Source organism: Pristiophorus japonicus, chromosome 26, assembly GCF_044704955.1.
Source record: "Pristiophorus japonicus isolate sPriJap1 chromosome 26, sPriJap1.hap1, whole genome shotgun sequence".
Classification (NCBI taxonomy): domain Eukaryota; kingdom Metazoa; phylum Chordata; class Chondrichthyes; family Pristiophoridae; genus Pristiophorus; species Pristiophorus japonicus.
Window position 1 is genome coordinate 2,312,215 of NC_092002.1, and position 71,819 is coordinate 2,384,033.

The following is a 71,819-nucleotide window of genomic DNA, read 5'->3' on the forward strand; positions in this document are numbered from 1 at the left end:
GCGGAGCTCCTTCACGGTAAACGAGCCAAAGGTGAGCAGAGGAAACGTTACAAGGACACCCTCAAAGCCTCCCTGGTAAAGTGTGACATCACCACCGACACCTGGGAGACCCTGGCCGCAGACCGCCCGAGGTGGAGAAAGTCCATCCGGGAGAGTGCTGAGCTCTTCGAGTCTCAACGCAAAGAGCGTGAAGAGGTCAGGCGCAGGCAGCGGAAGGAGCGCGCGGCAAACCAGTCCCACCCACCCCTTCCCCCGACCAATGTCTGTGCTACCTGTAACAGGGTCTGAGGCTCTCGTATCGGACTGTTCAGCCACCAGAGAACTCACGATGGGAGTGGCAGCAAGTCTTCCTCGATTCTGAGGGACTGCCTATGATGATGATGAGTTGTGCTTCAATCAAAACACGGCTCAGAATAAACCTTTTGTCGAGTCAGAGAGGGGATAAATTCCGCCGGGTCTCTTTCAGGGGTGGTGACAGCAACATAACGCTCTACACTTCCTTTCTGGGGCAGGGGCGAGGCGTGGTGCACTGGGCCACATGGAACGGGGGGCTGCCCCCCCTTCGTTAAAGGGAAGGGCCCCGGATCCAAACGCTGTCGGAATGAAAGGGGCCTCCCTGGACCACTGGGGAGTGGCGGTTGCCGTGCCAACAGCCCGACACACGAGCAGGATAGTGGTTTGTTCCCCGTTCCCCAGTGCTCCGGGCAGGCCCCTCCTCACTTGGCCCCTCTGACATCAGCGATTGACCACCTCCGCACCATTTGGGCCATAGGATGTTCCCTCGAGGCTTCAATGACCAGGCAGCCGCAGTTAGTTGCTGAGGGCAGGTGCCATAAACTTGGCTTGTGTTCCCCTCAGCTGAGATGGTTGAGGGGTGATTCGATCGAGTTGTTTAAAATGTTTAAGGAATTTGATGGGGTAGAGAGAGAGAGAAGCCATTTCCTCTGGTGGGGGCAGTCCAGAACAAAGGGGCGTAACCTTAAAATTAGAGTCAGGATGTTCAAGGGTGAAATCAGGAAGTGACGCTTCACACAAAGGAAATCTGGAACACTCCCCCAAAAGGCTATTGCTGCTGGGGGCCAATTGAAAATCTTCAAGACCGAGATCGATTGTTGGGTAAGGGGTATCGAGGGATATGGAACAAAGGCCGTCAATGGAGTTGAGGTGTGTAATAGAGCTCGATCTGGTGGACTACTGTGGTAATGCAACTCCTGATGTATAACAATGAAAGGGCCATGTTACGGTCACATGAGTGTCCAATAAGAGCCATCTTGTGTAATGTGTGTTTTCGCGATGTCATAAAGAATATCACATTTGGCGACGAGGATGGGATAATAGGATTCCCGAGCTGAAATTTTTGTTGGTGGATGTTTCTGCCAGCCTACAGAAAGACTTTGAGATGTTCTTTGTTTTGTATACCAGCTAAAAATCCGAGGTAAATTACAAGCATACTTGTCTGAACTGTCAAGAGTCCTGATGGCCGCGCCTATGGGAATAATGGGGCGCTTGGGTGAGTTCCATCGCGATCGAGAGACTTTTGGAGCGTAAGTGGAGTGGCTCGAAATGTTGTTCACCGCAAGTAGTATCGAGCCGAGATTTAATTGAATGTCAGAAGAGGCTCGAGGGGCAGAACGGGTCCTCCTGTTCCGCTGAGCATATGTTCCAGTGTTCAGCAAGGGTCAGTATGCTCACTTCAGGATTAAGAACGGTTGAGCTGAAAACCAACAAAAAACGGTTAGCCCAAGGAGACGGAAATGAGATGTCGGCACTCCGAGGTTTGATTTCATCGTGTATTTCAGAACACGGACCGCATGGACTTTCTGAATGAATGATTGCTCAGCTGACTACCTTTGTTTTACTGTCAGTTCCTAATCCACAATGTAAGGCTCCCCAGTATTAAGACAAAAGTGATATGGCCAGGGTAATTCATTAAGGTCAACATCCTTTACATAATTTACTCCATAAAATTTACAGAAAAAATCTTTCTCTTGACCTTTGGAGAGATTGTTGTCGTCTTCCACCCCGCTGCATGACACTTGTGTTTGACAAAGGAAAACCCATTAATAGTCATTGCATTATGTACCAGGTGGCAACTACTGCTGTTCACTGGAATGATAAGCTCACTGAACAAGTGTAAACCCAAACTGCTCTCTGCCTTTCCTTCCAACTGATGTTTTGCGTTTTATGTCAAAGAATCACCCGTCACTCTTTCTGATGTATGCCCACCGCTGGACGACTGCCAGCACTTGAGAGGCAAACTCAAGAAATGAAATAACAACACAAAATTGCATTTATATAGCGCCTTTAACATAGTGAAACGTCCCGAGGCGCTTCACAGCAGCGTTATAAGACTAAGCAAATAAATTTGATACCGAGCAGAATAAGAAGAAATTACGGCAGGTGACCAAAAGCTTGGCCAAAGAGGTCGGTTTTAAGGAACGTCTTGAAGAAGGAGAGAGGTAGAGAGGCGGAGAGGTTTAGGGAGGGAGTTCCAGAGCTTGGGGCCCAGGCAACAGAAGGCACGGCCACCGATGGTGGAGCGATTATAATCAGGGATGCTCAGGAGGGCAGAATTAGAGGAGCGCAGATATCTCTGGGGGGGCAGGGGGAGGGGGGCTGGAGGAGATTACAGAGATAGGGAGGGGGCGAGGGCCATGGAGGGATTTGTAAACAGGGATGAGAATTTTGAAATCGAGGCGTTGCTTAACCGGGATGTAATGAAGATGTAATCAACCCGTGAGCCCAGGACTGAAGGGCACAAGGATTCACAAAACGTCAGCACAGTTAGAGATTAGAAAGAGACATTATTTTCCCACAAGATAGGCGGCCATGCAACACATTCCCAGAGTTCCTTAGCTCTGGAATTCCCTCCCTAAACTTCCCCGCGTCTCTCTCTTCCATTAAGACGCTCCTTAAAACCGACCTCTTTGACCAAGCTTTTGGTCACCTGCCCTAATATCTCCTTATGTGGCTCGGTGTCTGATTTTGTTTGATTAAGCTCTTGCGATGCATCCTGGGAGGTTTTACGACGTTAAAGGCGCTATATGAATACAAATTGTTGATTCACGATCTGTTGACACCTTTAAAAGGAGTTGGGTGGATATCTGTTGTGAGAGAAGATTGAGGGTCAGAGCGAGATTGACAGCACCAATTGATAATTATTTCAGGGAAGGGAGGGAGGAGGGCTTTAGGAACAGTGAGAGTTATTGCATATGATGGGGGTGGATGACCGACTGGTCCACGGTGACACCACGTCTGACCCACTCCATGGATGATGCCACACTCTGGGTCGAGGAATCGTGGGCAAATTGGTAGTCGTGGCTTCTCAAATAAAGGTTTGCTTGAACCCGACGTGCCGAGCCTGGGCGTGAGATGTTCAGGTGTGGGCACAGGGAGGGCAGCCAGGATTATCCCAATGGAAAAGGTAAAGAGTTAGACGGACAGAAAGGGGAACTCAGAGTTGGTGAATGTGGAGAGGATCTAAATCATTGAAGAAAGAAAGACTTGCATTTATATAGCGCCTTTCACGACCACCGGACGTCCCAAAGCGCTTTACAGCCAATGAAGTACTTTTGGAATGTAGTCACTGTTGGAATGTGGGGAACAGTGTAGATAAAGTGAAGTCAGGCTGTACTCCAGGTGTGATGAAGGAGTGAAGTGTAATTTAAATCCGATATTCGAAGGAATGTCTTTACTTAATTATATACACAAGGTCGGAATGGCAATGGGCGGGGTTCTCATACGAACACTCGCACCAAATTCCTCGCTGTGTCACTTCAACGTGACATTGGGAGCAGCGCTGATAATCTCTAACCTAATCTGGGGTTGTTCTCCTCGGAGCAGAGAAGGTTGAGAGGAGATTTGATCGAGGTGTTCAAAATCATGAGGGTTCTGGACAGAGTAGATCGAGAGAAACTGTTCCCATTGGTGGAAGGGTCGGGAACCAGAGAACACAGATTTAAGGCGATTGGCAGAAGAACCAAAGGCGACATGAGGAAAAACGTTTTTACGCAGCGAGTGGTTAGGATCTGGAATGTGCTGCCTGAGAGGCTGGTGGAGGCAGACTCAATCGTGGCTTTCAAAAGGGAGTTGGATAAGTGCCTGAAGGAATAAAATTAGCCGGGCTCCGGGGAAAGGGCGGGGGAGTGGGACTGGCTGAGGGGCTGTTGCAGAGAGCCGGCACGGGCTCGACGGGCCGAATGGCCTCCTCCTGTGCTGTGACTGTTCTTGGATTCGATGCTCAAGAGTGCCAAAACAGAGTGTTTCCATTACAAGTTTATGCATGTTTTGGCCGTTGAATTTAAGCGCGTAAACGCAGTTGTGTGACCTTCGTTCTTGTTATTGGCGAGTGTCCTGTGTTGTGCTTGAAGCTGATTGAGCCCAATACATCAGGGTAGCTATACATTGCTGATCGCCTCAGTCTGGCACCGTCTGTGTGGAGAGCTTCACTCCGTGCCCTGTGCCTACTGAAACTGTAAATGGATTTACGATCTTGCTGCATATGGCTGACAGGAAATCTCCCGGAGTGCGGCTGACAGATCACAGCTCTGTGAAATTGGTGAACGACATGACAGACATCTTAAGGGCTGATTAGCAGCCTGAGCTTTTATAGAACACGGGCAGGAGTCCCTGAAATTGGAATGTCCAAATATTAGTCTATGAATATATAGTGCGTATATATCAATCTGTCTGGCTGCTGTGTAATCCCTTTACTTTAAGTGGGTGAGAACCACCATTCAATGGAACTCCATTTCAACATTCAGAGGGAGGTGTTGCCGATATTTGCGGCTCCCGTTCGGGCACAAACCGCGAACGACTCCCGCTAAATCTGGCGGGCGTTTAGCGGCGGCGCTACGACAGATTTAACGGGGAGGTGGTCGGCTGTTGCTGGAAAAAATCTCCTGTTTCCTTTTGCCCCACGGGTGGCCGCTGTGGCCGCTGGGTGTGGGTGCTGTGATCGCCCAGCCTGGCGCTCTGCTCGAGTGCATGTGCTGATCGCGTGGCACCCCCCTCCCCTGCCCCGCTCCCCGGGTAGGTGGGTTCCCAAAGGGCACAGAGTACACCAGCGCGGGCTCGTCCCTTTAATTCAGGGGCAGGCCCCTTCGTGCCCACCAGCCCCGCGCCCCGCGCCCCGCGCCCGCCCCGTGGAGAAAACAAAACACGTGGTTTGGTGCTCCACGTCCTTTCGGGGGAGGGGGGGGTAACCCCAATTTACCGCGAGGCGCGCGGAGTCTGCACATCGGGTGGTACCTCCCCCAGTCCGAATTTCTGGGCCTGAGGATTGGTACATAAATATACAAGAAGCCCAATTTCAAGGCAAAGCAATGCGATCGCTTATTCTCCACAATAAGGAGAAACTACGGGATTGGACAGATTAGATGCAGGAAGAATGTTCCCGATGTTGGGGAAATCCAGAACCAGGGGACACAGTCTAAGGATAAGGGGTAAGCCATTTAGGACCGAGATGAAGAGAAACTTCTTCACCCAGAGAGTGGTGAACCTGTGGAATTCTCTACCACAGAAAGTTGTTGAGGCCAATTCACTAAATATATTCAAAAGGGAGTTAGATGTAGTCCTTACGGCTAAAGGGATCAAGGGGTATGGAGAGAAAGCAGGAAAGGGGTACTGAGGGAATGATCAGCCATGATCATATTGAATGGCGGTGCAGGCTCGAAGGGCCGAATGGCCTACTCCTGCACCTATTTTCTATGTTTCTATGTTTCTCCAGAAGCAATGAGCTGCTTCGGAAGCCTTGCAGTGGGAAGGACTGGGTTTCTACGGAAGGCGCCGATGAGAGCAGGGTAATTTTGAAAGGAACGTTGACCTTTCCTGGAACAAACACCAAACAGATGTTTGAGTCGATCCAGGACACGAACACCATCCAGTGACGGCAGCCCATGTGGGCAGAGTCAGCCTTGCCATCTGCTCGCAGTTTGCTGGGTAAGAAGTCAGAGCATATGCGCTCGGCTATCAGTAAACAGGTCTGTCGCTGCCGAAGGCACTTGCTGCAGTCAGGAGCCCTTTTAATGTTGCAGTTTAATCATCAGAACCTTTATAAAACAACACAGCTGCAACGATATTGTTGTTTGCAAATCATTTCTCAATCCATGGCAGTTTTTTTGCTTGTGTAAATTTCACTCCAATTAAAGTGCGAGAGGCTCATGGTGGAAAATGGAATGTAAATGGGGGTCAGAGTGGCCCACTCGTCCCTCGATCCTGGCTATGGCTCTCGCTCCAGTGCATCACTTTCCATTATTGAGGCTCTTTGTCCAAAGGCCTCTCTAAGTGACGTCGTTCTGTTAATGCCGATTTAAAGCACAATTCGAGGTAGCTGGGTCCTTTAGGCCCACACTCACTCAGAAATGGGTTGAGATTTCAAGAACTAATTTTTTGTAGGACTCTTACAGAGCGTTGGGACTGTGTGAGGTGATGGTCATAGCTCAGTGGGCAGCACCCTCCGACAGTGCAGCACTCCCTCAGTACTGCCCCTCCGACAGTGCGGTGCTCCCTCAGTACTGCCCCTCCGACAGTGCGGCACTCCCTCAGTACTGCCCCTCCGACAGTGTGGCGCTCCCTCAGCACTGCCCCTCCGACAGTGCGGCACTCCCTCAGTACTGCCCCTCCGACTGTGCGGCGCTCCCTCAGTACTGCCCCTCCGACAGTGCGGCGCTCCCTCAGTACTGCCCCTCCGACAGTGCGGCGCTCCCTCAGTACTGCCCCTCCGACAGTGCGGCGCTCCCTCAGTACTGCCCCTCCGACAGTGCGGCGCTCCCTCAGTACTGCCCCTCCGACAGTGCGGCGCTCCCTCAGTACTGCACTGGGAGTGTCAGCCTGGATTATGAGGTTCGACTCTCAGGAGTGGGACTTGTATCCACGACCTTCTGGCCCCGAGGTGAGTGTCATGTATTCAAGCCATGTATAAGCTGGCCTAAGTTGTACACCTTGAGAACATTGACCACAGGGGGCGAACTTGTGGGAGACACTCCTAAGCTGGACTTTCTGTGTATAAAAGGGGAAGCTCCACCCACCTTCAGTCTCTTGTCGTTTTGGTAATAAAGGTAACTGGTCACAGAGTGACCTTCTCTCAATTGTGGGCCTCGTGTGCATTTATACTATATAGTAAGGACATATCATTGGCGAGGAGAAACTGGGATTTAAACCACGCGAGCATGGCCACTAGCAGCACAGACGAGAGGTACTGTGTTGGTGATGATTGGGACGACTTTGTTGAGAGACTACAGCAAAGTTTTGTCACTAAGGAATGGCTGGGACAGGATTTGGCCGACAAACGCAGGGCTCATCTCCTGACGGTTTGTGGATCCAGGACGTACTCCCTGATGAAGGACCTTCTAGCGCCAGAGAAGCCGGCGGACAAGACGTTCGAAGAGCTCAGTCAGTTGATCGGGAAACACCTTAAACCGGCGAGCAGCATGCACATGGCGAGACACCGGTTTTACAAGCACCGGCGGCGAGAAGGGCAAAGCGTTCCTGACTTCATGGCAGATCTCCGGCGATTGGTGAGCCTATGTAAGTTCCCAGATGCATGCAGAGCGGAGATGCTGCGAGACTTTTTTATTGAGGGCATCGGGCACGTTGGGGTTTTCAGGAAACTGATTGAGACCAAAGACTTGACCTTGGAAGTGGCGGCTCTGATAGCCCAGACAATTATCTCAGGGGAGGAAGAGACCAGAATGATTTATGGCAAAAATCTTGGCTCAAATGCGGCAAACGACCAGGGAGTCAACATTGTTAACGCGGCACACAGTTCTCTAGGCAGACAAGGGCAATCGGACATGCCCCAGCATGTAGTTGAACCCAAAGGGGGAATTCAACAGAGACAATGGCTAGCTGAACGGCGATTCATGCCATTGCAATGGACAATGCGGCCAGTAATGGGGCCATCAACACCTGTTAATGGTGCGCTTAAGAACAGTTACAGAGACAGTCAGAGACGATCGACTTGTTTCCAACAATGGGGCCTCCAGCTCATGCTGGAGGTGTGGAGGCAAACACCCAGCCAGAGCTTGCAGGTATCAGCAATATACCTGCAGAAACTGCAATGTCAACAGTCACTTGGCGCGTATATGCAGGAAGCCTGCAGCCAGATTGATGTATGAGGAAGACGGGCCCGATGTAAGCCCTACGAGGCTAAATGAATACTGGGGGAAATCGCTGGAAGCTGAAGTTCAGCGAGTTCATGTGGAGCACGTATACACCAGAACGCCACCGATAATGATGAAAGTGCTCCTCAATGGCATCCCAGTATTAATGGAGCTAGACACGGGGGCCAGTCAGTCCCTGATGAGTATCAAACAGTTCGAAAGGTTGTGGGTGTCCAAGGCCAGGAGGCCAAAATTATTGTCGATTGATGCACATCTACGGACATATACAAAGGAGATCATTCCGGTGCTAGGCAGCGCCACGGTAGTCATGACCCACAAAGATTCGGAGAACAGGTTGCCACTCTGGATTGTCCCGGGGGATGGTCCCGCACTACTGGGGAGGAGTTGGCTTGCTGTCATGAACTGGAAATGGGGCGATGTCAATGCAATTTCCTCTGTGGAGCGAATATCATGCTCACAGGTCCTGGACAAATTTGACTCATTATTTCAACCCGGCATTGGCACTTTCATGGGGGCCAAGGTAGTGATTCACATAAACCCGGCCGCCAGGCCAGTACACCACAAGGCCAGAGCGGTGCTGTATGTGATGCGGAAAAAGATAGAATGCAAATTGGACCGCCTGTTGAGGGAAGGCATCATCTCGGCAGTCGAATTCAGTGACTGGGCGAGCCCGATTGTGCCGGTGCTCAAGGCGGATGGGTCGGTCAGGATATGTGGTGATTACAAGGCCACCATCAATCGGGTGTCACTCCAAGACCAGTACCGCTACCAAGAACGGAGGATCTCTTTGCGACACTATCCGGTGGCAAACTTTTTTCAAAATTGGACCTGACCTCAGCTTACATGACCCAGGAGCTGGCGAGTGAGTTGAAGAAGCTGACCACCATCACGACACACAAGGGGTTGTTTGAGTACAACAGATGTCCGTTCGGGATTCGCTCGGCCGCGGCGATCTTCCAACGAAATATGGAAAGCCTCCTCAAGTCGATTCCAAGGACGGTGGTTTTTCAAGACGACATCCTCATCACGGGTTGCGATACTGAAGAACACCTCCACAACCTGGAGGAGGTGCTACGCAGACTGGACCGGGTAGGTCTGCGACTGAAAAAGGCGAAGTGCGTCTTCCTAGCTCCAGAGGTAGAATTCCTGGGGATGAGGGTAGCAACAGACGGGATCAGCCCTACTGCGTCCAAGACGGAAGCGATCCAGAGAGCACCCAGACCCCGTAACACGACGGAGCTGCGTTCGTTCCTGGGGCTCCTGAACTATTTTGCTAACTTTCTTCCCAAATTGAGCATGCTGCTAGAGCCGCTACACGTGCTCCTATGCAAAGGTCGCGAATGGGTCTGGGGGGACAGCCAGGAAAGGGCTTTTGATAGAGCACGCAATTTGTTATGCTCCAACAAACTGTTAACGTTATATGACCCATGTAAGAAACTTGTGTTAACGTGCGATGCGTTGTCCTATGGTGTCGGGTGTGTGTTGCAGCATGTCAATGCCAAGGGTCAGTTACAGCCGGTGGCTTATGCCTCCAGGAGTCTGTCCCAGGCAGAAAGGGGCTACGGGAAGGTAGAAAAGGAGGCACTCGCATGTGTATATGCAGTAAAGAAAATGCACCAGTACCTGTTTGGCAAGAAATTTGAGCTGGAGACAGATCACAAACCCCTCACGTCCCTTTTGGCCGACAACAAGGCCATAAATGCGAACTCATCGGCCCGCATACAGAGGTGGGCACTCACGTTAGCCACCTTTGACTACACAATTCGGCACAGACCAGGCACTGATAACTGCGCCGATGCACTCAGCAGGCTCCCACTAGCCACCACTGAGGGGGCTACCGAGCATGGTGCTGAGATGGTCATGGCTGTTGAAGCTTTCGAAAGCGAAGGCTCACCTATGACAGCCCGTTAGATTAAAGTCTGGACAAATAAAGACCCGCTACTGTCTTTAGTTTAGAAATGTGTCGTGAATGGGGACTGGGCAGCCACATACAGGGCATGCCCTGAGAAATTTAAACCGTTTCATAGGCGCAAGGATGAACTCTCGATTCAGGTCGATTGCCTACTGTGGGGAAACCGCGTAGTCATGCCCCAGATGGGCAGAGAGGTGTTCATCAGAGAACTCCACAATGAGCACCGGGCATTGTCATGATGAAGGCAATTGCCAGGTCACACGTTTGGTGGCCAGGGATAGACGCAGACCTGGAACTTTGTGTTCGCAGGTGCAACACGTGTGCTCAGCTGGGCAACGTACCCAGGGAAGCCCCCCTTAGCCCCTGGCCATGGCCCACCAAGCCATGGTCACGTATTCATGTGGACTACGCAGGTCCTTTCATGGGAAAAATGTTTTTGGTTGTAGTAGACGCCTACTCCAAATGGATTGAGTGTGACATTTTAAATTCAAGCACATCCTCTGCCACGGTAGAAAGTCTACGGGCAATGTTCGCCGCCCACGGTCTACCGGACATCTTGGTCAGCGACAATGGCCCGTACTTCACAAGCACTGAATTCCAGGACTTCATGGCAGGCAATGGTATGAACCATGTTAGAACGGCACCGTTCAAGCCGGCCTCAAACGGCCAGGCGGAACGAGCAGTGCAGATAATCAAACAGGGGATGCTCAGAATCCAAGTGGGTTCCCTGCAATGCCGCTTATCACGCCTCCTGTTGGCCAATAGATCCCGACCACACTCGCTCACAGGGGTTCCACCTGCAGAGCTGCTAATGAAAAGGACGCTCAAAACCCGGTTATCCTTTATACACCCCACTATGAAAGAAATTGTCGAGAGCAGGCGCCGGTCACAATGATACTACCATGACAGGAATGCGAGGGCGCGATGTATTGATGTAAATGACTCTGTTTTTGTCCTTAATTACGCTGCAGGGCCCAAATGGCTCGCAGGCACTGTGATTGCCAAAGAGGGAAATAGGATTCTGGTAGTTAAACTTACCAATGGACAAATCTGCCGCAAACATGTGGATCAAACAAAAAGGAGGTTCAGCAACCCCATAGAAGAAGCAGAGGAAGAACACGATGGAGGGTTCACTCCACCACAGGTGACCGAACACCGGAATCAAAGGGAGGAGAGCTCAGTCACTGTGGGCAGTCCGGACAGGCCTGAGGCACCGCAAACAGCAGACACTCAGGCCAGTGCCCAACAACCGGAGCCCCAACTCAGGCGCTCTACAAGGGAGCGTAAACCACCAGAGAGACTCAACCTGTGATCCCAATAAGACTTTGGGGGGGGAGGTGGTGTCATGTATTCAACCAGCATTGTAACCCATGTATAATCTGACCTAAGTTGTACACCGTGAGAACATTGACCACAGGGGGCGAGCTTGTGGGAGACACTCCTAACCTGGACTTTCCAGTATAAAAGGGGAAGCTCCACCCACCTTGTCTCTTGAGGTCTTGGTAATAAAGGTAACTGGTCACAGAGTGACCTTTTCTCAAGTATGGGTCTCGTGTGCATTTATACTGTATAGTAAGGACATATCAGCGAGAGTGCTACAAACTGAGCCAAGCTGAAATATATCATTATCGAGAGTTTGCACTGAACCCTGTAGATTCTATAAGCTGTGTTCAGTATTCAGACGGACTCCAGCCCAGACAACTCCCAATAAACACCTGCCTGAATCCCTTCTGATTCTTGTGCAATACGGAATTTCAATGAGGCGAACCTTACGCCACTCACTCCCATCGTGTAGCGTTTCTGAGGCCCAGCAATAAATCCATTGCTAACCTGTACGGAGAGATGACAGCAGGTGTTTGATATTTCAACCAATTCATGTAAAATCTGGTTTTAGTTATTCCGAGTCAAATGGAGGTGCAGAATGATGAATAAATGTGCCAGATCGGTTTGCAATGTTTGTAGTCTGCGTTGTATACAAATTCGAGCTGGTGTCAGGACTATCCTGGCCAATGAGTTGAGAATTTATTAGGCTATGGAGACCTCCTGAGCATGCCAATTCTTATAAATCAGCCCATTTATTGTAAATTAATGTTTTAGAAATGAGTTTTATATGTCAATATAAATATACTGGTAATAATGTGGCTCAAGTGGCTGTTTAATAGCTCGGCAACAATTGGGAAAGGTAATGGTTGATTATACGGCTATAGATACGATCCAACACAACTGCGAACTAGCTGCTCATGGCCACACCTTGTAGCTTCTGTTTTTCTCGTGCCCTTTACTTTCCCCTTCATTCCTCCTTCCCTCTGCTGAAGACCTGACTGTTTCCTGGGATATTGTTGCATTGATGAAGCCTCCCATGACCCATGCGAGAGGCCGTACTACGTCGGGAAGCCAGAGTCTCGGCGATTGCCGGCAGGGGTTGGAATCGCAGCTGACACCAAGACACCAAGGGCTGGAAATTCGTTAGCATCCAATTTTAGGCGTTAACCCAGGCGGAGCGGTAAGTATAGCGCCTTGAAAACGTTTGCGCCTTCCACCGAGAAATTTGTTGGAGTCGGGCCAAGAGCTGACGGGAGCTAAACCAGCCGTTACCCACCTGACCTTGCGGGGGGCACTAACAAAAATCCTCACCTTAAATTCTGGAATCCATCGCACGCTCCAAAGTCCGATTTGAAATATCAGGAAAAGATGAGTCTCAAAGGTGCAGCATGGCAACGCACTCATTAAAGTTTGCAAACTCACTTGCTCCCCCTCCCCACGTTGTTATGTCTGTCTGCCGTCGCAAACTGGGAGACTCACACACCGTGCTGTGTGTAAACCTTGCACTGACTGTGACTGAGACTCACACACCGTGCTGTGTGTAAACCTTGCACTGACTGTGACTGAGACTCACACCGTGCTGTGTGTAAACCTTGCACTGACTGTGACTGAGACTCACACCGTGCTGTGTGTAAACCTTGCACTGACTGTGACTGAGACTCACACCGTGCTGTGTGTAAACCTTGCACTGACTGTGACTGAGACTCCCACCGTGCTGTGTGTAAACCTTGCACTGACTGTGACTGAGACTCACACCGTGCTGTGTGTAAACCTTGCACTGACTGTGACTGAGACTCACACCGTGCTGTGTGTAAACCTTGCACTGACTGTGACTGAGACTCACACCGTGCTGTGTGTAAACCTTGCACTGAGTGTGACTGAGACTCACACACCGTGCTGTGTGTAAACCTTGCACTGACTGTGACTGAGACTCACACCGTGCTGTGTGTAAACCTTGCACTGACTGTGACTGAGACTCACACCGTGCTGTGTGTAAACCTTGCACTGACTGTGACTGAGACTCACACACCGTGGTGTGTGTAAACCTTGCACTGACTGTGACTGAGACTCACACCGTGCTGTGTGTAAACCTTGCACTGACTGTGACTGAGACTCACACACCGTGCTGTGTGTAAACCTTGCACTGACTGTGACTGAGACTCACACCGTGCTGTGTGTAAACCTTGCACTGACTGTGACTGAGACTCACACACCGTGGTGTGTGTAAACCTTGCACTGACTGTGACTGAGACTCACACCGTGCTGTGTGTAAACCTTGCACTGACTGTGACTGAGACTCACACACCGTGCTGTGTGTAAACCTTGCACTGACTGTGACTGAGACTCACACCGTGCTGTGTGTAAATCTTGCACTGACTGTGACTGAGACTCACACCGTGCTGTGTGTAAACCTTGCACTGACTGTGACTGAGACTCACACCGTGCTGTGTGTAAACCTTGCACTGACTGTGACTGAGACTCACACCGTGCTGTGTGTAAACCTTGCACTGACTATGACTGAGACTCACACACCGTGCTGTGTGTAAACCTTGCACTGACTGTGACTGAGACTCACACCGTGCTGTGTGTAAACCTTGCACTGACTGTGACTGAGACTCACACACCGTGCTGTGTGTAAACCTTGCACTGAATGTGACTGAGACTCACACCGTGCTGTGTGTAAACCTTGCACTGACTGTGACTGAGACTCACACCGTGCTGTGTGTAAACCTTGCGCTGACTGTGACTGAGACTCACACACCGTGCTGTGTGTAAACCTTGCACTGACTGTGACTGAGACTCACACCATGCTGTGTGTAAACCTTGCATTGACTGTGACTGAGACTGACACCGTGCTGTGTGTAAACCTTGCACTGACTGCGACTGAGACTCACACCGTGCTGTGTGTAAACCTTGCACTGACTGTGACTGAGACTCACACCGTGCTGTGTGTAAACCTTGCACTGACTGTGACTGAGACTCACACCGTGCTGTGTGTAAACCTTGCACTGACTGTGACTGAGACTCACACCGTGCTGTGTGTAAACCTTGCACTGACTGTGACTGAGACTCACACCGTGCTGTGTGTAAACCTTGCACTGACTGTGACTGAGACTCACACCGTGCTGTGTGTAAACCTTGCACTGACTGTGACTGAGACTCACACACCGTGCTGTGTGTAAACCTTGCACTGACTGTGACTGAGACTCACACCGTGCTGTGTGTAAACCTTGCACTGACTGTGACTGAGACTCACACACCGTGCTGTGTGTAAACATTACACAGACTGTGACCTCCCGAGATCATCCCTTTAATTAGCCGCCGGTTAATGACTGTGGACGGCGGCACCGACTGTTGTTTCAGACGAGATTAATGACGGGCACCAAATGAGGCGGCCGGACCGAATTTAGCGAGCGGGGCGTTAGCACGGTGGTCGGTGCACCAGACTGATGTCCGGATTGACCGGAACAGCCGCCGCGCGCCAGCATTTCGCCCTCAATTGAATTTTCCAGCGGGCGCCAAAAGCTGGGTGCCCGGTCGCTGGACTTTTACGTTCGCCTTACCGCCCCTTCTCACCGCTAACGGAGCCGCGATAATCAGAATTTCCACCTCCAACACGTTCCAGCAGATGTCACTGGATGGTGATCCAGGAGCCCTGTCTGATGGTGATCCAGGGGCCCTGTCTGATGGTGATCCAGGAGCCCCGTCTGATGGTGATCCAGGAGCCCTGTCTGATGGTGATCCAGGGGCCCTGTCTGATGGTGATCCAGGAGCCCTGTCTGATGGTGATCCAAGGGCCCTGTCTGATGGTGATCCAGGAGCCCTGTCTGATGGTGATCCAGGAGCCCTGTCTGATGGTGATCCAGGGGCCCTGTCTGATGGTGATCCAGGGGCCCTGTCTGATGGTGATCCAGGGGCCCTGGGGGATGGTGATCCAGGGGCCCTGTCTGATGGTGATCCAAGGGCCCTGTCTGATGGTGATCCAGGGGCCCTGTCTGATGGTGATCCAGGGGCCCTGTCTGATGGTGATCCAGGGGCCCTGTCTGATGGTGATCCAGGGGCCCTGTCTGATGGTGATCCAGGGGCCCTGTCTGATGGTGATCCAGGGGCCCTGTCTGATGGTGATCCAGGGGCCCTGTCTGATGGTGATCCAGGAGCCCTGGGGGATGGTGATCCAGGGGCCCTGTCTGATGGTGATCCAGGAGCCCTGTCTGATGGTGATCCAGGGGCCCTGTCTGATGGTGATCCAGGAGCCCCGTCAGATGGTGATCCAGGGGCCCTGTCTGATGGTGATCCAGGGGCCCTGTCTGATGGTGGTCCAGGAGCCCTGTCTGATGGTGATCCAGGGGCCCTGTCTGATGGTGATCCAGGGGCCCTGTCTGATGGTGATCCAGGAGCCCTGTCTGATGGTGATCCAGGAGCCCTGTCTGATGGTGATCCAGGGGCCCTGTCTGATGGTGATCTAGGAGCCCTGTCTGATGGTGATCCAGGGGCCCTGTCTGATGGTGATCTAGGAGCCCTGTCTGATGGTGATCTAGGAACCCTGTCTGATGGTGATCTAGGAGCCCTGTCTGATGGTGATCCAGGGGCCCTGTCTGATGGTGATCTAGGAGCCCTGTCTGATGGTGATCCAGGGGCCCTGTCTGATGGTGATCCAGGGGCCCTGTCTGATGGTGATCCAGGGGCCCTGTCTGATGGTGATCCAGGGGCCCTGTCTGATGGTGATCCAGGGGCCCTGTCTGATGGTGACCCAGGAGCCCTGTCTGATGGTGATCCAGGGGCCCTGTCTGATGGTGATCCAGGGGCCCTGTCTGATGGTGATCCAGGGGCCCTGTCTGATGGTGATCCAGGAGCCCTGTCTGATGGTGATCCAGGAGCCCTGGGGGATGGTGATCCAGGGGCCCTGTCTGATGGTGATCTAGGAGCCCTGTCTGATGGTGATCCAGGGGCCCTGTCTGATGGTGATCTAGGAGCCCTGTCTGATGGTGATCTAGGAACCCTGTTTGATGGTGATCTAGGAGCCCTGTCTGATGGTGATCCAGGGGCCCTGTCTGATGGTGATCTAGGAGCCCTGGGGGATGGTGATCCAGGGGCCCTGTCTGATGCTGATCCAGGGGCCCTGTCTGATGGTGATCCAGGAGCCCTGTCTGATGGTGATCCAGGGGCCCTGTCTGATGGTGATCCAGGGGCCCTGTCTGATGGTGATCCAGGGGCCCTGTCTGATGGTGATTCAGGAGCCCTGTCTGATGGTGATCCAGGGGCCCTGTCTGATGGTGATCTAGGAGCCCTGTCTGATGGTGATCTAGGAACCCTGTCTGATGGTGATCTAGGAGCCTTGTCTGATGGTGATCCAGGGGCCCTGTCTGATGGTGATCTAGGAGCCCTGTCTGATGGTGATCCAGGGGCCCTGTCTGATGGTGATCCAGGAGCCCTGTCTATTGGTGATCCAGGGGCCCTGTCTGATGGTGATCCAGGGGCCCTGTCTGATGGTGATCCAGGAGCCCTGTCTGATGGTGATCCAGGAGCCCTGTCTGATGGTGATCCAGGAGCCCTGTCTGATGGTGATCCAGGGGCCCTGTCTGATGGTGATCCAGGATCCCTGTCTGATGGTGATCTAGGAGCCCTGGGGGATGGTGATCCAGGGACCCTGTCTGATGGTGATCCAGGGGCCCTGTCTGATGATGATCTAGGAGCCCTGTCTGATGGTGATCCAGGGGCCCTGTCTGATGGTGATCCAGGAGCCCTGTCTGATGGTGATTCAGGGGCCCTGTCTGATAGTGATCTTGGGGCCCTGTCTGATGGTGATCCAGGGGCCCTGTCTGATGGTGATCCAGGAGCCCTGTCTGATGGTGATCCATGGGCCCTGTCTGATGGTGATCCAGGGGCCCTGCCTGATGGTGATCCAGGAACCTTGTCTGATGGTGATCCAGGGGCCCTGTCTGATGGTGATCCAGGGGCCCTGTCTGATGGTGATCCAGGGGCCCTGTCTGATGGTGATCCAGGAGCCCTGTCTGATGGTGATCCAGGGGCCCTGTCTGATGGTGATCTAGGAGCCCTGTCTGATGGTGATCTAGGAACCCTGTCTGATGGTGATCTAGGAGCCCTGTCTGATGGTGATCCAGGGGCCCTGTCTGATGGTGATCTAGGAGCCCTGTCTGATGGTGATCCAGGGGCCCTGTCTGATGGTGATCCAGGGGCCCTGTCTGATGGTGATCCAGGGGCCCTGTCTGATGGTGATCCAGGGGCCCTGTCTGATGGTGATCCAGGAGCCCTGTCTGATGGTGACCCAGGAGCCCTGTCTGATGGTGATCCAGGGGCCCTGTCTGATGGTGATCCAGGGGCCCTGTCTGATGGTGATCCAGGGGCCCTGTCTGATGGTGATCCAGGAGCCCTGTCTGATGGTGATCCAGGAGCCCTGGGGGATGGTGATCCAGGGGCCCTGTCTGATGGTGATCTAGGAGCCCTGTCTGATGGTGATCCAGGGGCCCTGTCTGATGGTGATCTAGGAGCCCTGTCTGATGGTGATCTAGGAACCCTGTCTGATGGTGATCCAGGGGCCCTGTCTGATGGTGATCTAGGAGCCCTGGGGGATGGTGATCCAGGGGCCCTGTCTGATGCTGATCCAGGGGCCCTGTCTGATGGTGATCCAGGAGCCCTGTCTGATGGTGATCCAGGGGCCCTGTCTGATGGTGATCTAGGAGCCCTGTCTGATGGTGATCTAGGAACCCTGTCTGATGGTGATCTAGGAGCCTTGTCTGATGGTGATCCAGGGGCCCTGTCTGATGGTGATCTAGGAGCCCTGTCTGATGGTGATCCAGGTGCCCTGTCTGATGGTGATCCAGGAGCCCTGTCTGATGGTGATCCAGGGGCCCTGTCTGATGGTGATCCAAGGGCCCTGTCTGATGGTGATCCAGGAGCCCTGTCTGATGGTGATCCAGGAGCCCTGTCTGATGGTGATCCAGGGGCCCTGTCTGATGGTGATCCAGGATCCCTGTCTGATGGTGATCTAGGAGCCCTGGGGGATGGTGATCCAGGGACCCTGTCTGATGGTGATCCAGGGGCCCTGTCTGATGGTGATCTAGGAGCCCTGTCTGATGGTGATCCAGGGGCCCTGTCTGATGGTGATCCAGGAGCCCTGTCTGATGGTGATTCAGGGGCCCTGTCTGATAGTGATCCAGGGGCCCTGTCTGATGGTGATCCAGGGGCCCTGTCTGATGGTGATCCAGGAGCCCTGTCTGATGGTGATCCAAGGGCCCTGTCTGATGGCGATCCAGGGGCCCTGTCTGATGGTGATCCAGGGGCCCTGGTGGATGGTGATCCAGTGGCCCTGTCTGATGATGACTCAGGGGCCCTGTCTGATGGTGATCCAGGGGCCCTGTCTGATGGTGATCCAGGGGCCCTGGTGGATGGTGATCCAGGGGCCCTGTCTGATGCTGATCCAGGGGCCCTGTCTGATGGTGATCCAGGGGCCCTGTCTGATGGTGATCCAGGAGCCCTGTCTGATGGTGATCCAGGAGCCCTGTCTGATTTTCCCTTGCCAAGCCCAGCGGTGCTGTAATCAATAAGGCAATTGATAGCCTGGCTCCCATAAAGCGGCTCAGTTCAGACAAGGGCTTGAACCTGCGACCTTGCTGCTCTCCACAGCTCACTGGGATCGAGACTGCACCACCAGCCGTTGGAGAGCTCTGATTATAGTGTTCCCAAACATTGGCCCCAGTTTAAGATTCTCAACATTGTGCTTAAACCCCTTCGTGGCCTCGCCCCTCCCAATACCTGTGTCCTTCTCCAGCCCGACAACCTTCCCCAATGTCCCTCTGACTGACCTTTGGTGCATTCTGCTCTTTCCCCCCCCCACTGTTGGTGGCCCGGCACTCTAGAATTCCCACCCTGAACCCCTCCATCTCCCCGTGACCTTCATCTTCTTTAAGGCCCTTCAGAAAACCCGATTCTTTGACCAAGCTTTTGATTAGCTATATTAATTATCTTTTAAGTTATTGGTCCCTGGGATGTAGGCATCGCTGGCAAGGCCGGCATTTATTGCCCATCCCTAATTGCCCCTTGAGAGCCGCCATCTTGAACCGCTGCAGTCCGTGTGGTGAAGTTGCTCCCACAGTGCTGACTCTGTCGCTGAGGTTTGGTACAATGAGTCTCGCTGGGCCATTTCAGGGGGCAGTTAATGATCAACCCCATTGCTGTGGGTCTGGAGTCACCTATCGGCCAGACTGGGTAAGGGTGGCAGAATTCCTTCTGTAAAGGGACATCAGTGAACCAGATGGGCTTTTATGACAATCCGGTAGTTTAATGGTCACCATTACTGATACTGGCTTTTTATTCCAGATTTATTTAATTAACTGAATTAAAATTCCCCAGCTGCCTGTGGTATTTGAACTTGTGTCTGCAGATCATTCGGCAAGGATAAGTTATGTCCAGTCACATAGCCGCTATGCTAAATGATACGATTTTAAAGGGCTGCAGGAACAGAGAGGCCTGGGGGTGCAGGTAGACAAATCTTTGAAGGTGGCAGGGCAGATTGAGAAGGTTGTTTCATCAGTCAAGGACCTCTGCATTTCTAGTCCAGTAAGATAACCACGCTGCTGTTGTTGCCGTATCTCTTTCCTCGGCTAGCCATCTATTTCTGTGCCTTGGGACTTTTACTGAATGTTATAAAGACGTGATAGAAAGGCAAGTTGCCTGTTTAACTTTTTTTAATTACAAGTCAAACGCCCTACCCCAACACAGCCACTTCCTGAAGGTCATTGCGAGAGGGAGGAGCAGTTTGGCACGATTCATCATCAGGCAGTCTGTGGCGCTGGCTCAAAGACAATCTGTTGTTAATACCCGACGGCTAAGGCTGTGTTCTGACGAGTCCAGCTCGGTCATGTTGCAGTATTGTTTCAGGAATAACATGTGCCAGAGACGAGGTGAAGTCTAACCGGGTGCAGCTGGCTGATGTAAACGGCCTGTGCTTCACTCAATTAGATAGCAGGCTGGGAAGCCACTTACAGGTAGCTATTTATCTGGATATGACATGCAGCACTGCACCATCTGGTGTGTGTGCAAGTTAGCGAGATGCGCCGCGCACCTGCTGGTGTGCAATTACTATTAATTACTTCGGTCTGTGAGTGTCACTTCGCACAGGTTTCATATGTTTCCAGTTCAAGGGATGAATTAAAACACCGACAACTTTAAAAAGCAAACTTTTAATAATTCAACAATAATTAATAATTAAAGAAAAGAAAGACTTGCATTTATATAGCGCCTTTCATGACCACCGGACATCCCAAAGCGCTTTACAGCCAATGAAGTACTTTTTGGAGTGTAGTCACTGTTGTAATGTGGGAAACACGGCAACCAATTTGTGCATAGCAAGCTCCCACACACAGCAATGTGATAATGGCCAGATAATCTGTTTTAGTGATGTTGGTTGAGGGATAAATATTGGCCCCTGGACACCAGGGAGAACTCCCCCTGCTCTTCTTCCAAATAATGGCCATGAGATCTTTTACATCCACCTGAGAGGGCAGACGGGGCCTCAGTTTAACGTTTCATCCAAAAGACGGCCCCTCCGACAGTGCAGCACTCCCTCAGCACTGCCCCTCCGACACTGCGGCACTCCCTCAGTACTGCCCCTCCGACAGTGCAGCACTCCCTCAGTACTGCCCCTCCGACAGTGCGGCGCTCCCTCAGTACTGCCCCTCCGACAGTGCGGCGCTTCCTCAGTACTGCCCCTCCGACAGTGCGGCACTCCCTCAGTACTGCCCCTCCGACGGTGCGGCGCTCCCTCAGCACTGCCCCTCCGACAGTATGGCACTCCCTCAGTACTGCCCCTCCGACAGTGCGGCGCTCTCTAAGTACTGCCCCTCCGACAGTGCGGCGCTCCCTCAGTACTGTCCCTCCGACAGTGCGGCACTCCCTCAGTACTGCCCCTCCGACAGTGCGGCACTCCCTCAGCACTGCCCCTCCGACAGTACAGCACTCCCTCAGTACTGCCCCTCCGACAGTGCAGCGCTCCCTAAGTACTGCCCCTCCGACAGTGCGGCGCTCCCTCAGTACTGCCCCTCCGACAGTGCGGCGCTTCCTCAGTACTGCCCCTCCGACAGTGCGGCACTCCCTCAGTACTGCCCCTCCGACGGTGCGGCGCTCCCTCAGCACTGCCCCTCCGACAGTATGGCACTCCCTCAGTACTGCCCCTCCGACAGTGCAGCGCTCCCTAAGTACTGCCCCTCCGACAGTGCGGCGCTCCCTCAGTACTGCCCCTCCGACAGTGCGGCACTCCCTCAGTACTGCCCCTCCGACAGTGCGGCACTCCCTCAGCACTGCCCCTCCGACAGTACAGCACTCCCTCAGTACTGCCTCTCCGACAGTGCAGCACTCCCTCAGTACTGCCCCTCCGACAGTGCGCCGCTCCCTCAGTACTGCCCCTCCGACAGTACGGCACTCCCTCAGTACTGCCCCTCCGACAGTGCGGCGCTCCCTCAGTACTGCCCCTCTGACAGTGCAGCACTCCCTCAGTACTGCCCCTCCGACAGTGCGGCGCTCCCTCAGTACTGCCCCTCCGACAGTGCAGCACTCCCTCAGTACTGCCCCTCCAACAGTGCAGCACTCCCTCAGTACTGCCCCTCCGACAGTGCAGCACTCCCTCAGTACTGCCCCTCCAACAGTGCGTCGCTCCCTCAGTACTGCCCCTCCGACAGTGCAGCACTCCCTCAGTACTGCCCCTCCGACAGTGCAGCACTCCCTCAGTACTGCCCCTCCGACAGTGCGGCACTCCCTCAGTACTGCCCCTCCGACAGTGCGGCACTCCCTCAGTTCTCCCTGCCCCGCCTGCTGTCGATCGCACTCCCGGGAGAAAGTGCAGCGTCTAATTTATCGCTCACTTCCATCTTGCAGCGCAAACGCCAAATTTTTTTTAAGTTTGAAATGATTAACGACTGCCGCTAACTGTTCCAACTTTTAAAAGTCAGCGCCCCAAACTGGGCGTTCCCCAATTTCTCCCCCGATATTTACTTTGGTGATGCTGAAAATTCATTTCAAACTTTATTAACTCGAGTGTCCGTATCATGAAACAGGTGGAAGGAGCACAGATTGGTTTTTATTTTTTAAAATCACATTTCTTTTGAGTCTGGCTTACTGTTTTGAAATTTGCCGAACGCTGAGATTGTGCAGAGTGAGCCGGCACTGCCCATTGCCCCAACTGACGGGGGGACCAAGGGCAGGCCGGGCATTGTCTCACAGGCATGGAGCAACGTTAGGGGAGACCTGATTGAGGTGCATAAAATGATGAGGGGCCCGTATAGAATGGATAGGACGGACCTGTTTCCCTTGGCAGAGGGGTCAACAACCAGGGGGCATCGATTTAAAGTAATTGGGGGGAGGTTTAGAGGGGATTTGAGGGGAACTTTCTTCACCCAGAGGGTGGTGGGGGTCTGGAACTCACGGCCTGAAAGGGTGGTAGAGGCAGAAACCCTCACCACATTTAAACAGTATTTGGATGTGCACCTGAAGTGCCGTAACCTACAGGGCTACGGACCCAGAGCTGGAAAGTGGGATTCGGCTGGGTAGCTCTTGGTCGGCCGGCTCGGACACGATGGGCCGAAATAGCCTCCTTCCGCGCTGTGAATTTCTCTGATTCTATGGTCTGGATTTTCCGGTCCTTTGCGCCGTGGGTTTTGTGCCAGAGCGGTGTGAAAAGCAACGTTCCAGTCTCCTGCGTCCGGTCGCGATCCTCGGGTCGGGTTTCGTGGCGTCACTGAGCAGCAATGCCGCTTGGTGCGACACCGGGCGGGAGTTTGGCCGTTTGCCCGATCCGTCCGGCCGGACGTGCGCCCGCCAACACTGCCCGGCAAATCTGTGCAGTCCGGCACGGCCGGCGGGGCAGTCCAGAACAGCCGGCGGCACAGTCCGGAACAGCCGGCGGCACAGTCCGGCACGGCCGGCGGCACAGTCCGGCACGGCCGGCGGCACAGTCCGGCACGGCCGGCAGGACAGTCCGGAACAGCCGGCGGCACAGTCCGGCACGGCCGGCGGCACAGTCCGGCACGGCCGGCGGCACAGTCCGGGACGGCCGGCAGGACAGTCCGGAACAGCCGGCGGGGCAGTGGCGTGCGCATTGTTTTGGGAATGTTTTTTTTTAGGTTTCCCCCTCCCCGCTCCAGGGGTCTCTCGGAGAGGACACAGCCCGGTATTTTAGCTCATGAGCTTCCCACCCTTTCACCACGGAACGTCTACAACACCTCCCAACGCACTGCGCCCCCCGGCACACGGCCAAGGCGCCCAAACTTACAGACTAAACGCAAGCTGTTCCCGGCCGCTAACTGTCCCGCCCCGCCTCCGTTTTCGCCCCGAAACCCAAAAAGCCGACATTTCAGTCCGAGGATCAACATCTCCAGTGAAACTGCAGTTTGAGCAGCGTTTTCTCTCGCCGTGTGCAAGCTGGGATAAGGCAGCCTTTGGTCAGCAATTCCTTGGCAAGACAGTGAGACGAAACAGCACTGAATCCCAGCTCGGCCAAAATCCCAGCCCCAGCCAGACCCTGGATGGAGGTCTGGAGGCCCAGGGAGCGGCCCAGGACTGTGGGTGAAGGGATTGGGGCTGAGAGAGGCCTGCTGGCCTTGTTGGAAGCTCCCATGGAGTAGACCCTCCCACCGATCTTTCTTGATCCATTTCCCTTCTAAAGATTTGTCAAAGAAACTCTTTCAGCTAAAAAACTGCAAACACATTCAAGCTCACAAAATAATGGCGGACAGGCTGATGGGACAGGTTTTTAATATAAAAACATGTTCTTCAACATCATCTTTAAAAACATCATGGGTGGTACAACTCTTTACTATATAGATATATAAATGTAGAATACAGATACATATATCTATATAAATACCTGTATATCTATATAAAGATACATATATAGATATAGTAAATTACACTTACACAGGAAGTTATCCAGACCAGCCAGATACATCAAATATCAAACATAAAACCATTTTCCAATGGAAAGCTGTCCAGCATATTTCAGACTTTGATCCTTTGTCTTTCCACGAGTTTATGCTTATATACTTGTTATTTTGTGGTTTTAATAAACATCAGAGCCCTGTCTCCTTTGTGATGAGTGTTAATGACAGGAGTTGCTCTCGGTGACCAAACCTCCCTGGTGTGACGTGAAGTATTTGCGATGCACCATCCTTAGAGACATCTCCCTTTGGTTTGCAAACACTTGCAAGACGGGAGGGAAGAGACGAGAGAGAGGGGGAAAAAACAACAAAGAAAGCATCTGCCTCCGTGTGTGAAGGTGGTGCTGAGCCTCTCCTTGCCCACAGACATTGTCAGCAGTCTACCCCTCGGTTCCATGCTCCCAGGATTGTGGTCGTGTAAGGCACCGCTGCAGATGCAGAAGGGGGGCACATTGCGGGGTTTCCTGCCCCCTTAGCCCCCTCAAAAGGTTTACCTCCGTGCCGATGATAGCTCTGCATTAGTGACGGTTTGCTGCTGCTGTCCAGTGAGTGAAGCTGGGCTTATACCGTGCTCTCTAACATCCATTCGGTGCTGCTGAAAGTGGTTCTCTTGCTCTCCAGAGCACCGTCGTCGGGGTTCAAATTAAGCCCACTGCCCGTCAGGTTTGCCTTAGTCCGCGCTCTCCTTGGGTAGCTGTGGCTCTGGAACAGAGAATAGTCTCCATCAAACGAGTGTCTATGCTGAGTTCTCGAGACCTCGCGGGGCAGAATAGCTACATTGCTGAGTTTAGTGTGTTTCTCCCTCCGAGGTAGGGTGCCCTTGCTCGACCTGATCAAGCACACCGACATGCTGGAGTCGGTCAAACTCCCGTCTCTCTGTCCCTCTTCAGAAGACAGCTGAGCCTCTTTCAGGAGGTCCGGGCTTGGCTTTGTCCAGCTGTGTTGCATGTCTGCCGTTATCACGGCGGTAGTCTGCACAACACCCTTCTCCCGAGACGCGTTCAACAGCACAGTCACCTTGCCCTTGGAGCTTTCACTAAACATCTCTTGAACAGACTCACCTGAACCCTCGGCGAGCTTGGAGCTAGAGCGCGTCATGCCTCCGTTGTGGCCCCCGTTGGTCTGTGAGCACCCATTGCTCACCACGGCCTTGCTTTCCCCGGTGTTATTGTAGACCTTGTAGCGGATCATGAGGATGATGATAAAGACCAGCACAGAGGCCACAATGATCCCACCGACGATGATGATCATGGTCCCGCCAAGGAACTGGGTGTGCACCGAATGGCACTGGGTGTATTCTTGCTGTGTACTGAATTGCACACAGCCGACCACCCGAGTACCCGTCATCGAAGTGATCCCATCGTCATAGACTGCCAGAATGCACAGATCATAGTCCCTTCCCGGCGCCAGATCATTCACCAAGAAGGTTTTGCTCGTGGATGGAATCATTCTGAAAGATACAAGACCTTCTATTAGTGATACGTAATACATCGATAACAAAATAGCACTGATCGTATTGATGCAATGAAGGCATTTCTTAAATCAGTTTGAGTTTAGGATTAACCTTGACTGGATTTCCTTGAATTTGTCTTACAATATTGAAAATTGAGTGGAAGTCACGGTTGGCTGGGTTGTATTAAAATGGAGGAAGGGCATCCGGGAGGGCGCTGAGCACCTCGAGTCTTGTCGCCGAGAACGTGCAGAAACCAAGCGCAGGCAGCGGAAGGAGCGTGCGGCAAACCAGTCCCACCCTCCCCTTCCCTCAACCACTGTCTGTCCCACCTGTGACAGGGACTGTGGCTCCCGTATTGGACTGTTCAGTCACCTAAGGACTCATGTTAAGAGTGGAAGCAAGTCTTCCTCGACTCTGAGGGACTGACTATGATGATGATTTATTAAACTGACACTAAGTTAGCAGATCTCAGTTAAGGTTGTGAGGTACTTGCTTCATGGGTTCTTTGCTTAAGAATTCATAGCAACACATTGCTATTAACATAGAAACATAGAAATTTACAGCGCAGAAGGAGGCCATTTTGGCCCATCGTGTCCGCCCCGGCCGACAAAGAGCCGCACGGCCCTCGGTCAGCAGCCCTGAAGGTTACATATAAACCCACGAACAATGACTGTAAGGCAAAGAGCACCCAGCCCAACCAGTCCGCCTCACACAACTGCGACACCCCTTATACTGAAACATTCTACACTCCACCCCAACCAGAGCCATGTGATCTCCTGGGAGAGGCAAAAACCAGATAAAAACCCAGGCCAATTGGGGAAAAAAAATCTGGGAAAATTCCTCTCCGACCCATCCAGGCGATCGACACTAGTCCAGATCATCACCCTGGCCGTATTTGATTCCCTGCAATACTTACCATTATATCTGCACCGTCCAACAAAAGGTCATCCAGTCTAATCCCAATTACCAGCTCTAGGTCCGTAACCCTGCAGGTTACTGCACTTTAAGTGACCATCCAACCATTTCTTAAAAGTGGTGAGGGTTTCTGCATCCACCACTCTTCTAGGCAGCGAGTTCCGGATCCCCACAACCCTCTGTATAAAGAAGCCCCCCCTCAAATCCCCTCTAAACCTTCCACCACCCACCTTAAAACTATGCCCCCTCGTAATAGACCCCTCCACCAATGGAAATAGACCCTTACTATCTTCTATGTCCAGGCCCCTCAATATTTTGTACACCTCAATGAGGTCTCCTTTCAACCTTCTCTGTTCCAATGAGAACAAACCCAGCCTATCCAATCTGTCCTCATAACTAAGATTCTCCATTCCAGGCAGCATCCTAGTAAATCTCCTCTGCACCCTCTCTAGTGCAATCATGTCCCTTCCTATAATACGGTGACCAGAACTGCACGCAGTACTCCAGCTGTGGCCTAATCAAAGTATTATACAATTTAAGCACAACCTCCCTGCTCTTATATTCTATGCCACGCCCAATAAAGTCAAGCATTCCGTAAGCCTTCTTAACCACCTTATCCACCTGGCCTGCTACTTTCAGGGATCTGTGGACAAGCACTCCAAGGTCCCTTTGTTCATCTACACTATTCAGTGGCCGACCGTTTAATGTATATAACCCTTTCCTTATTATCCCTCCCAAAGTGCATCACCTCACACTTCTCTGAATTAAATTCCATTTGCCACTGCTCTGCCCACCTGACCAGTAGATTGATATCCTCCTGCAGCCCATGACTTTCCTCTTCATTATCAACCACACAGCCAATTTTAGTGTCGTCTGCAAACTTCTTAATCATATTCCGGATATTCAAATCTAAGTCATTGATATATACCATAAAAAGCAAGGGACCCAGTACTGAGCCCTGCGGAACCCCACTGGAAACATCCTTCCAGTCACAAAAACATCCATCAACCATTATGCTTTGCTTCCTACCTCTAAGCCAATTTTGGATCCAACTTGCCACTTTGCCCTGGATCCCATGGGCTTTAACCTTCATGACCAGTCTACCATGTGGGATCTTATCAAAAGCCTTGCTAAAGTTCATATATACTACATCGTACGCACTACCCTTATCGACCCTCTTGGTTACCTCCTCAAAAAATTCAATCAGGTTAGTCAAACATGATCTTCCCTTAACAAATCTGTGCCGACTGTCCCTAATTAATCCTTGCCTTTCCAAATGTAGATTTATCCTGTCGTTCAGGATTTTTTCCAATAATTTTCCCACCACTGAGGTTAGGCTGACAGGCCTGTATTTACTCGACCTATCCCTTTCTCCTTTCTTAAACAAGGGTACTACATTAGCAGTCCTCCAATCCTCCGGCACCATGCCCAGATCCAAAGAGGACTGGAAAATGATGGTCAAGGCCTCTGCTATTTCCTCTTTTACTTCGCTCAACAACCTGCGATGTATTTCATCTGGGCCTGGGGACTTATCTACTTTCAAAGCTGCTAAACCCCTTAATATTCCTCTCTCATTATATTTATTTCATCCAGAATATCACACTCCTCCTCGATAGCAGTATCTGCATTGCCCCTTTCCTTTGTGAAAACAGATGCAAAGTATTCGTTAAGAACCCTCCCAACATCTTCCACCTCCACACAAAGATTACCCTCATGGTCTCTAATAGGCCCTACCCTTTCCTTAGTTACCCTCTTACTCTTAATATATTTATCGAACATCGTAGGGTTTTCCTTAATTTTACTGGCCAAGAATTTCTCATGCTCTCTCTTAGCATTCCTAATATCCTTTTTAATTTTACCTCTTATCTTCCTATATTCCTCTAAAGATTCTAAAGTATTTAGCCGTTGATATGTGACATAAGCGTCCCTTTTTTTCTTAATCCTCCCCTGTAAGTCCCTAGACATCCAGGGGGCTCTAGAATTATTTTTCCCAGCTTTTTTCTTTAAGGGCACATGTTTTAAGAACTAGTTGGTTTATTAACAAAGGTTTAACATTCACATGACACATTACCAGTCCATCCAATAGGCTCACAACAGCATACCTCATCGTGGATGACCTAGACCCAACTGGCTGGGGTTTTATTGAGTCTAGTGAACATCATGTGACTGGCTAAGCCACTCACAGCGCAACAGCCCTACCAACCTGTGAGCATTCTCCCAGGTACATACATTACAGCAGTGGGGGCAAAGTGGTGTCACAATTGATCGACAGTCCGCGGGCTAGGAAAGGGAGAATTCAGTCAGGCTGATCCGAAGCTCCCGAGCTTACAAGAATGGTGGCTTACACTTGGCATTGGAGGGTATCTGGGGCCCGTGAGGCCTTACCTCCATGAATCAGTGTCCTCAGGAAAAAACTGGAGGCAGGAGAGGGGAGGAACAATGTCAATGTGAGAACTACTTTGTGAACACGATCGACATCGGAAGGACAGAATCAGAGAGGAAGACTTGCTTTGCAACCCCATTTCAAGAGCAAGATAATTTACTCTTCGAATTGGCTGAGTTGTTGAATATTTGTATTTGAATAATGGATGCTGATGACATCATCAGGCGATCTGCTTGAGCGAGTTATGAACCCAACCGTGAAACTGCACAGCCGATGGAAAAGTTACAGGCGCAGTGTCAAATATCTGTTGCCTTAAAATCTGCTATCTGGTCGTGGTCTTCACATATTTCTGTGTGGGAGGTCCCCCGAAAATATTGGCGCATCTCAGGAGCCCCATACTACAACAACAACAACTTTTATTTATATAGCGCCTTTAATGTAGTAAAACATACCAAGGCGCTTCACAGGACTGTCAGAAGACAAAACCGATAAATTTGATACCGGGCCGCATAATAAATTACGGCAGATGACCAAAAGCTTGGTCAAAGAGGTGGGTTTTAAGGAGCATTATCAACATACCCTTTGAACCCGCTGAAAATATTGATGCACTCTTGTGACCCTTTACAGATATTGGCGCAGTTATGGGACTCGGGGAAGCCCCACGTGTCAGACAATTAGTGACATTGTTACAGAAAATATTGGTGTCGGGACACTGAAGAAGTCAACACACACACACACACTAAAGTGCGGAATGCCGAATTCTCGAGACCCTGTGCGTACACTGCCCACTGCTCCAGGCAGACAGGAATCGGACCTCATGGACTCCCCAGGAAACCCCTGTGCTGAGTGGCATAGTCCTTGGGGTGGGATTGCCGCGATGTTGTCGCCTCTGTTCGTGTCCCGATGCAGCGCTAATGGCGGCAGGGATAGTTTCCGAGAGCTCCCAGCCCCCGCCCAGGAGCGTCGAGCCGGCGCACAACGCCACCGGATTCAACTTCGCGGTGACCCTATCACGCCCCATAGCGCCTGAAAAACCCAGCGGTCAGAGCTGTCCCGGCGATGATTTATTTTTGTGATGTAGCTTATTGTAGGGTGTTTACGGTATTGGGAATGTTTGCGTTTTATGGGGCGATTTTTTTGGGCCACAGAATCCTCTCCCAGAGTGCTCCAAGGCCGGCTCTCTAGCTCGGGATTTTCACTTGTTCAGCCGGCCTCGCGCCCTAAGAGAGGTATGTAACGCCTCCAGGTGAGGCCACACCTGGAGTACTGCGTACAGTTTTGGTCTCCGTATTTAAGGAGGGATATACTTGCAATGGAGGCAGTTCAGAGAAGGTTCACTCGATTGATTCCTGAGATAGAAGGGGTTGTCTTATGAGTAAAGGTTGGGCCTGTACTCATTAGAGACTAGAAGAATGAGAGGTGATCTTATTGAAACGTATAAGATTCTGAGGGGGCTTGACAGGGTAGATGCAGAGAGGGTGTTTCCCCTCGTGGGGGAATCTAGAACGAGGGGGGCATAGTTTCCAGAATAAGGGATCGCCCATTTAAGACGGAGATGAGGAGGAATTTCTTCTCAGAGGGTCATGAATCTTTGGAGTTCTCTACCGCAGAGAGCTGTGGAGTCTGAGATAGACAGATTCTTGAACTACAGGAGAGTCGAGGGTTATGGGGAGCGGGCAGGGAAGTGGAGTTGAGGCCAAGATCAGATCAGCCATGGTCTTATTGAATGGCGGAGCAGGCTCGAGGGGCCGAATGGCTGACTCCTGCTCCTATTTCTTATGTTCTTATGGGTCACGTGGTTTAAGGTCGTAATATCAATGCTGCCGCTTCTCGAAGGGTCCGTGTCGTTAGCCGAGCCCGGCGTTGAATTGCCAAACATCTGAGTGATCCTTCCCTTCCCCTCCTTCCAACCTTCATCTCTTCTCTCTTTTGACTTTCCTTCCTTCATGTGTCAGATTGCTAGTATCCTCATTGAATGCCGAACCACTCAACGGTTGCATATGGTAAAGTACGCATTGGTCGCACTCTGACTGGACAGTAAGTTAGTGTGCTTTCCCAGTGTGGAAAACTATTCTGCTTTCTGTTATAAGATGACGTGTAGCAGCACGTGTGAGCCAGTGTGATCGCGAGATGTACAAACCAGGACCACCTTCGGATCAACCCCAAAGGTAGTAATCTCAGGATTGCTACCAGCCACGTGCTAGTCAGAGTCGAAAGAGAAGGATAGTTAAGATGAATACGTGGCTTGAGGAATGGTGCAAGAGGGAGGGATTCAAATTCCTGCGACATTGGAACCGGTTCTGGGGGACGTGGGACCAGTACAAACCGGACGGTCTGCACCTGGGCAGGACCAGAACCAATGTCCTCGGGGGAGTGTTTGCTAGTGCTCATGGGGAGGGTTCAAACTAATATGGCAGGGGGATGGGAATCTATGCAGTGAGACAGGGAAAGTAAAATGGGGGCAGAAGCAAAAGGTAGAAAGAAGATAAGGAAAGGTGAAGGGGAGAGAAACCCAAGGCAAAAATCAAAACGTGCCACAGTACAACATAATTTTAAAAAGACAAAGAGTGTTAAAAAAGACAAGCCTGAAGGCTCTGTGTCTCAATGCGAGGAGTATTCATAATAAGGTGAATGAATCAACTGCGCAGATAGCTATTAATGGATATGATGTAATTGGGATTACGGAGACATGGCTCCAGGGTGACCAAGGCTGGGAACACAACATCCAGTGGTATTCTATTTTCAGGAAGGATAGACAGAAAGGAAAAGGAGGTGGGGTATCGTTCCTGGTTAAAGAGGAGATTAACACAATAGTAAGGAAGGACATTAGTTTGGATGATGTGGAATCTGTATGGGTAGAGCTGCAGAACACCAAAGGGCAGAAAACGCTAGTGGGAGTTGTGTACAGACCACCAAACAGTAGTAGTGAGGTTGGGGATGGCATCTAACAGGAAATTAGGGATGCATGCAACAAAGGTACAGCAGTTATCATGGGTAGCTTAAATCAACCTACAGATTGGGCTAACCAAACTCGTAGCAATGCGGTGGAGGAGGATTTCCTGGAGTGTATTAGGGATGGTTTTCTTGACCAATATGTTGAGGAACCAACTAAAGAGCTGGCCATCCTAGACTGGGTGATGTGTAATGAGAGGGGATTAATCAGCAATCTTGTTGTGCAAGACTCCTTGGGGAAGAATAACCATAATATGGTAGAATTCTTCATTAAATGTAGAGTGACACAGTTAATTCGGAGACTAGGGTCCTGAACTTAAAGAAAGATAACTTCGATGGTATGAGAAGTGAATTGCCTAGGATAGACTGGCGAATGATACTTAAAGGGTTGATAGTGGATAGGCAATGGCAAACATTTAAAGATCAAATGTATGAACTTCAGCAATTGTACATCCTTGTCTGGCATAAAAATAAAACAGGGAGGGTGGCTCAACCGTGGCTAACAAGGGAAATTAGGGATAGTGTTAAATCCAAGGAAGAGGCATATGAATTGGCCAGAAAAAGCAGCAAACCTGAGGACTGGAAGAAATTTAGAATTCAGCAGAGGAGGACAAAGGGTTTAAGTAAGAGGGGGAAAATAGAGTATGAGAGTAAGCTTGCAGGCAACATAAAAACGGACTGCAAAAGCTTCTATAGATATGTGAAGAGAAAAAGATTAGTGAAGACAAATGTAGGTCCCTTGCAGTCAGAATCAGGTGAATTTATAATGGGAATCAAAGAAATGGCAGACCAATTGAACAAATACTTTGGTTCTGTCTTCACGAAGGAAGACACAAATAACCTCCAGAAAGACTAGGGGACCGGGGGTCTAGCGAGAAGGAGGAACTGAAGGAAATCCTTATTAGGCGGGAAATTGTGTTAGGGAAATTGATGGGATTGAAGGTTAATAAATCCCCAGGGCCTGATAGTTTGCATCCCAGAGTACTGAAGGAAGTGGCCCTAGAAATAGTGGACACATTGGTGATCATTTTCCAACATTCTGGATCAGTTCCTATGGATTGGAGGGTAGCTAATGTAACCCCACTTTTAAAAAAAGGAGGCGGAGAGAAAACAGGGAATTATAGACCGGTCAGCCTGACATCGGTGGTGGGGAAAATGCTGAAATCAATTATTAAAGATGTAATAGCAGCACATTTGGAAAGCAGTGACAGGATCGGTCCAAGTCAGCGTAGATTTATGAAAGGGAAATCATGCTCGACAAACCTTCTCGAATTTTTTGAGGATGTAATTAGTAGAGTGGTCAAGGGAGAACCAGTGGATGTGGTGTATTTGGACTTTCAAAAGGGTTTTGACAAGTGCCACATGCTAGTCAGAGTAGGAATCGTAGGATAGCTCAGATGAATGCGTGGCTTGAGGAATGGTGCAAGAAGGAGGGATTCAAATTCCTGGGGCATTGGAACCGGTTCTGGGGGATGTGGGACCAGTACAAACTGGACAGTCTGCACCTGGGCAGGATCAGAACTAATGTCCTTGGTGGAGTGTTTGCTAGTGCAATTGGGGAGGGGTTAATCTAATATGGCAGGGGGATGGGAACCTATGCAGGGAGACAGAGGGAAGTAGAATGGGGGCAGAAGCAAAAGATAGAAAGAAGAAAAGTTAAAGTGGAGGGCAGAGAAACCCAAGGCAAAAATCAAAAAGGGCCACATTACAGCAAAATTTTAAAAGGGCAAAGTGTGTTAAAAAGACAAGCCTGAAGGCTCTGTGCCTCAATGCGAGGAGTATTCGTAATAAGGTGGACAAATTAACTGCACAGGCAGCAGTTAATGAATATGATATAATTGGCATCACAGAGACATGGCTTCAGGATGACCAAGGCTGGGAACTCAACATCCGGGGTATTCAACATTCAGGAAGGATAGACAGAAAGGAAAAGGAGGCGGGGTAGCGTTCCTGGTTATAGAGGAAATTAATGCAATAGCACAGAAAGACATTAGCTTGGATGATGTGGAATCGGTATGGCTGGAGCTACGGAATACCAAAGATCAGAAAACGCTAGTGGGAGTTGTGTACAGACCACCAAAGTAGTGAGGTTGGGGACAGCATCAAACAAGAAATTAGGGATATGTGTAATAAAGGTACAGCAGTTATCATGGGTGACTTTAATCTACCTATAGATTGGGCTAACCAAACTGGTAGCAATGCGGTGGAGGAGGATTTCCTGGAGTGTATTAGGGATGGTTTTCTAGACCAATATGTCGAGGAACCAACGAGAGGGCTGGCCATCCTAGACTGGGTGATGTGTAATGAGAGAGGACTAATTAGCAATCTTGTTGTGCGAGGCCCCTTGGGGAAGAGTGACCATAATATGGTAGAATTCTTTATTAAGATAGAGAGTGACAGTTAATTCAGAGACTAGGGTCCTGAACTTAAGGAAAGATAACTTCGATGGTATGAGTTGTGAATTGGCTGGAATAGATTGGCAATGATACTTAAAGGGTTGACGGTGGATAGGAAATGGCAAATATTTAAAGATCACCTGGATGAACTTCAACAACTGTACATTCCTGTCTGGAGTAAAAATAAAACGGGGAAGGTGGCTCAACCGTGGCTAACAAGGGAAATTAACGATAGTGTTAAATCCAAGGAAGAGGCATATAAATTGACCAGAAAAAGCAGCAAACTTGAGGACTGGGTGAAATTTACAATTCAGCAGAGGAGGACAAAGGGTTTTATAAGGAGAGGAAAAATAGAGTATGAGGGGAAGCTTGCAGGGAACATAAAAACAGATTGCAAAAGCTTCTATAGATATGTGAAGAGAAAACGATTAGTGAAGACAAACGTAGGTCCCTTGCAGTCAGATTCAGGTGAATTTATAATGGGGAACAACTAAATGGCAGACCAGTTGAACAAAGAAATGGCAGACCAGTTGAACAGTTCACCAAGGAAGACACAAAAACCTTCCGGAAATACTAGGGGACCGAGGTTCTAGTGAGAAGGAGGAACTAAAGTATATCCTTATTGGCAGGAAATTGTGTTAGGGAAATTGATGGGATTGAAGGCTAATAAATCCCCAGGCCTGATAGTCTGCATCACAGAGTACTTAAGGAAGTGGCCCTAGAAATAGTGGATGCATTGGTGATCATTTACCAACAGTCTATCGACTCTGGATCAGTTCCTATGGACTGGAGGGTAGCTAATGTAACACCACTTTTTAAAAAAGGAGGACAAGAGAAAATGGGTAATTATAGACCGGTTAGCCTGACATCAGTAGTAGGGAAAATGTTGGAATCAATTCTTAAAGGTGAAATTGCAGCTCATTTGGAAAGCAGTGATAGGATCGGTCCAAATCAGCATGGATTTATGAAAGGGAAATCATGCTTGACAAATCTTCTGGAATTTTTTGAGGATGTAACTAGTAGAGTGGACAAGGGAGAACCAGTGGATGTGGGGTATTTGGACTTTCAAAAGTCTTTTGACAAGGTCCCACACAAGAGATTGGTGTACAAAATTAAAGCACATGCTATTGGGGGTAATGTACTGATGTGGATAGAGAACTGGTAGTAGACAGGAAGCAGAGAGTCGGGATAAATGGGTCTTTTTCAGAATGGCAGGCAGTGACTAGTGGGGTGCCGCAGGGCTCAGTGCTGGGACCCCAACTATTTACAATGTATATTAATGATTTAGATGAAGGAATTGAGTGTAATATCTCCAAATTTGCAGATGACACTAAACTGGGTGGCGGTATGAGCTGTGAGGATGATGCTAAGAGGCTGCAGGGTGACTTGGACAGGTTAGGTGAGTGGGCAAATGCATGGCAGATGCAGTGTAATGTGGATAAATGTGAGGTTATCCACTTTGGTAGCAAAAACACGAAGGCAGAATATTATCTGAATGGCGGCAGATTAGGAAAAGGGGAGGTGCAATGATAGAGAATTCAAACAGGCTGCATTTAGACAGGCTGTGTAAAAACACAGGCCACATTGCATTAAGTCATCAATCAACTTGACATTTTCGGACCTTGGGTAGCGAGCCAATTAAAACGTTAAAAGACTATTAATTGAGCCAATAAGGTCAAAGAAGGCGAGTTCTTTTCTGTAAATTGAACCCAGTATAAATACAGTCATTTTGACCATGTGATTTCAGTAAGACAATGGAACTGGCAATCAGCCAGCAGATTGTTGCTCTCTGCCAAGATTAAAAAGTTAAAACTACAATCGGGGTTCGTATTTCATTGGAAATTAAGAGATCTAACAATTTTGGCGCTGCGAACAGGATCACTGAGGAAAGAAATTGAATTTTGGACATCGGACCTACATATTGAGGTAAGGACTCCTCTTTTTAAAAAGTCCTCGGTCAACGGTCTAAATTCGCCTCTCCTTCTACGCGATTCCGAAAGCCTCCGGTTTGCGAACCCTCCGGTTGGTAGTCGGCTCGAGGTCCCATCGACATCTAAACTTCTGCGGTGTGTTAGTTAATTAATCACCGACCTATTGATCGGCGAGAGAGCCTATGACTCGAGACCCCAGTAAAGAACTCAGTATAATGGCAGCAGGAGATAAGAGCAAAGAATTGCCCACAACTGTTAAAGGCGGGCGGGCACCACCTGAGGTTTCGATAGATGAAATCCTCGAACAGTTGAAAGAATACATAGAGCAACAATTCAACTGATCTAAAACCTGTATTAAGATCGAACAAAAGTACGGAACCTCCAAAGGACAATGGTCCTTGGACGAGATTAAAAGGGTCTGGGGAAAAACGACCCGTATGAAAAATAAAGAGCGAACTAGATGGTCCCTAGCCGTTATGGGACAGATTCGAAAGCGGAATGAAATTATAATGCGTTCCCAACATGATCGAGAACTGACCAGTACAAAGGGTCAATTGCAAGCAGTTTGTGCACAGCTGCAATAGAAAAAGCTTGAACTTGAAAAGCTGGAAGCGGAAGTTAAAGATCTTAAAGGTGAAATTGAAGAATGGAAAAAATCATTAGGTCAAGAGACAGTAATAGGAAAAGGAAAATGTATTGATCAATTCCCAGGGTACCCATGTTTGGATAAATTAAAAGCGCAAACCCGAAGACACGACCGAGGAATAGATACGGATTCTGAATCCTCCGACAATACAGTGTCGGAGGATGATGATGAATTAGGGGTGCGCTTTGCCCCGTTTAAAAAAAGACGAGTTGTAGTCAAATCAGAAGAGACTGCGGATGAGGGTGGAACCAAAAAAACAAAGAGAAGGGTGTATGCAGAATACTTAGTTCATGATCCGGCAGACCCAGAGAAAATTGATAAATTGTCCAATGAATTGCCCAATCCAAAGAAAGGGGGAGTAAAAACGTGGGACCAATTGGACCGCTTAAGAAATATATATCAACTTCATCCCTGGGACGGAATGCAAACTTTGACCATAATGGTGCCAAAAACATAGGGAAGAAAATTGCACGACAAGATAGATGAAGCTTTGGGGCAGAATGAGCAACAATTAGACGCAGGATGGGAGGCGATTAAACACTGGCTGAAAGCCTTCAGTCCAGCTCAGACAGACTGGGGAAAAATTGCAGCCTGCCAACAGAAAGGAACAGAGGAGGTCCTGAAGTATGACGAGCGGTTTAGATGCACGTGGCTAGAACATTCGGGTATGAATAATACGGATGAGGAAATGGATGAACAAGTGTTTGGACCCCTGAAAGCAGCTTTCGTGGCAGGTCTAAAGCCAGAACTGTCCAAAATGCTTAAGGTAGTGTTACCGGACTGGGAAGGTAGAGGAACTACCTTTGCAGCATTGGTGGATCGATGTAACCAATTAGATCGGGATATGGGAGCTAAAGTCCGAGCTGTACAGGCTGTGGGATTCCGATAAACAGTCATTAGGAAAATTACCCGGAAAATGTCATTATTGTGGGAAAGAAGGTCACTGGGCCAAGACGTGCAGGGCAAAACAGCAAGGTCGTGGCTGGGGAAGAGGACGCAGCCAGGGATACAATTCAGCCAACAAACCAGGCTTGTCACAAGATAACGACCTCATAGAAGCATTTAAGTGACTGACAATACAACAACAGAAGGAGTTACTTGGGATAGCAAAAAACGATTAGAGCCCACCCTGGCCCCCCTCCTCGCACTAATACAACAAAGGGGAGATGGGCTATATATAACTGTGAGGGTGGGCGATAAGGATGTGGACTGTCTTTTAGACACAGGGGCGGAATTAACATGCTTACCCCTACAATATGGAGACTTTTTGCCGTTGGATGGTAGGGCACGTACAGCCTATTGAGTTGGAGGCCATAAAATGGAAATTAAAAGGACAACACCGGTACTTATAGGGCTGGGTCCACATGAACTAACCACGCCGGTCTGGATAGGCCCAGTAGATCAACCCCTTTTGGGAATGGACGTTCTAATCCAAGTAGATTCATCGTTGCATTTTGAGGATGGTCGGGTGACATGGTCAATTAGAACTTTGAAGAAAGAAGAATTGAAGGAACACCATGGCCCCAGGCACTACCAATAGTGCTATGTAGCATTAGGGCAACCCCGAACAGAACTACAGGTCTAAGCCCATTTGAAATTATAACAGGAAGACCCATGTCGCTGCCAGGAACTATCGATTTACGGAAAGCTGATGTTCACTTAATGGGTGACACTTTGTTATCATACTGTCAGAACTTAACCAATGCTATTAGTTCTGTTTCCCAACAGGTATCGGCAGCTTGGGGTAATCCACCCGAAGGAGGACACGACATCATCCCGGGAGTCTGGGTATATGTGAAAAAGTTGCATAAAGAACCTTTGGGTACCAAGTGGGAGGGACCTTATCAAGTGTTATTGACCACCCAGGCAGCTGTTAAAGTCCAAGGAAAGAAAGCCTGGATCCACACTTCACACGTTAAACGAGCACCCGTAACTGAAGCTGAAATCTAATAAGGACAATTACTTTTTGCGAAAATGTATAAATTGACTGTATTATTGATTGTAGGTATTCTAGGCATAGGCCTACTTCTTACTAGCCGACCCTCTGCACCAAAGGGAAATAGTAGGGGAGCAAGGGAATTACATGTAAATACCTTTTTATATATGTCATACATTTATGCCAAACAAGGTAACATTTCTAGTTGTTGGGTGTGTGCGCATATTCCTATTCACTCAAAGGGAGGGATTCCCTTGAGGCCAGTTCCCTTGAATATATCGGAAATGGCTGAGTGGATAATTAATCAAAACAAAACAGGCAATGCGTTTCAGGATACGGAAAACTGGGCACGTAAATGGAAGTCAGCAGGTTACAATCTGACTACCTTTGAAGGGGTTACCAACCATGCTACAATAATTCCAAACGGCCCCCATTTTTTGTTATCACTAATACAACGGGAATAGGAAGACCGGGGGAATCGGTCTGTCTGATTAAAAACATCAAAGGAGGCCAAAATATGGGGTATAGTAACTGCTCCCGGAATTATAATATAATCAAGCCACGGAACATAAGAACATAAGAACATAAGAATTAGGAACAGGAGTAGGCCATCTAGCCCCTCGAGCCTGCTCCGCCATTCAACAAGATCATGGCTGATCTGGTCGTGGACTCAGCTCCACTTACCCGCCCTCTCCCCGTAACCCTTAATTCCCTTATTGCTTAAAAATCTATCTATCTTTGAATTGAAAACATTCAATGAGCCAGCCTCAACTACTTCCTTGGGCAGAGAATTCCAGATTCACAACCCTCTGGGAGAAGAAATTCCTTCTCAACTCGGTTTTAAATTGGCTCCTCCGTATTTTGAGGCTGTGCCCCCTAGTTCTAGTCTCCCCTACCAGTGGAAACAACCTCTCTGCCTCTATCTTGTCTATCCCTTTTATGATTTTAAATGTTTCTATAAGATCACCCCTCATCCTTCTGAACTCCAACAAGTAAAGACCCAGTCTACTCAATCTATCATCATAAGGTAACCCCCTCATCTCCGGAATCAGCCTAGTGAATCGTCTCTGTACCCCCTCCAAAGCCAATATATCCTTCCTTAAGTAAGGTGACCAAAACTGCACGCAGTACTCCAGGTGCGGCCTCACCAATACCCTGTACAGTTGCAGCAAGACCTCCCTGCTTTTGTATTCCATCCCTCTCGCAATGAAGGCCAACATTCCATTCGCCTTCCTGATTACCTGCTGCACCTGCAAACTAACCTTTTAGGATTCATGCAGAAGGTCCCCCAGGTCCCTCTGCACCACAGCATGTTGTAATTTCTCCCCATTCAAATAATATTCCCCTTTACTGTTTTTTTTCCCAAGGTGGATGACCTCACACTTTCCGACATTGTATTCCATCTGCCAAACCTTAGCCCATGCGCTTAACCAATCTAAATCTCTTTGCAGCCTCTCTGTGTCCTCTACACAACCCGCTTTCCCACTAATCTTTGTGTCATCTGCAAATTTTGTTACACTACACTCTGTCCCCTCCTCCAGGTCATCTATGTATATTGTAAACAGTTGTGGTCCCAGCACCGATCCCTGTGGCACACCACTAACCACTGATTTCCAACCGGAAAAGGACCCATTTACCCCGACTCTCTGCTTTCTGTTCGCCAGCCAATTCTCTATCCATGCTAATACATTTCCTCTGACTCCGCGTACCTTTATCTTCTGCAGTAACCTTTTGTGTGGCACCTTATCGAATGCCTTTTGGAAATCTAAATACACCACATCCATCGGTACACCTCTATCCACCATGCTCGTTATATCCTCAAAGAATTCCAGTAAATTAGTTAAACATGATTTCCCTTTCATGAATCCATGCTGCGTCTGCTTGATTGCACTATTCCTATCTAGATGTCCTGCTATTTCTTCCTTAATGATAGTTTCAAGCATTTTCCCCACTACAGATGTTAAACTAACCGGCCTATAGTTACCTGCCTTTTGCCTGCCCCCTTTTTTAAACAGAGGCGTTACATTAGCTGCTTTCCAATCTGCTGGTACCTCCCCAGAGTCCAGAGAATTTTGGTAGATTATAACGAATGCATCTGCTATAACTTCCGCCATCTCTTTTAATACCCTGGGATGCATTTCATCAGGACCAGGGGACTTGTCTACCTTGAGTCCCATTAGCCTGTCCAGCACTACCCCCCTAGTGATCGTGATTGTCTCAACGTCCTCCCTTCCCACATTCCTGTGGCCTGCAAATTTTGGCATGGTATTTGTGTCTTCCACTGTGAAGACCGAAGCAAAATAATTGTTTAAGGTCTCAGCCATTTCCACATTTCCCATTATTAAATCCCCCTTTTCATCTTCTAAGGGACCAACATTTACTTTAGTCACTCTTTTCCGTTTTATATATCTGTAAAAGCTTTTACTATCTGTTTTTATGTTTTGCGCAAGTTTACCTTCGTAATCTATCTTCCCTTTCTTTATTGCTTTTTTAGTCATTCTTTGCTGTCGTTTAAAATTTTCCCAATCCTCTAGTTTCCCACTAACCTTGGCCACCTTATACGCATTGGTCTTTGATTTGATACTTTCCTTTATTTCCTTGGTTATCCACGGCTGGTTATCCCTTCTCTTACCACCCTTCTTTTTCACTGGAATATATTTTTGTTGCGCATTATGAAAGAGCTCCTTAAAAGTCCTCCACTGTTCCTCAATTGTGCCACTGTTTAGTCCTTGTTTCCAGTCTACTTTAGCCAACTCTGCCCTCATCCCACTGTAGTCCCCTTTGTTTAAGCATAATACGCTCATTTCTGACACAACTTCCTCATCCTCAATCTGTCATACAAATTCAACCATATTGTGATCACTCATTCCGAGAGGATCTTTTACTTGGAGATCGTTTATTTTTCCTGTCTCATTACACAGGACCAGATCTAAGATAGCTTGCTCCCTTGTAGGTTCTGTTACATACTGTTCTAAGAAACAATCCCGTCTGCATTCTATTAATTCCTCCTCCAGGCTACCCCTGCGATTTGAGTTGACCAATCGATATGTAGGTTAAAATCCCCCATGATTACTGCCGTTCCTTTTTCACATGCCTCCATTATTCCCTTGATTATTGCCCGCCCCACCGTGAAGTTATTATTTGGGGGCCTATAAACTACGCCCACCAATGACTTTTTCCCCTTACTATCTCTAATCTCCACCCACAATGATTCAACATTTTGTTCATTAGAGCCAATATCATCCCTCACAACTGCCCTGATATCATCTTTTATTAACAGAGCTATCCCACCTCCTTTCCCTTCCTGCCTATCTTTCTGAATCGTCAGATACCCCTGTTTGTTTAATTCCCAGTCTTGGCCACCCTGCAACCACGTTTCTGTAACGGAACCGTTCAAACTTGGCCGATGTGGGAATTTTTAACGTAACGGGGATTCTGAATAAAACAGATGGAAAAGCCTGGACAGGCCCCGGAGTGTTGCTGACAAAGAAACAGCTAACATTCATTGCATATAATGGCACCTATTGGGTGTGTGGCCACAAGGCCTACCCTTGGCTGCCCCAGAATTGGATGGGATCCTGCTATTTAGCCGACATTGTGCCTTATATGTATCATATAAAGTCACTGTCGGAACATTTACACCGTCCTAAGGGAGCTATCACAGAAACAGAGAAGTTCTTTGCCATTCTGATCCCTGGGTATGGGACCGCCAAACTGGCAAGGGAATCCATTAACATGGCATCCGTTGTGGAACGGGTAGCCAATGAAACCTCAGAGGCCCTAGTTAAAATCAATGCAGAAATGGTAGCAATCCGCACAGTAGCCCGACAGAATAGACTGGCCCTTGATTACATCCTGGCTGAAAAGGGAGGTACTTGCACCCTACTCGGAACTGAGTGTTGCACATATATCCCAGATAGCTCCGAAGAAATTGGAGCATATCCAAAAGGAGGTAGAAAAACTTAAGCAACCCCCATCATTCACTTTCTGGAGCGGAGCCACTGAATAGCTAGGTTCAATAGGAACTTCATTGGTGGAAGGTTTAATTCTATTTGTTGTAATTGTTTTACTTTTATATTGTTTGTTTATGTTGATTAAATGTTGTTGTGACCAGGCGGCTGTAGCTGCTGTCCCACAGGTGAGACACCTTGCAGGTCCCAGCAGACCGTCTGTACGTGGCACAGGGGTATGTTCTGCTTAAGGGAAGGTTGTTTACTGGTTGAATTAAGATACTGATTTGGATTAAATTGGAATAAGGTTAATTAACCTACTAAAACCAGACTTCCATTGTGGCCACGATGGAACTCGGGTTAGTGTAAATTTGTGTGGAAGCTACTAGTCCGGACATGTGGCGAAACACATCAACAAATTTTAGAAGGAAACTCTATTAACATGTATGAAATTATTTTGTAGAATGTTTAACCAGTGATACCTGATGTTTTATGATTCAGTTTGTGAATCAAAGGGGGGATTGATAGAGAATTCAAACAGGCTGCATTTAGACAGGCTGTGAAAAAACACAGGCCACATTGCATTAAGTCATCAATCAACTTGACATTTTCGGACCTTGGGTAGCAAGCCAATTAAAACGTTAAAAGACTATTAATTGAGCCAATAAGGTCAAAGAAGGCGAGTTATTTTCTGTACATTGAACCCGGTATAAATACAGCCATTTTGACCATGTGATTTCAGGAAGACAAAGGAACTGGTAATCAGCCAGCAGATTGTTGCTCTCTGCCAAGATTAAAAAGTTAAAACTACAATCGGAGTTCGTATTTCATTGGAAATTAAGAGATCTAACATGCAACGAGACCTGGGTGTCATGGTACATCAGTCATTGAAAGTTGGTATGCAGGTACAGCAGGCAGTGAAGAAGGCAAATGGTATGTTGGCCTTCATAGCGAGAGGATTTGAGTATAGGAGGAGGGAGGTCTTACTGCAGTTGTGCAGGGCCTTGGTGAGGCCTCACCTGGAATATTGTGTTCAGTTTTGGTCTTCTAATCTGAGGAAGGACGTTCTTGCTATTGAGGGAGTGCAGCGAAGGTTCACCAGACTGATTCCCGGGATGGCAGTACTGACATATGAGGAGAGACTGGATCGACTGGGCCTGTATTCACTAGAGTTTAGAAGGATGAGAGGGGATCTCATAGAAACATGTAAAATTCTGACGGGACTGGACAGGTTAGATACAGGAAGAATGTTCCCGATGTTGGGGAAGTCCAGAACCAGGGGACACAGTCTAAGGATAAGGGGTAAGCCATTTAGGACCAAGATGAGGAGAAACGTCTTCACTCAGAGAGTTGTTAACCTGTGGAATTCCCTACCGCAGAGAGTCGTTGATGCCAGTTCATTGGATATATTCAAGAGGGAGTTAGATATGGCCCTTACGGCTAAAGGGATCAAGGTGAATGGAGAGAAAGCAGGAAAGGGGTAGTGAGGGAATGATCAGCCATGATCTTATTGAAGAGTGGTGCAGGCTCGAAGGGCCGAATGGCCAAACCTGCACCTATTTTCTATGTTTCTATGTTTCTATGGTCAGCGCTGAATTAACCGATCGCAAACGAGGTGCTTTCTGCTCCCGATCACTAGCCCGTCGCCCCCCTACTGTGTGGATGTTGTATCGGGCCCCACGTGGCCGAATAGCCAAGCAACATTCACTGCTGAGGCTCACATGCGAGCACCTGGTTGAGGTACAGGAGAGGGCCGGGCACAAGAGTGAAACTGTGGTTTACTGAACATTCTGCAACACCTCGCCTAATCAATCACTCCTCATGACTCAGACCTTATACAATCATTACAGTCTGGAGCATGGAGTGACTTATATATTCTGAACCTTGTGGGCATGTTCAAAGCACGCTGGGCCGGCTGAGGTTGGTCAGTTATATCAATTAATTGCAAAGGCAATTGCCTGAATCCTTGCAACAGACTATTAAGGCAGATAGGCTCAAAGAAAATGGTCTTATTGCCATCGATCCCATTTGTTTCTGGGCTTGGTTATTTCTCTGAGTTAGCCCTGCAGTGTGACCTGAGATAATTAGAATTTTTCGAGTATATAGAAAGAAAGACTTACATTTATATAGCGCCTATCACGACCACTGGGTGTCTCAAAGTGCTTTATAGCCAATGAGGTACTTTTGGAGTGTAGTCACTGTTGTAACGTGGGAAACATAAAAAGTGTAACAACCACCAAACATCAAGCAACGTAAGCAAGATGGAAGAGCAGAGAGATATGGAGAGAGCCCAGCTGAAGCGGCAATCTGCACAGGGTCGGAGAGCTGAGACAGGGAAAGCGAAACTATGCCAGCCTGTATTTACCAGCACTGCTCGAGTGAGAGCCATTTTGTTTGTAAATTGCTTGACTGCCAGGTTACAGAGCTGCTGTCTGTACAAAGAATCCCAAAGGTGGCCAGAGGAAACGTTACAAGGGACCACCCTCAAAGCCTCCCTGATAAAGTGCAACATCCCCACCGACACCTGGGGGTCCCTGGCCAAAGACCAGTCCCCCCTAAGTGGAGGAAGTGCATCCGGGAGGGCGCTGAGCACCTCGAGTCTCGTCGCCGAGAGCATGCAGAAACCAAGCGCAGGCAGCGGAAGGAGCGTGCGGCAAACCAGTCCCACCCACCCCTTCCCTCAACGTCTGTCTGTCCCACCTGTGACAGGGTCTGTGGCTCTCGTATTGGATTGTTCAGCCACCTGAGAACTCATTTTTAGAGTGGAGGCAAGTCTTCCTCAATACCGAGGGACTGCCTATGATGATGATGCTGACTGTAAGAAGAATCAGCAAATTTACAGCATAAGTCAGCCTGACCTCAGTAGTGGGTAATATGATGGAATCAATTATTAAGGATGTCATAGCAGCGCATTTGGAAAGAGGTGACATGATAGGTCCAAGTCAGCATGGATTTGTGAAAGGGAAATCATGCTTGACAAATCTTCTGGAATTTTTTGAGGATGTTTCCAGTAGAGTGGACAAGGGAGTTGATGTGGTGTATTTGGACTTTCAGAAGGCTTTCGACAAGGTCCCACACAAGAGATTAATGTGCAAAGTTAAAGCACATGGGATTGGGGGTAGTGTGCTGACATGGATTGAGAACTGGTTGGCAGACAGGAAGCAAAGAGTAGGAGTAAATGGGTACTTTTCAGAATGGCAGGCAGTGACTAGTGGGGTACCGCAAGGTTCTGTGCTGGGGCCCCAGCTGTTTACACTGTACATTAATGATTTAGACGAGGGGATTAAATGTAGTATCTCCAAATTTGCGGATGACACTAAGTTGGGTGGCAGTGTGAGCTGCGAGGAGGATGCTATGAGGCTGCAGAGTGACTTGGATAGGTTAGGTGAGTGGGCAAATGCATGGCAGATGAAGTATAATGTGGATAAATGTGAGGTTATCCACTTTGGTGGTAAAAACAGTGAGACAGACTATTATCTGAATGGTGACAGATTAGGAAAAGGGGAGGTGCAACGAGACCTGGGTGTCATGGTACATCAGTCATTGAAGGTTGGCATGCAGGTACAGCAGGCGGTTAAGAAAGCAAATGGCATGTTGGCCTTCATAGCGAGGGGATTTGAGTACAGGGGCAGGGAGGTGTTACTACAGTTGTACAGGGCCTTGGTGAGGCCACACCTGGAGTATTGTGTACAGTTTTGGTCTCCTAACTTGAGAAAGGACATTCTTGCTATTGAGGGAGTGCAGCGAAGGTTCACCAGACTGATTCCCGGGATGGCGGGACTGACATATCAAGAAAGACTGGATCAACTGGGCTTGTATTCACTGGAGTTCAGAAGAATGAGAGGGGATCTCATAGAAACGTTTAAAGTTCTGATGGGTTTAGATAGGTTGGATGCAGGAAGAATGTTCCCAATGTTGGGGAAGTCCAGAAACAGGGGTCACAGTCTAAGGATAAGGGGTAAGCCATTTAGGACCGAGATGAGGAGAAACTTCTTCACCCAGAGAGTGGTGAACCTGTGGAATTCTCTACCACAGAAAGTTGTTGAGGCCAATTCACTAAATATATTCAAAAAGGAGTTAGATGTAGTCCTTACTACTCGGGGGATCAAGGGGTATGGCGAGAAATCAGGAAGGGGGTACTGAAGTTGCATGTTCAGCCATGAACTCATTGAATGACGGTGCAGGCTCGAAGGGCCAAATGGCCTGCTCCTGCACCTATTTTCTATGTTTCTATATAAGGAGGAGGCCATTCGGCTCATTTTGCCTGAACTGCTACTATTTCTGCAATCACAGTGACACGGAAAGGGCAGGGAGCAGGAGTCTGAAGGAGGCAAAGGGAGATTGGTTTGGACGTTGTCGGGTCAGCGTAAGGCCAGTGTCCACCTGATCGCATTTCGGCGCTTGCTATTCTTTGCTTTAATGTTGAATGTCACTTTAAGGCAGCGACGGAGATGTATCGGCTTGCAAATGTATGTGGGTCCAACATCATTCGGAAATGCCCAGCATTATTCAGTCCTGATGAGTCGACTTAAAAAGATTTAGCAGGATGATAACCAAATCTTCTGCTCGACAGAACCTGACATTTATGACTGGCTTGTGATCATGAAGGTGAGGAATGTTGGTGCAAGGGAATGGAACATTTTCCGCTCCAGAAACCCAGCATCAAACACTCCCAGGGCAGGTACAGGGGGTTAGATACAGAGTAAAGCTCCCTCTACATTGTCCCATCAAACACTCCCAGGGCAGGTACAGGGGGTTAGATACAGAGTAAAGCTCCCTCTACATTGTCCCATCAAACACTCCCAGGGCAGGTACAGGGGGTTAGATACAGAGTAAAGCTCCCTCTACACTGTCCCATCACACACTCCCAGGGCAGGTGCAGGGGGTTAGATACAGAGTAAAGCTCCCTCTACACTGTCCCATCAAACACTCCCAGGGCAGGTACACCATGGGGTTAGATACAGAGTAAAGCTCCCTCTACACTGTCCCATCAAACACTCCCAGGGCAGGTACACCATGGGGTTAGATACAGAGTAAAGCTCCCTCTACACTGTCCCATCAAACACTCCCAGGGCAGGTACAGAGGGTTAGATACAGAGTAAAGCTCCCTCTACATTGTCCCATCAAACACTCCCAGGGCAGGTACAGGGGGTTAGATACAGAGTAAAGCTCCCTCTACATTGTCCCATCAAACACTCCCAGGGCAGGTACAGGGGGTTAGATACAGAGTAAAGCTCCCTCTACACTGTCCCATCACACACTCCCAGGGCAGGTGCAGGGGGTTAGATACAGAGTAAAGCTCCCTCTACACTGTCCCATCAAACACTCCCAGGACAGGTACAGCACTGGTTAGATACAGAGTAAAGCTCCCTCTACACTGTCCTATCAAACACTCCCAGGACAGGTACAGCACGAGTTAGATACAGAGTAAAGCTCCCTCTGCACTGTCCCATCAAACATTCCCAGGGCAGGTACAGCACGGGGTTAGATACAGAGTAAAGCTCCCTCGACACTGTCCCATCAAACACTCCCAGGGCAGGTACAGGGGGTTAGATACAGAGTAAAGCTCCCTCTACAGTGTCCCATCAAACACTCCCAGGGCAGGTACAGGGGGTTCGATACAGAGTAAAGCTCCCTCTACACTGTCCCATCAAACACTCCCAGGGTGCCTCCCTGCCCCCTCTCCTTCCCCTTTCCTCCCTCCTCTCTCCCCGGCTCCCCCCGCTCCGGGTTCACATTGTCCCCAGGCGCGAGCAGCAGCAGTAATAACACAGTGACTTCTGCTTCACTACCCTTCTGATAAATGCACTTCTCCATTGCACTATCAAAACCCAAATTGAAAATTCCAAATCATTATTTATCTTTCTATTGCAATTACCTCGTTTTGTTTCAATTTACTCTCCTTGCCTTCTGATGGCTCTCTCGTAGCGTTTGCTTAAATGGGCAGTGTCAGCCGGCAACCCCCGCACAATGCAATATTCATTGTGTCTCAGCCGAACACTGTACGTTGGTCTCTGCTGGGCGCAGCTGACGTGGTCACCCTGCCCCCACCCATCGTCCACACACAGGCACCCTGCCCCCACCCATCGTCCACACACAGGCACCCTGTCCCCACCCATCGTCCACACACAGGCACCCTGCCCCCACCCATCGTCCACACACAGGCACCCTGCCCCCACCCATCGTCCACACACAGGCACCCTGTCCCCACCCATCGTCCACACACAGGCACCCTGCCCCCACCCATCGTCCACACACAGGCACCCTGCCCCCACCCATCGTCCACACACAGGCACCCTGCCCCCACCCATCGTCCACACACAGGCACCCTGCCCCCACCCATCGTCCACACACAGGCACCCTGCCCCCACCCATCGTCCACACACAGGCACCCTGCCCCCACCCATCGTCCACACACAGGCACCCTGCCCCCACCCATCGTGGGGGGGGGAGAGACGGTGGGGGGGGGGGGAAGAGACGGTCGGGGGGGGGAGAGACGGTGGGGGGGGGGAGACGGTGGGGAGGGAGAGACGGTGGGGGGGGGGGAGACGGTGGGGGGGGGGAGACGGTGGGGAGGGAGAGACGGTGGGGGGGGGGGAGACGGTGGGGGGGGGAGACGGTGGGGAGGGAGAGACGGTGGGGGGGGGAGACGGTGGGGGGGGGGGGAGACGGTGGGGGGGGGGGAAACGGTGGGGGGGGGAGACGGTGGGGGGGGGGAGACGGTGGGGGGGGGGAGACGGTGGGGGGGGGGGGAGACGGTGGGGGGGGGAGACGGTGGGGGGGGGGAGACGGTGGGGGGGGAGAGACGGTGGGGGGGGAGACGGTGGGGGAGGGGGGAGACGGTGGGGGGGGGGGAGACGGTGGGGGGGGAGACGGTGGGGGAGGGGGGAGACGGTGGGGGAGGGGGGAGACGGTGGGGGGGGGGGAGACGGTGGGGGGGAGACGGTGGGGGGGGAGACGGTGGGGGAGGGGGGAGACGGTGGGGGGGGGGAGACGGTGGGGGGGGAGACGGTGGGGGAGGGGGGAGACGGTGGGGAGGGGGGAGACGGTGGGGGGGGGGGGAGACGGTGGGGGGGGGGGGAGACAGTGGGGGGGGGGGGAGATGGTGGGGGGGGGGGAGATGGTGGGGGGGGGGAGATGGTGGGGGGGGGGGAGACGTGGGGGGGGGGGGAGACGGGGGGGGAGACGGTGGGGGGGGGGGGAGACAGTGGGGGGGGGGAGACGGTGGGGGGGGGGAGACAGTGGGGGGGGGGAGACAGTGGGGGGGGGGAGACGGTGGGGGGGGGGGAGACAGTGGGGGGGGGAGACGGTGGGGGGGGGGGAGACGGTGGGGGGGGGAGAACGGTGGGGGGGGGGGAGACGGTGGGGGGGGGGGAGACGGTGGGGGGGAGACAGGTGGGGGGGGGGAGACGGGGGAGTGGGGGGGGGGGGAACCGGTGGGGGGGGAGAGGGTGGGGGGGGGGAGAGGTGGGGGGGGGGGGGGGAGGCGGTGGGGGGGGAGACGGTGGGGGGGGGGGGGAGACAGTGGAGGGGGGGGAGACAGTGGGGGGGGGGAGACGGTGGGGGGGGGGGAGACGGTGTGGGGGGGGGGAGACGGTGGGGGGGAGACAGTGGGGGGGGGGGAGACAGTGGGGGGGGGGAGACGGTGGGGGGGGGAGACAGTGGGGGGGGGGGAGACAGTGGGGGGGGGGGGGAGACGGTGGGGGGGGGAGACGGTGGGGGGGGGAGACAGTGGGGGGGGGGAGACAGTGGGGGGGGAGACGGTGGGGGGGGGAGACGGTGGGGGGGGGGAGGCGGTGGGGGGGGGGAGAGGTGGGGGGGGGGAGCAGTGGGGGGGGGGGGAGATGGTGGGGGGGGGGGGAGGACGGTGAGGGGGGGGAGACGGTTGGGGGGGGGGGAGACGGTGGGGGGGGGAGACGGTGGGGGGGGGGGAGACGGTGGGGGGGGGGGGAGACGGTGGGGGGGGGGAGATGGTGGGGGGGGGGGGGAGACGGTGGGGGGGGGGGGAGATGGTGGGGGGGGGGGGAGACGGTGGGGGGGGGGAGGCGGTGGGGGGGGGGGAGGCGGTGGGGGGGGGAGATGGTGGTGGGGGGAGACAGTGGGGGGGGGGGAGATGGTGGGGGGGGGGAGACGGTGGGGGGGGGGGAGGCGGTGGGGGGGGGAGATGGTGGGGGGGGAGACAGTGGGGGGGGGGGAGATGGTGGGGGGGGGGGGGAGACGGTGAGGGGGGGGGAGACGGTGGGGGGGGGGGAGGCGGTGGGGGGGGAGATGGTGGGGGGGGGAGACAGTGGGGGGGGGGGAGATGGTGGGGGGGGGGGAGACGGTGGGGGGGGGGAGACGGTGGGGGGGGGGGACGGTGGGGGGGGGGGGAGACAGTGGGGGGGGGGGGAGACAGTGGGGGGGGGGGAGGCGGTGGGGGGGGGGGGGAGACAGTGGGGGGGGGGGAGACGGTGGGGGGGGGGGGAGACAGTGGGGGGGGGGGAGGCGGTGGGGGGGGGGGGGAGACAGTGGGGGGGGGGGAGACGGTGGGGGGGGGGGGAGACGGTGGGGGGGGGAGACGGTGGGGGGGGGAGACGGTGGGGGGGGGAGACAGTGGGGGTATGCAGAGACTGGGTACATTGTGCCGACACTATGCGACATTAATACGAGAGCTGATTACACCCTGCCTGGTTGCAGGGTCTGAGCACACAGCCGCGGCTGGTTGAGGGACATGATAAGACCTCGTTGGGAGACAGGACACTGGGGAAAGTCCGTGCTCTTCTTTGGATCGTTTCCGCCACTGAACCAGGCGGATGCTGCCTCGGTTTAACATCTCATCCAGAAGACATCTCCGATCAAGCAGCACTGGGCGAGTGTAAGGAGACACAATGCGGCTTTGCCATTGACCATCATGTCTGGGCTGACACTGATTCCTCAGCTAACACCCATACAGATTAACTCATCGTTCAGCTTAGTGCTGATGGTGGGAGCTTGCTGTGCACAAGCAGGCTGGCCTGCTTCCTGCGTCGCAAAGTGACTCACCTCAATAGCATTTCATTGGCTGTAAAATGTCTGGGACATGAGGTGAAAGGCCATGTGTAAATGCAAGGCCTTTCACCATGAATCGGTCAGTTAGATACAAGGACTGGAGGTGGGTATTAGATGGAGATTATCATTCCACGTGGCCACAGGGCACAGCAGGGACCAATGACCAAGAGCTGGAAGGCGGGATTAGGCTGGGTAGTTTTTTCTCAACCGACACAGACACGATGGGCCGAATGGCATCCTCAGTGTTATAATTTTCTCTGGTTCTATCCTAATATACTGCATCCTTCGGCTCACAGGAGCAGCATTGAGGGAATCCATGGGCAACCTACAATAATGCTCCTGTGCCTGTGTTGTATATCACTCTCTCGGTCTATGACAGTCCTGTCTGTCACTCTGTCGAGGCTGTAGAAATGCTGTGTTTCAGCGATGGAACTTTGTTATATTATTGCAGCACAGCAAATTTTGTATTACAAGGGTATAATGGCTGTGACTGCAGAATAAATGGGCTTGGTTGCTGGTTCAATAAACCAAACCCTTCTCTGAGCCTGTACAATTAGTCTGAGGGCAGTTTCTAACGAGACACATTAGCACCAGGAATTAGAAAAATATGGATTTCCACATCTATCATGTTTGCAATTCAGAAGGCACACAGCCATTCCTGGAGGGGCTGTGAAATAGGGAGCAAATGAACCAGCAAGGCTGATGAAAGGGACAATTGATTTTCCCGACATTAGCTCCAAGAAATGGGAATCGTGGGAAGCCTGTGTGAAGCTGCACTTCATCGGCACTCGAGAAAAGAAATTATGAAAGTGATCACAGAACAGCAGCAGGCTGGTGAGAGAGGGCTGTGATTGCACGGTGAGATTAACTCTCTCCTCTCTTCAGTAACCCACTCCAGTCAGGGTCCCCATTGTGTGAATGTCAGTGGGCAGCTCTCTCGCCTCGCAGTCAGAAAGTTGTGGGTTCAAGTCCCACTCCAGGAACTTGTAGCACAAAAAAATCTAGGCTGACACTCAAGTGCAGAATTGAGGCAGCGCTCCCTCAGTACTGCCCCCTCCGACAGTGAGGCACTCCCTCAGTACTGCCCCTCCGACAGTGCGGCACTCCCTCAGTACTGCTCCTCCGACAGTGCGGCACTCCCTCAGTACTGCCCCTCCGACAGTGCAGCACTCCCTCAGTACTGCCCCTCCGACAGTGCGGCACTCCCTCAGTACTGCTCCTCCGACAGTGCAGCACTCCCTCAGTACTGCCCCTCCGACAGTGAGGCACTCCCTCGGTACTGCCCCTCCGACAGTGCGACATTCCCTCAGCACTGCCCCTCCAACAGTGCGCCGCTCCCTCAGCATTGCACTGGGAGTGTCAGCCTAGACTATGTGCTCACGTCTCTGGAAATGGGACTCGAACCCACGACCTGCTGATTCAGAGGCGAGAGTGATACCCACTGAGCCATGGCTAACACTTAAAAAGAAAAATAGATTGGGAAGAATCTAAATCTCCATTTTTTTTTTTAATTCTTTCTTAAACTTTTTTCCACATTGATGGGTGCACGTTGCTGATGGGTTTAAATATTTCGAGGCGGGGGATTTACCTGTAGACGAGCGTGTCGTCGGTGGAGCTGTTGTACTGGATCTGGTACATGCGGATCCCAGGGATGGGCCTCTGCGAGGGCCAGCGGATCAGGGCCGAGGTTGTGCTGAGGTCTGTGGCCACCACCTTCTTGTCGGGGAAACTCTTGGTGTCGGTGTTGTTGGAGGGGGAGCCGGATTTGGTGGAGGTGGTGATGTCGGAGGACCCCGGGGCGGGCTCCTTCAGGTGGTTGGTGAAGTTGACGAGGTGAGGGAGCGGGATGATCCCGATGGTCACGTTGGTCGCGGAGTCCCCGGCCGCGTTGGACGCGATGCACGTGAATGTCCCGCTGTCCTTCAGCGTGGTGATGAGAATGTCCAGAGTCCCGTTGTCGTAGATCATGGTCCGCGACGTGTTGGACATCAACTTCCCTTCCGGCGAGCTCCAGAGGATGGAAGGGTCTGGGTCCCCCACCGCTTTGCACTTCAAGGTCACGCCCTGGCCCTCCATGACAAACACCTTGGTCGATTGAAGCCGCGTTATGAGCGGAGGCTCACAGATGAACTCCTCCTCGGAGATGGACCAGAAATATTTGCCCATCAGGTGAGGTGGAGATGCGCAGGTCTCCAGATCGTCTTTCCTTGTCAGGCGCCGGAGCCAGAGGAGTTCACAGTTACAGTGCAGAGGGTTCCCACCAAAGCTGAGGACCAGGGAGAAGTAGTGTGAGCCTTTGGCATTCACCAGTAGTTGGGTCCTTAAGAACAGAGGGTCTGGGGGCAGTTTCTGCAGCCTGTTGGACGTCATGTCCAATCGGCCCAACTTGTGGAGCACGGAGAAGGTTCCTTCTTCAATGTGGTCAATCAGGTTGTGATCCAAAGTCAGAGTGTTCAAGTTGACCATCTTGGAGATGGCCTCCCACGGGAATTGCTCCAGGTTATTGTAGGACATGTCCAGATCCTCCAGGCACATGAGGAAGTCGTTGAAGGAGCCTTGGGAAATGTAGTTGAGCTGGTTGTTGTTCAGTATTAAGTGGCGGAGGTTCACCAGACCTTTCAGGTGCTGGTTTATGAGTTTAGTCAGCCTGTTGCTGTCCAGGTGCAGGGCTCTGAGACCGCGCAGGTCGCCAAAGGTCAGCGGCATGATCTGGCTGATTGTATTCCTCGACAGCGTGAGGTGGACTAGGCTTGTCATGTTGGCAAAGTCCTTCCTCCGCACGGTGGTGATGAAGTTGTCGGTCAGACGCAGCTCCACAGTCCTCCTGTCGATGAACGGAGGCACAAAGAGCAGGCCGGTCTTGGCGCAGAGGATGGAGAGGGAAGGGGAGAGGTTTTGGCAGATGCAGCGTTTGGGGCAGAGTTGGGCCTTCACGGCTACACTGAGCACCAGCAGAGGGAAGATAAGCCTCTCCATCGTTGGTCAGGCTGGCAGTCCTGGAGAAGGAAAAAGAGCAAAGCACTGTTAGATATCTTTGGAGGAATGGAATTGTGTTCACAGAGAAGAAGACTGTCCCACACCAGGTTAGAGTTCTGATTGCTCCTGTCGATGTGTGCTGGCTTTCAGTCTGACTCACCTTTTCTTTATCAGCCTCTGATCACCAGTGCGCTCCACATAGAACACTTCTCCCTCGCAACCCTTCAACAACTCTCTCTGCATTTTTTGTCTTGAGTGAAAATGGACAAGGAAGCACACTGGATGAGAGTAAATTGTTCTCGTGACGTGTTTGCTCAATAACAATACGAGAAGCGCAAACTCTTGTGCTGCATCTAATGACTCAAGCTACAATTTTATTTCCTCTCTTCCTCTCCCCTGAAGCTGTTGGCTCGCACCTGGTCACCATTTCCTCGATGGTGCCCACTCACAAACCACACACTCGGTGAATAACCTGTGTGACCCTCCTGTGTGAGGCTCCATGGGTAGAGTCAGCCGGCTTTACAGCTGGAGGTGCTGTGGGTGGGGGGCCTAGGGGGGGCAGGGGGCCTGAGAGGGTTGTGGGGGGGGGCTGGGGGGGTTTCTGGGGCAGGGAGGCCTGGGGGGAGCTTGGGGCTGGGGGGGGTGGTGCTGGGGAGGGTTGGGTGGGGGTTCTGGGGCGAAGGGGCCTGGGGGGGGGCGGAGCTGGGGGACACTGCGTATAATGGCAGGCGATCTGATTCCACCCAAGAGCAAGTTCCAGCCCTTAATCTCTCTGTGTACACGTTATAAATATAAACTCCTCCCAGTATTGAGTCCAGTTACTAACCCATCTCAGGATTGGGGTGACCCTGTATCCGACGGTGTGTTATAGTCTCGGAACAGAACTGAAGCATTCAAATGGTTTACATACCAAATAACGGGTAACTGGGACTGGGACACCGATTGCAATCTAATAAAGGGAGCTGTATAGTTGTGAAAAACAAATGGGAATGAATGTGAAATAGGTGCATTAATATATAAAAACACTATCTTTATCCCCTTGCCGTTGATTGCCTCCGTGGATCACTGAGCAGCGATCGGGAGAAAGGAGCCACGGGCACTGAGGCTAATTGTTGGGCTCTGTCGCCATCCTGACTCAGATCAAATACCACAGCAAGGATCGGGGATTGAACCCTGAACCTTTGTGGGTGGTGTAACCCGCTTCACACCGCCAGCGAACAAAGCCAGGCCCGCCATTTTAAACCTTCAAAAGCAAGGCAGCCATTTTGTAAATAGGTAACGGCAAAATGACAAAACGGCAACATGGCTGCAGGATAATAATTGTCCAATAAGCCTTTGGAAAAGCTGCATTCTCAGGAAACCATCGTTCCCCCATTCTACGTACCCAAGGTCCACGTCGTGTCTCAGTGACATCGTACTTATTCAAACACAAGACTTGGGACGCACACAATTACAAATACCACACGATTCAAGTCACAACACTCCTCGCAAACCTGACACACCGAGGCTCGAAACATGCAGAATTGGCCATACATCCACTGTCTGACCCCGCGACCCCCGCCAACAAACACAGGGCAGAAGGAAAGAAAGATAGACTTGCATTTCTATAGCGCCTTTGCGACCTCAGGGCGTTCCAAAGTGCTTTACAGCCAATGAAGTACTTTTGAAGTGACCTCACTGTTGTAATGGGCAGACATCTATGCCGAGGTCCAACACCGTCTCCAGTGCAGCCTTTGGTCGCCTGAGGAAGAGAGCGTTTGAAGCCCAGGACCTCAAACCGGGCACCAAGCTTATGGTCTACAGGGCTGGAGCGATACCCACCCTCCTGTATGGCTCAGAGACGTGGACCGTATACAGCAGGCATCTCAAAACACTGGAGAAATACCACCAACGATGTCTCCGCAAGATCCTGCAAATCCCCTGGGAGGACAGACGCACCAACATCACTGTCCTTGCTCAGGCCAACATCCTCAGCATTGAAGCACTGACCACACTCGACCAGCTCCGCTGGGCAGGGCCACATTGTCCGCATGCCCGACACGAGACTCCCAAAGCAAGCGCTCTACTCGGAACTCCTACAGGGCAAACGAGCCAAAGGTGGGCAGAGGAAATGTTACAGGGACCACCATCAAAGCCTCGCTGATAAAGTGCACCATCCCCACCGACACCTGGGAGTCCCTGGCCAAAGATCGCCCTAAGTGGAGGAGGTCCATCTGGGAGGGCGCTGAGCACCTCGAGTCTCGTCGCCGAGAGTGTGCAGAAACCAAGCGCAGGCAGCGGAAGGAGCGTGCGGCAAACCAGTCCCACCCTCCCCTTCCCTCAACCACTGTCTGTGACAGAGACTGTAGGTCCCGCATTGGACTCTTCAAGCACCTGAAAACTCATTTCTCGTGTGGAAGCGAGTCAACCTTGACTCCGAGGGACTGCCTATGATGATGAATGTAGGAAACATGTCTGCCACGTTGTACACAGCAAAGTCCCAGATATAGCAACGTGAAAATGACCAGAATATGTTCCGTTTTTTAGGTGTTGGTTAAATGGCCCAGGACACCAGGGAAATCTCCCCTGCTCTTCTTTGAAATAGTGCCATGGGATTATTTACACCCATCTGAGCAGGCAGACGTGGCCTCGGTTTAATGTCTCATTTCACGACACCTTAGATAGTGCAGCACTCCCTCAGTACTGCCCCTCCGACAGTGCGGCGCTCCCTCAGTACTGCCCCTCCGACAGTGTGGCGCTCCCTCAGTACTGCCCCTCCGACAGTGCGGCACTCCCTCAGTACTGCCCCTCCGACAGTGCGGCCCTACCTCAGTACTGCCTCTCCGACAGTGCGGCGCTCCCTCAGTACTGCCCCTCCGACAGTGCGGCACTACCTCAGTACTGCCCCTCCGACAGTGCGGCGCTCCCTCAGTACTGCCCCTCCGACAGTGCAGCACTCCCTCAGTACTGCCCCTCCGACAGTGCAGCACTCCCTCAGTACTGCCCCTCCGACAGTGCAGTGCTCCCTCAGTACTGGGCCTCCGACATTGCTGCATTCCCTCAGTACTGCCCCTCCGACAGTGCTGCACTCCCTCAGTACTGCCCCTCCGACAGTGCGGCACTCCCTCAGTACTGCCCCTCCGACAGTGCGGCACTCCCTCAGTACTGCCCCTCCGACAGTGCGGCGCTCCCTCAGTACTGTACTGGGAGTGTCAGCCTGGGTTATGTGCTCAAGTCTCTGCTGTGGGGCTTGAACCCAGTGACTGAGGGACGCGCGTGCGGCCCACTGAGCCACAGTTGGCACAGTGTGTGGGATCGGACTTGGCTACGCCAACAGTGATGGGCGAGCTGGATGCCAACGTTCACTGTGTGGTTCGTCATGTGACAAGGCCGCAGGAGAGACGCGGGGTGTGGCGGGGGAATGAAGAAAAGCCAATCGGGTATCTCGTGGTGACAGCACGATTAGGAAGTGACCTTTACATGCTGCGAGGCAGGAATGAGTCACAGAAACTAACAACCGGCTTGTAAGATGCTGATGTTTGTCACACGTTGATGTTCCTGTCAAAGCCAAACGTGAGTCTTGTAGTGGAGACATGTGGCGCGCCAGCAGGAATACATCTTTCAGCTCATTAGCGCTGATTTACTTCCTCACCTTTAGCTCCAAGTGTCTGATTTTAAAAGTACACTTGAACACGTTAGGTGTTGTCATTATCAGCTCATACATGTGTTGAGGGAAACTTACCAAACTTACCTACACTAATCTGTTCATCATCTGTATTAACTTTAGGCCATCTGCTTGGCTCACAGCACAATACCATCCCTACTTATCATCTTACATCAGAGACGTGTCAAATACCCCTCACCGTCCCTTGATTCCCCACCCCACCTCCTTCCCTGAAGGTGCTGACTGCTTCCTGGGATGGCCAGATCTCTGGGTCCACCATGTCTGGATATTGTCCACATGAACCCTGGCGACATCCAGCTCTACCTCACCGCAACCTTTCTCGACCCCTCCGCTGCCTCTGATTCGTCACCCAGCTTGTCCGACATCCAGTTCTGGATGAGCAGGAATTTCCTCCAACTAAATATTTGGAAAACCAAATCCGTTGTTTTCGGTGCCCGCCACAAACTCCATTCCCGACTCCATCCCTCTCCCTGGTCACTGTCTGAGGCTGAACCAGGCTGTTCGCAACCTTGGTGTGCTTCTTGACCCTGAGATGAGCTTCCGACCCCATATCCGCTCCATCACCATGACCACCTCCTTCCACCTTGGTAGCATCACCCATCACCGCCCCTGCCTCAGCTCATCCCCTGCTGAAGCCCTCATCCGTGCCTTTGTTAACTCCAGACTTGACGATTCCAACACACTCCTGGCTGGCCTCCCACATTCTACCCGACGTAAACTAGAGGGGATCCAAAACTTGCCCCGTGTCCTAACTCGCACCGAGTCCCACTCACCCATCACCCCCTGTGCTCGCAGACCTACATTGGCTCCCGGTTAAGCAACACCTTGATTTTAAAATTCTCATCCTTGTTTTCAAATCCCTCCATGGCCTTTGCCCCTCCCTATCTCTGTAATCTCCTCCAGCCCTACAACCCCCCTGTTAATAAAGCTCTGTTAATAAAGGATGATATCAGGGCAGTTGTGAGAGACGATATTGGCTCTAATGAACAAAATGTTGAATCATTGTGGGTGGAGATTAGAGATAGTAAGGGGAAAAAGTCACTGGTGGGCGTAGTTTATAGGCCCCCAAATAATAACTTCACGGTGGGGCGGACAATAATCAAGGGTATAATGGAGGCATGTGAAAAAGGAACGGCAGTAATCATGGGGGATTTTAACCTACATATCGATTGGTCAAATCAAATCGCACGGGGTAGCCTTGAGGAGGAATTCATCGAATGCATACGGGATTGTTTCTTAGAACAGTATGTTACAGAACCTACAAGGGAGCAAGCTATCTTAGATCTGGTACTGTGTAATGAGACAGGAATAATAAACGATCTCCTAGTAAAAGATCCTCTCGGAATGAGTGATCACAGTATGGTTGAATTTGTAATACAGATTGAGGGTGAGGAAGTAGTGTCTCAAACGAGCGTACTATGCTTAAACAAAGGGGACTACAGTGGGATGAGGGCAGAGTTGGCTAAAGTAGACTGGAAACAAGGACTAAACGGTGGCACAATTGAGGAACAGTGGAGGACTTTTAAGGAGCTTTTTCATAATGCGCAACAAAAATATATTCCAGTGAAAAAGGAGGGCGGTAAGAGAAGGGATAACCAGCCGTGGATAACCAAGGAAATAAAGGAGAGTATCAAATTAAAAACCAATGCGTATAAGGTGGCCAAGGTTAGTGGGAAACTAGAGGATTGGGAAAATTTTAAACAACAGCAAAGAATGACTAAAAAAACAATAAAGAAAGGAAAGATAAATTACAAACGTAAACTTGCGCAAAACATAAAAACAGATAGTAAAAGCTTTTACAGATATATAAAACGGAAAAGAGTGACTAAAGTAAATGTTGGTCCCTTAGAAGATGAGAAGGGGGATTTAATAATGGGAAATGTGGAAATGGCTGAGACCTTAAACAATTATTTTGCTTCGGTCTTCACAGTGGAAGGCACAAAAACCATGCCAAAAATTGCTGGTCACAGGAATGTGGGAAGGGAGGACCTTGAGACAATCACGATCACTAGCGGGGTAGTGCTGGACAGGCTAATGGGACTGAATGAAATGCATCCCAGGGTATTAAAAGAGATGGCGGAAGTTATAGCAGATGCATTCGTTATAATCTACCAAAATTCTCTGGACTCTGGGGAGGTACCAGTGGATTGGAAAGCAGCTAATGTAACGCCTCTGTTTAAAAAAGGGGGCAGACAAAAGGCAGGTAACTATAGGCCGGTTAGTTTAACATCTGTCGTGGGGAAAATGCTTGAAACTATCATTAAGGAAGAAATAGCGGGACATCTAGATAGGAATAGTGCAATCAAGCAGACGCAGCATGGATTCATGAAAGGGAAATCATGTTTAACAAATTTACTGGAATTCTGAGGATATAACGAGCATGGTGGATAGAGGTGTACCGATGGATGTGGTGTATTTAGATTTCCAAAAGGCATTCAATAAGGTGCCACACAAAAGGTTACTGCAGAAGATAAAGGTGCGCGGAGTCAGAGGAAATGTATTAGCATGGATAGAGAATTGGCTGGCTAACAGAAAGCAGAGAGTCGGGATAAATGGGTCCTTCTCAGGTTGGAAATCGGTGGTTAGTGGTGTGCCATAGGGATCGGTGCTGGGACCACAACTGTTTACAATATACATAGATGACCTGGAAGAGGGGACAGAGTGTAGTGTAACAAAATTTGCAGATGACACTAAGATTAGTGGGAAAGCGGGTTGTGTAGAGGACACAGAGAGGCTGCAAAGAGATTTGGATAGGTTAACGAATGGGCTAAGGTTTGGCAGATGGAATACAATGTCGGAAAGTGTGAGGTCATCCACCTTAGGAAAAAAAACAATAAAAGGGAATATTATTTGAATGGGGAGAAATTACAACATGCTGCGGTGCAGAGGGACCTGGGGGTCCTTGTGCATGAATCCCAAAAAGTTAGTTTGCAGGTGCAGCAGGTAATCAGGAAGGCAAATGGAATGTTGGCCTTCATTGCGAGAGGGATGGAGTACAAAAGCAGGGAGTTCCTGCTGCAACTGTATAGGGTATTGGTGAGGCCACACCTGGAGTACTGCGTGCAGTTTTGGTCACCTTACTTAAGGAAGGATATACTAGCTTTGGAGGGGGTACAGAGACGATTCACTAGGCTGATTCCGGAGATGAGGGGGTTACCTTATGATGATAGATTGAGTAGACTGGGTCTTTACTCGTTGGAGTTCAGAAGGATGAGGGGTGATCTTATAGAAACATTTAAAATCATGAAAGGGATAGACAAGATAGAGGCAGAGAGGTTGTTTCCACTGGTCGGGGAGACTAGAACTAGGGGGCACAGCCTCAAAATACGGGAGAGCCAATTTAAAACCAAGTTGAGAAGGAATTTCTTCTCCCAGAGGGTTGTGAATCTGTGGAATTCTCTGCCCAAGGAAGCAGTTGAGGCTAGCTCATTGAATGTATTCAAGTCACAGATAGATAGATGTTTAACCAATAAGGGAATTAAGGGTTACGGGGAGTGGGCGGGTAAGTGGAGCTGAGTCCACGGCCAGATCAGCCAAAGATCTTGTTGAATGGCGGAGCAGGCTCGAGGGGCTAGATGGCCTACTCCTGTTCCTCATTCTTATGTTCTTATGTTCTTATGAGATGTCTGCGCTCCTTCAATTCTGGTCTCTTAAGCATCGCCGATTATAATTGCTCCACCATCGGTGGCCGTGCCTTCTGTTGCCTGTGGCCCAAGCTCTGGAACTCCCTCCCTAAACCTCTCCGCCTCTCTCTCCTCCTTTAAGACGCTCCTTAAAACTGACCTCCTTGACCCAGCTTTTGTTCACCTGCCCTAATATCTCATTTTGTGGCTCGGGGCCAAATTGTTGTTTGATAATCGCTCCTGTGAAGCGCCTTGGGTTGTTTTACTGCATTAAAGGCGCTATATAAATGCAAGTTGTTGTTGTTCTAGAGCAAACTTCTTTCCACCCCTTTAAGAACATAAGAAATAGCAGCAGGAGTCGGCCATACGGCCCCTCGAGCCTGCTCCACCATTCAATACGATCATGGCTGATCCGATCATGGACTCAGCTCCACTTCCCCGCCCGCTCCCCATAACCCCTTATCCCCTTATCGTTTAAGAAACTGTCTATCTCTGTCTTAAATTTATTCAATGTCCCGGCTTCCACAGCTCTCTGAGACAGCGAATTCCACAGATTTACAACCCTCTGAAAGAAGAAATTTCTCCTCATCTCAGTTTTAAATGGGCGGCCCCTTATTCTAAGATCATGCCCCCTAGTTCTAGTCTCCCCCATCAGTGGAAACATCCTTTCTGCATCCACCTTGTCAAGCCCCCTCATAATCTTATCCATTTCGATAAGATCACCTCTCATTGTTCTGAATTCCAGTGACATTGTACACCAAAAAAAATTGCATGTTTTTTTTAAGGCCCATGTGACGTGCGTTAAGTGCATTGTTTCGGGGTATTGTTTTTAAAAGTTTCAAAAATTGCGCAATATTTATTTTGTAAATGTGCCAAAGTTGAATGTTTCCTCATAAGTCAACCCCCTCATCTGCGGAATCAACCTGGCGAACCTTCTCTGAACTGCCTCCAAAGCAAGTATATCCTTTTGTAAAATATGGAAACCAAAACTGTACAAAGCTATATACCTTATATAGCTGTAACAAGACTTCCCTGCTTTTATACTCCTTCCTGATCACTTGCTGTACCTGCATACTATCCTTTTGTGTTTCATGCACAAGTACCTCCAGGTCCCGCTGTGTTGTGGCAATTTTTCTCCATTTAAATAATAACTTGCTCTTTGATTTTTTTCTGCCAAAGTGCATGACCTCATACTTTCCAACATTATACTCCATCTGCCAAATTTTTGCCCAATCACTTAGCCTGTCTATGTCCTCCTGCAGATTTTGTGTGTCCTCCTCACACATTGCTTTTCCTCCCATCTTTGCATCATTGGCAAACTTGACTAAGTTACACTCAGTCCCTTCTTCCAAGTTGTTAATATAGATTGTAAATAGTTGGGGTCCCAGCACTGATCCCTGCGGCACCCCACTAGTTACTGATTGCCAACCAGAGAATTAACCATTTATCCTGACTCTCAGTTTTCTGTTCGTTAGCCAAGCCTCTATCCATGCTAATATATTACCTCCAACCCCGTGAACTTTTATCACCACATCCACTGGTTCCCCTTTATCCACCCTGTTCAATATATCCTCAAAGAATTCCAGCAAATTTGTCAAACATGACTTCCCCTTCATAAATCCATGCTGACTCTGCCTGACCAAATTTTGCTTTTCGAAATGTCCTGCTACTGCTTCTTTAATAATGGACTCCAACATTTTCCCAACCACAGATGTTAGGCTAACTGGTCTATAGTTTCCTGCTTTTTGTCTGCCTTCTTTTTTAAATAGGGGCGTTACATTTTCAGTTTTCCAATCTGCTGGGACCTCCCCAGAATACAGTGAATTTTGGTAAATTACAACCAATGCATCCACAATCCCTGCCGCTACTTCTCTTAAAACCCGAGGATGCAAGCCATCAGGTCCAGGGATTTATCTGCCTTTAGTCCCATTATCCTACTGAGTACCACCTCCTTAGTGATTGGGATTGTGTTAAGTTCCTCCCCCTCTATAGCCCCTTGACTATCCACTGCTGGGATATTGTTCGTGTCTTCTACCGTAAAGACTGATACAAAATACTTGTTTCGAGTTCCTGCCATCTCCATGTTCTCCATTACTAATTCCCTGGTCTCGTCCTCTAAGGGACCAACATTTACTTTAGCCACTCTTTTTCTTTTTATATACCTATAGAAACTCTTGCTATCTGTTTTTATCCTTGTGTTCGTTTACTTTCATAGTCTATCTTCCCTTTCTTAATTGTACATCCCTGTCTGGCGTAAGAATAAAAAAGGGAAGGTGTCTCAACCGTGGCTAACAAGGGAAATTAGGGAAAGTGTTAAATCCAAGTAAAAGGCATATAAATTGGGCAGAAAAAGCAGCAAACCTGAGAACTGGGAGAAATTTAGAATTCAGCAAAGGAGGACAAAGGGTTTAATTAAAAGGGGGAAAAGAGAGTATGAGAGTAAGCTTGCAGGGATCATAAAAACTGAGTGCAAAAGCTTCTATAGATATGTGAAGAGAAAAAGATTAGCGAAAACAAATGTAGGTCCTTTACAGTCAGAATCAGGGGAATTCATAATGGGGAACAAGGAAATGGCGGACCAATTGAACAAATACTTTGGTTCTGTCTTCACTAAGGAAAACACGAATAACCTCCCGAAAATACGAGGGGACTGAGGGTCTAGTGAGAAGGGGGAACTGAGGGAAATCCTTATTAGTCAGGAAATGGTGTTAGGGAAATTGAAGGGACTGAAAGCCGATAAATCCCCAGGGCCTGATAGTCTGCATCCCAGAGTACTTAAGGAAGTGGCCCTAGAAATAGTAGATGCATTGGTGGTCATTTTCCAACATTCCATGGACTCTGGATCAGTACCTATGGATTGGAGGGTAGCTAATGTAACCCCACTTTTTAAAAAAGGAAGGAGAGAGAAAATAGGAAATTATAGACTGGTTAGCCTGACATCGGTGGTGGGGAAAATGCTGGAATCAATTATTAACGATGTAATAGCAGCGCATTTGGAAAGCAGTGACAGGATCGGTCCAAGTCAGCATGGATTTATGAAAGGGAAATCATGCTTGACAAATCTTCTAGAGTTTTTTGAGGATGCAACTGGTAGAGTGGATAAGGGAGAACCAGTGGATGTGGTGTATTTGGACTTTCAAAAGGCTTTTGACAAAGTCTCACACAAGAGATTGGTGTGCAAAATTAAAGCATATGGTATTGGGAATAACGTACTGACATGGATAGAGAACTGGTTGGCAGACAGGAAGCAAAGGGTCGGAATAAACGGGCCATTTTCAGAATGGCAGGCAGTGACTAGTGGAGTGCCGCAGGGTTCAGTGCTGGGACCCCAGCTATTTACAATATACATTAATGATTTAGACGAAGGAATTAAGTGTAATATCTCCAAGTTTGAGATGACACTAAGCTGGCTGGCAGTGTGAGCTGTGAGGAGAATGCTAAGAGGCTGCAGGATGACTTGGACAGGTTAGTTGAGTGGGCAAATGCATGGCAGATGCAGTATAAGGTGGATAAATGTGAGGTTATCCACTTTGGTGGCAAAAACAGGAAGGCAGATTATTATCTGAATGGTGAGCTTAGTAAAAGGCGAGGTGCAACGAGACCTGGATGTCATGGTACATCAGTCATTGAAAGTTGGCATGCAGGTACAGCAGGCGGTGAAGAAAGCAAATGGCATGTTGGTCTTCATAGCTAGGGGATTTGAATATCGGAGCAGGGAGGTCTTACTGCAGTTGTACAGGGCCTTGGTGAGACCACACCTTGAGTATTGTGTGCAGTTTTGGTCTCCTAATCTGCAAAAGGATATTTTTGCTATTGAGGGAGTGCAGCGAAGGTTCACCAGACTGATTCCCGGGATGGCAGGACTGACATATGAAGAAAGACTGGATCGACTAGGCTTATATTCACTGGAATTTAGAAAAATGAGAGAGGATCTCATATAAACATATAAAATTCTGACGGGATTGGACAGATTAGATGCAGGAAGAATGTTCCCGATGTTGGGGAAGTCCAGAACCAGGGGTCACAGTCTAAGGTACAGGGATAAGCCAGTTAGGACCGAGATGAAGAGAAACTTCTTCACTCAGAGAATTGTGAACCTGTGGAATTCTCTACCACAGAAAGTTGTTGAGGTCAGTTCGTTAGATATATTCAAAAGGGAATTACATGTGGCCTTTTGGCTAAAGGGATCAAGGGGCATGGAGAGAAAGCAGGAATGGGGTACTGAAGTTGCATGATCAGCCATGGTCATATTGAATGGTGGTGCAGGCTCGAAGGGCCAAATGGCCCACTCCTGCACCTATTTTCTATGTTTCTATGTTAATCATTTTTCAGTCATTCTTTGCTGGCTTTTAAAAGCTTCTCAGTCTTCTGCCCTCCCACTAGTTTTGGTCACTTTGTATGGCCTTGTTTTTAGTTGGATACCGTCCTTTATTTCTTTAGTTAGCCATGGATGGCTATCTTTTCTCTTACACCCTTTCCTCCTCACTGGAATATATTTTTCTTGAGAGTTGTGAAATATCTCCTTAAATGTACACCACTGTTCATCAACCGTCCTACACTTTAATCTATTTTCCCAGTCCACTTTAGCCAACTCTGCGCTCATATCTTCATAGTTTCCTTTATTTAAGCTTCGTACGTTGGTTAGAGATCCAACTTTCTCACCCTCCATCTGAATTTGAAATTCATTCATGCTATGATCACTTATTCCGAGGGGATCCTTGACTAGGAGATTGTTTATTAATCCTGTCTCATTACACAGGACCAGATCTAAGATAGCCTGCCCCCTGGTTGGTTCCATTACATACTGCTCAAGGAACCTATCCCTTACGCACTCTATGAACTCCTCCTCAAGGCTATCCTGACCAATTTGATTTGTCCAATCAATATAGAGGTTAAAATCACCCATGATTATTGCTGTTCCCTTTTTACAAGCCCCCAATATTTCCTGGTTTATACTCCGACTATCTTATATAACTCTTAATCCAAAGGACAGATTTACAAGCAATGGCTCAGAAAGAGGTGACTGAGAGGGAACCCTATAGAGATATACAAGACAGATAGTGTGTGGATAAAGTTAATCCAGGACATTACTTCAAGATATGGTTAAAACTGGAGTCAGGGAGAGCTCCTCCTGCCATGGTTATTCAGCACAGACTGGCGATCGGATCCAAGATCTTCTTGGGAGGACATTCATCAGCTGAGCCATATTGCTAGCAATCATCACCTTGCCGTGTTGGTCCAATTACATGCATCGGCCCAGCGTAGTACTGACAAGTCCGGTGTGGTGCAGACTGGTCCGGTGTGGTACAGACTGGCCCAGTGTGGTGCGGACTGGTCCAGTGTGGTACAGACTGGCCCGCTGTGTATACAGGTATCAGCCCAGTGTATGTACGGGCTGGCCTGGTGTATGTACGGACTGGCCTGGTGTATGTACGGACCGGCCCGGTGTTTGTACAGGTATTGGCCCGGTATAAGTCAGCACGGTGTGTGTATGGAGTGAGCGAGACACACCTGTAAATGTAGGGCACTATCGCTGCTGTAAACACTGGCCATTAATTATTCACAAGTCAAATCATTGAAATATTAAACATTGTGCTCTTAAAACTGTGCTAGTAGGGCGAGGATACGATCGAGGATAATTGAGGTTTTCTGCGAGTTCCATCACGTGTCATGCTTCAATAGCTCCCCCGAGGATATGTTCACTGGTCCGGGACACTCCCAGGAGCGATATGTTTAAAGAGAGATGTTCGCACCTTTATAGAGAGAGCTCGTGTGTGAATACCTCTGAAATTGGGAGTATGTTAAGAGGAATCATTTTAAAGTTGGGCTGGATTTTCGGTCTCCTGCCGCCCCGGTTAGCGCCCCGGAGGGACGACAATGGCGGCAGTGAGCGCTTCCCGGCCGGCGGCCAGCTCTCAGCGCCCCGCCGGAGTTTTGGGTGCCGGTTTCGACGGGGCACGAAGCATTACCGCCCGGGAGAGGCGAGCCGGTGTGCACCGCCCCCGGTTGTGACACCGGATCGATGTTTGGCTCCCGCCCGACCCGTAGCGCCCCGCCCCCGCTCAGGTCCCTTCCTCACACTCAGGGCCCCGCCCCACACTCGGCCCCGCCCCACACTCAGGGCCCCGCCCACACTCAGGGCCCCGCCCACACTCGGCCCCGCCCACACTCAGGGCCCCGCCCCACACTCAGGGCCCCGCCCCACACTCAGGGCCCCGCCCCACACTCAGGGCCCCGCCCACACTCAGGGCCCCGCCCACACTCAGGGCCCCGCCCACACTCGGCCCCGCCCCACACTCAGGGCCCCGCCCACACTCGGCCCCGCCCCCGCTCAGGTCCCTTCCTCACACTCAGGGCCCCGCCCACACTCAGGGCCCCGCCCCACACTCGGCCCCGCCCCACACTCAGGGCCCCGCCCACACTCAGGGCCCCGCCCACACTCAGGTCCCTTCCTCACACTCAGGGCCCCGCCCCACACTCGGCCCCGCCCCACACTCAGGGCCCCGCCCACACTCAGGCCCCGCCCACACTCGAGCCCGGATGATGAATTTTGCTGACTGAGCAAACTGTTCCCGGGTGCTAACTTTACCGCTCCGCCGCCATTACCGCCCAGAAATGAGCAGAACCAAAACTCCAGATTGAGGCCTTCCTTAATTATCCTGGTGTAAGGAGGCAATCTCGCTGTTGGTGTGCTTTGTGAAGAGCTGCTAGCACCATGAGGGCTCCTTAAAATGTCTTCTTGCTGAGAGGGAGCAGTGGTGGGACTCCCTGTCGATCAGAGCATCTCCAAAGCTTCGAGTCATACTTCACCTCCGAACCACATCCATGTGGGATTTGAAGAGCAAAGAATATTTGTAGAGAGGCTGGAAGAGAGGGGAATGGAGATCAGCAGCCGCACGAGGAGACCTTTGGAACTCTTGACCCTGGGCTGGTTGCCACTTGGCCTGTTGGCAGAGGAACAGTTCCACAAGTATATCGTGTGAGGCACAACTTGTCGCCTCTCAGCTATCAATTGCATTGCAGCTTCTCACAAATCCTGGTCCTTGGGTGAGAACTGAAGATTGCTTCGTCACTTCTGGGAGCACGACTCGCAGATTGCTCCTGGAAATGAAATTAAAGCCTAGCCTGAGGGTTCTTCTGCAGCTTAGTTGGAAGATGGCTTTTAAAGGATCGCATTTCAGGTGAAATATGATGCTTGGCGCTGTCTTTTCAGTAACAGGGCCTTACTGTAGGTTACAGCCGTGACTGCAATTGTAGGTCTTGCAGGGGGTTAATTGGTGAAGGCATTGTGTTGGTAACCATTTAACGTCAGTGTTCTTGATCAGGCCAACATCCCCAGCATCGAAGCACTGACCACACTCGACCAGCTCCACTGGGCGGGCCACATTGTCCACATACCTGACATGAGACTCCCAAAGCAAGCACTCTACTCGGAACTCCTACATGGCAAACGAGCCAAAGGTGGGCAGAGGAAACGTTACAAGGACCACCCTCAAAGCCTCCCTGATAAAATGCAACATCCCCACTGACACCTGGGAGACCCTGACCAAAGACCGCCCTAAGTGGAGGAAGTGCATCCAGGAGGGCGCTGAGCACCTCGAGTCTCGTCGCCGAGAGCATGCAGAAACCAAGCGCAGGCAGCGGAAGGAGCGTGCGGCAAACCTGTCCCACCCTCCCCTTCCCTCAACCACTGTCTGTCCACCTGTGACAGGGACTGTGGTTCCCGGATTGGACTGTTCAGTTACCTGAGAACTCACTTTTAGAGTGGAAGCAAGTCTTCCTCGATTCCGAGGGACTGCCGATGATGGTGATGATGGTAACCCGTAACCCTCCGAACGCAAGCCTGGTCAATCCCCGATCTCTGCCGTAATTGGACCCAGTGCCACTTCACTCAGCGAGGGGCAACGTGTTGGCATTGAGTGAAGAAAGTGTGGGCATTGAGTGAAGGCTCGTGTAATGTGGAAGTGGAGAGGAGGAGAGCAGGGATCTGGGTCCAGCCCAGAAAACTCTGCTGAAAGAGGCGCATTATCTTCGAGGTCACCAGCCCCGGCCGGAGGCTGATCCCGATGTGAAGGTCACTGGGACTGGAATCTGGACTTGTGTCGCTGGGAGGATTCGTTCAGAAGCAATCCGAGATTCTGGATCTTCACTTTGTTTGATCGATTGTCACTGGCTGCTGTTAGTTTTTGGTAATCTGCAATGTTTCTATTATTGAGTTGGCTGTTGGACTTATTTGCTTTTTGGGGTAATTGGATAGAAATCTCCAGTTGCTTTTTTTTTGGTGTTTAAGTTAAATGGGATGTTTCTAATTCGGCACGGGCTCGATGGGCCGAATGGTCTTCTGCCGTGCTGTAACCATTCTACGATCCTCAGACAAGACTTGGTTCAGCTCTGACACCCTCGCGTGGCCAACACATGATGCTGTCTCGCGCGGGGGGCCACGGGGAGCTTGACACTGTGGAACAGTGTGCCCAGTGTGAGCCAGGCACCCGAGAGCAGATGGGGCAGGAAATATCAAGTGGGCCAGTCGCTGAGGTGAAGCCGGGCTGAGGTGAGACGCATAGCCCGGGCATGGGAGCCGGGTTTGGCACGAGTGGACGGGCGGCCCCCACGGGTCAGGGGGAGGCTACACCGGATTTCCCGATGGGAGGCCCCTCCCCTCAACATAAAATCCGGCAAACTCACAACTCTTAAAGGGCCGCAGCTGATCATACAATGCTCACCACGGCACAACGGAGATGCGGGTAAAGAATCACCTTGGAGGAAAATCGGCAGCAGACAATCATTTGCCCGTAACGCAACCAGTCTGATATTCCCTCCACTTGTTCCATCTCGGATCAGTGACCTTCCTGTTCTGTTCTGCTTGTGCTCTACCTGTCCTGTGTATTACCCTGTATATAACACTCTGTCCTGTGTATTACCTTGTATATAACACTCTGTCCTGTGTATTACCCGGTATATAACACACTCTGTCCTGTGTATTACCCTGTATATAACACTCTGTCCTGTGTATTACCCGGTATATAACACACTCTGTCCTGTGTATTACCCGGTATATAACACACTCTGTCCTGTGTATTACCCAGTACATAACACACTCTGTCATGTGTATTACCCTGTATATTACACACTCTGTCCTGTGTATTACCCGGTATATAACACACTCTGTCCTTTATATTACCCTGTATATAACACACTCTGTCATGTGTATTACCCTGTATATTACACAATCTGTCCTGTGTATTACCCGGTATATAACACACTCTGTCCTTTATATTACCCTGTATATAACATACTCTGTCCTGTGTATTACCCTGTATATAACACATTCTGTCCTGTGTATTACCCGGTGTAAAGCACACTCTGTCCTGTATATTACCCTGTATATAACACAATCTGTCCTGTGTATTACCCTGTATATAACACACTCTGTCCTGTGTATTACCCGGTATATAACACACTCTGTCCTGTGTATTACCCTGTATATAACATACTCTGTCCTGCGTATTACCCTGTATATTACACACTCTGTCCTGTGTATTACCCGGTATATAACACACTCTGTCCTTTATATTACCCTGTATATAACATACTCTGTCCTGTGTATTACCCTGTATATAACACATTCTGTCCTGTGTATTACCCTGTATATAACACATTCT

At 50.3% G+C, this 71,819-nt stretch overlaps 2 protein-coding genes across 2 annotated transcripts; one reads left to right on the forward strand and one right to left on the reverse strand.

Moving 5' to 3' along the window:
- The first annotated feature begins 12,171 nt into the window (after positions 1 to 12,171).
- Positions 12,172 to 23,763, forward strand: LOC139239021 (serine-aspartate repeat-containing protein I-like). Its single transcript, XM_070867522.1, has 5 exons — positions 12,172 to 12,217; positions 14,871 to 15,143; positions 15,441 to 18,912; positions 20,246 to 20,363; positions 23,062 to 23,763. Exons 1-5 carry the CDS (start codon positions 12,172 to 12,174, stop codon positions 23,761 to 23,763), a joined length of 4,611 nt encoding a protein of 1,536 aa, XP_070723623.1.
- Positions 23,764 to 24,866: 1,103 nt separating this feature from the next.
- On the reverse strand, positions 24,867 to 54,870 carry LOC139239052 (leucine-rich repeat and fibronectin type III domain-containing protein 1-like). The gene is made up of 2 exons (XM_070867557.1): positions 53,483 to 54,870; positions 24,867 to 25,755 (listed from the first exon to the last, which is right to left on the reverse strand). The coding sequence occupies exons 1-2, from the start codon at positions 54,868 to 54,870 to the stop codon at positions 24,867 to 24,869; spliced, it is 2,277 nt and encodes a 758-aa protein (XP_070723658.1).
- Positions 54,871 to 71,819: the final 16,949 nt, after the last annotated feature.

Coding starts and splice junctions, on each gene's coding strand:
- LOC139239052 (XM_070867557.1), bottom strand. CDS start 54,870: ATGGAGAGGCTTATCTTCCCTCTGCTGGTGCTCAGTGTAGCCGTGAAG. Junction 25,756..53,482: donor GACGACACGCTCGTCTACAG/GTAAATCCCCCG, acceptor TGTATCTTTCAG/AATGATTCCATCCACGAGCA.
- LOC139239021 (XM_070867522.1), top strand. CDS start 12,172: ATGTGGCTCAAGTGGCTGTTTAATAGCTCGGCAACAATTGGGAAAG. Junction 15,144..15,440: donor TCCAGGAGCCCTGTCTGATG/GTGATCCAAGGG, acceptor ATGGTGATCCAG/GGGCCCTGTCTGATGGTGAT. Junction 18,913..20,245: donor TTGCCAAGCCCAGCGGTGCT/GTAATCAATAAG, acceptor GTCATGTTGCAG/TATTGTTTCAGGAATAACAT.